Source organism: Copadichromis virginalis, linkage group LG15 (assembly GCF_057382275.1).
Source record: "Copadichromis virginalis isolate Kocher_CV1m ecotype Utaka linkage group LG15, C_Virginalis_male_GT1.1, whole genome shotgun sequence".
In the NCBI taxonomy this organism is placed as follows: Eukaryota; Metazoa; Chordata; class Actinopteri; order Cichliformes; family Cichlidae; genus Copadichromis; species Copadichromis virginalis.
Genome location: NC_140632.1, coordinates 21,742,137 through 21,814,225, shown reverse-complemented (window position 1 = coordinate 21,814,225; position 72,089 = coordinate 21,742,137). Strand labels below are relative to the sequence as shown.

The following is a 72,089-nucleotide window of genomic DNA, read 5'->3' as shown; positions in this document are numbered from 1 at the left end:
CCCCTGTCGTCCCTTTAAACGGACTGTACAACAATGGAAAAATTTGTGATGAACACTCGAAACGGGGAAGTTAAATGTGTGAAGACTGTTAGATGAGGTAAGTGTGGCATTAATGAAGCTATTGTTTACATGTTGACTTATTATTAGAAAACAGTGTTCATGCTGGGTTTTTTCGGGACACATGAAAAGAGGTCAAGATACAAATTCTTCACACACCAGAATTTCAGTCCTAATGTTCGCAAGGAAACAAGATAATATTGCAGCAATGACCACTCCCATTCTCCCATTCTGACCTCCCATTCTAGATACTCTTGGAACCACATCAGCCCGCAGTCTGACAGCAAAGAGATCTAATGGGGTGATACGGCACTATGAGGTCATTTTTCATTCAGTAGTAGACCCAAAAGCAGACTAAATGGACAGAAAGATGATGACTTTAACAAAACTTTATTGAACACAGTGAAATGAGACAGGTGACATGGAGAACTTAGCAAGAGTCAACTGAAACAGAGAGAAGGTGGTTAAATCCAGAGCTAAGGAGAGGCTACATACCCACGCAGTCACATGGACCTCACAGCACAAGCATACTCCCAAACTACTATAAGAGTGTTTTTTTATTATTATAAAGATTGTTTTGTCAGTTATGTTTTCAAATGTCAAGATGTCAAACAAAGGGAGAACACACGATGGCTCATGTTCAAACAAAGAAAGTTTGTTCATCAAAAATTTATTAATCAAACAGACATAACATTGTTATCCCCTCCTCCCCCCACAAAAAATACACGTTCAAAGCACCACAGTGGTAGCCCAATATCACACAGAACTGTCACATGATATTAAACAGAAGCTGTAAACTCAGCTCTGCAGTCGCTATCAAGCAGCTCATATCAAGTTGTATATTCAAGCTGCTTTTCATGCTTTTGTCCACAACATGGCGCCAAAGAGCACTGTGTTGAAAAGCTTTGAGTAATGAACCCTTGTGTGTAATTCTCATGAAGGCAGATGGTAACAAATGTTTATTTGCCCTTGTTGTCCATCCCAGCAAAAACTAGGAAAAAAGAACAATAACAGTTTGTTATAGCTCAGTCTCCTAATGCGCCCGGAAAAGAAAACAGTTTAGTTATACTACACTTTACTACACAAGGTGTTCAGTACTGGGGTCAGCCTAGTCGAAGATCTAACAAAATACATGTTTCTGATATTTAGTAGTAATATCTCCACAATTAAACCATCATTGTGGGGAGATCACTACTGTCATGGTTTTGAATGAGTTTCTATTAATCCTAAGGTAGTGAAGTGCTATTTTATTGGAGTGTCATGTGTTGGTTTGTGCATTTAATATGTCACCTGACAACAATGCTGTCATTTCCTGTTTCTTTTAAAATAATGATTTAAAAACCTTTTAAATAGATTAAATGAGTACACATCTACTAAACCTCATATCAGTGGACAGAAATCTGTAGATGACACTTACTGAACTAAACTAGAAGCAGCTTCTCTCCAATAAGTTTCAGTCCAACTGTGGCTGTTTCAGGTGTACTCAAAATATCCCCCCCCCCCCCCCCCCCCCCCACACACACACACACACACACACACCCTTTAGTACTTTTAGCAGTCACTGAATTTGCATTTACCTGAAGAGAAAGTAATTATGTTCATGTTTCCAGACTAAAATGAACACAAAAGACTGACTGACTCATTAAAAAGCCTTTATTTCCACTGATAAAATGTCCAAAATACAAAGTTCACGAAACGAATAAACAGAGTTCAAAACCAACTGAGTAATCCCAGGCAGGATAAGAGACACTGAGACAAAGACTGAAGGAAAGACTTATAAAGACTTATATGCTTATAAATGAGGGTACCATGATTACAGGAAGTGGATGCAGTTGGATGATGAGATGTAGGTGAAAATAATCAAAGACAATTTGATTAGTAAAACTAAACACAAAGACAATAAAACAGTGAAGTGAGAACCATAACTAAAGGTGGGAACAGACACATGAATCAACTTCACATAAGAAAATTGGCACAAAAAGCTATGACAGGAAACTCTAAGGGAACAAATTCAACAGTAAAACTGAGACTAAACTATAACAACTACTAAAGTCCAAAATACTCAACATTTTGTTCATAATAATGAATACGGGCATCAAACAAGACACATAATAAATTACTGTAAACTATCATTCAAGATCATATCTACAGTGCACATACAGGTATATTGTCACAAAAAGGCCCGGAGGCCGAGTACCAAAACCAAACCCATGTGCAGAGAACTCAAAGTGGAGGCTGAGGAAAGGTTTTAAAAATTTTATTAACTAGCACAAGGATGATATTTACAATGGCTTAAGGCTTGACAAATGGGGTGTGGGGTCTTGGCTAGGAGAGAGGAATAAAGCAAGGTGGCAGGTCCAAGAAAGCAACGGGAGCTGGGCTGGTGATTAGGTACGATATGGAAGAGAGGAGAGCAGTGTTAAAATCTTAGCCAATGAGGAGTTCTGGAGAGGGTGGGAACTATGAAAATCTTCATCTTAATGTGCAGGTGGCTGATGTAAGTGTTGAAGGAGAGGGGGTGCGGTCCGGGTGGGTTTGGTGGTGTGTGTCGGCTGTCCTGAGCGGGGAAGGTTCCGTGGTAGTGTAAGGGCAGGAGGGCAGGCAGGTGAACCGGATTTCCAGGATGAGTTGTTCAGCGTTGTGGAATACCCGGGAGCAACTAGAACACAAGATCACAAGTAAGCAAAGCACTTGAGACTTACTGGCATGAAGTGTGAGGCCTGGTTACCAACATAGGGTAGTTGACAAACTGGCGAGGAAGCAGTGTCAGCGAGCAGCTTAAATCTCCAACCTAGTTGCCTGAATCAGCTCCAGGTGAGGGAGGCTGTAGGCCCTGCCCATGGGTGGATACCATGCTGGGACAGCATCATAATTTCTATTTCTATTTATGATCCACTTTAATCTGTGAATACAACCAACGTCCTGATCTGTGACCTTCTTTATAACCAGAGAACAGTCTGCAGAAAGACTCAGTCTGTTAGATTCAGGTTTAACTTCTTTAATCTGCCCACGTTCAAAGAGTGCTACTGAGCTGACTGTATCACTGAAGATTCAAGAACAGTTGGATGTTCCTCAGTTGAGAAAAAAAGAGAAATGTGAAGCATCAAATGTTATGAATATGAGTGTTATGTTTATAATGTGAAGTTTATTTTGAATACAACACATTTAAATTTCAACTTTAGTTTCCAAGAATCACCTAAAGTCAAAAAGTTAAAAGCACATCCTCACTGCCTGTCTCTGTCTCTGTCTCTGTTCTTGCTCTCACGTTCACAAATGACACAGTCTCAGAGACGAAAGACTCTGGAAAGACTCATCCTGGACCAGCTCCGACCCATAGTCAGGCCACATCAGGATCCCCTTCAGTTTGCTTATCAGCCCCGCCTTGGATCTGAGGACGCCATCAACTACTTGCTCAATTGTGTCTACACCCATCTGGACCAGCCGGTGAGCACTGTGAGGGTCACGTTTTTTGACTTTTCCAGTGGATTCAACACCATCAGGCCAACCCTCCTGGGTGATAAGCTAACAGCGATGCAGATAGATGCCTCTGGATTGTTGATTACCTGACAGGAAGACCACAATATGTGCGTCTCCCACATTGTGTGTCTGACAAGGTCATCAGCAACACAGGGGCACCACAAGGGACTGTACTCTACCCCTTCCTCTTCACCCTCTACACCACAGACTTCAGCCACTGCACAGAGACCTGCCATCTTCAGAAGTTTTCTGATGACTCTGTGGTTGTTGGATGAATCAGCAGGGATGATGAGACAGAGTACCGGGCTGTGGTCGACTCCTTTGTCACGTGGTGCGAGCAGAATCATCTGCAGCTCAACGTGGGAAAGACCAAGGAACTGATCGTGGATTTTAGGAAGACTAGGTAACCCTTGACCCCTGTTTCAATCCAGGGGGTCGATGTGGACATTGTGGAGGACTATAAATACCTTGGAGTACACATAAACAATAAACTGGACTAGGTTTAAAACACCATTGCACTTTACAGGAAGGGCCAGAGTCGTCTCTATTTTCTGAGGCAGCTGAGGTGCTACAACATCTGTGCTCAGTGCCATCCTCTATGCTGTTGCACGCTGGGGCATCAGGTGACGGGTCACAGATGCCAACAGACTCAATAAACTGACCAGCAAGGCCAGTAATGTTGTGGAGATGAAGCTGGAATCCCCCAACAATAGAATAGAGGAAGTTAAACGTGTGAAGACTGTTAGTTGAGATAAGTCGTTGCATAAATCCAAGTCTCCTGTTTTTTTGGTTTATTATTAGAAAACAGGTTCATGATGATGTTTTCCTGCACACATAAAAAGAGGTCAAGATTCAATCTCAGAATTAGATTTAACTGTTCACAATGAAACAGTAATACTGCAGCAGTGACTGCTGATAAGAGCACTGAATGAGATGTGTTAGTAGCTTGAGACCTGTTGGTTCCTCGTTGACCTCTAAAGTCTTTTATTTTTTGTTGATGTTGTTTTCTGAGAAGTGAAGCAGAAGTGCTTTGGTGAGAATGTGGGTACAGCAGCAGCAGAGCTCTGGAGGTTTCATGATGACCAGATGAACCTCTGACAGATGGTTAAGACACTGATGAGCGTGAGAATATACTATGTTGAGGTTTCACACATTTCGACATATATTAGATCATTTTATCTTGTTTTTAATGCTGTCTGAGTATAATTTCCAATCATATAACAGCTGAAATGTAAGGAGAGCCATTCATGCATTATTTAGAAAAGGGTCAGTACAAACAAAACTGTTCAAACCATTAATTAAATATTTAAAATTGAAGATGAAAGAACAGGAAGGATAACTGGAGAGAACATTAAATGCTTGCTGATACTGAGCTCTGAGGTCTCAGACAGGCCGCAAAAAATAAAATAAAAAAAACATACTATGTAATAAAACATAAGTTACTGTCACTGATGTCCTCTCCCAGCTCAATAACTAAGATAGAGCAGATATTTTCCATCATAAAAGATAAAATAGGGAATGTGCAGCACATGTCACCAGTGCTAGCATTTAGGAAAAAGATAAGATAAGATAACCTTTATTAGTCCCACGCGTGGGAAATTTGTTTTGTTACAGCAGTGGACAGTGCAAAGTTACATAGAAAAATTAGAAGAAAAAGAACCCACTGGAATAAGATATCAATAAGATACTGTGCAGAACTGTACATAGTAGAATAAAATAAAATAAAATAAAATACTACATACAATAGAATAAAATAGAATACAAATGCTAAATACAATTGAGTATAATACAACGATGCCAGGAAAGAGTACTGCACAAAAACAACCAACAAAACCCATTAAATGTATGGGTGGTCCCATTGAACCTTTTCTTTCCTGTCTCTTTTTTTGTATGTATTTTTTGTGAAGGGGAAGTGGTTTGGTGAGGATATGCAGAGCTGTGCAGGTTTAACCCTCTAATGCTGACCACATGCATATCATGCACTTCTTCTTTCTGTGAACTTCTCATGAAGACAGCTGGTGACAAATGTCTGTTTGCTGTTATTTTTTCTTGAATTTACTGTCCTTAAGAATTTAAGAAAAGAACCATAAAGTTTGGTGTACAATCAGCGATTAATCATAAATTAAAAATCAGAAAAGAAAACAGTTTACTTATACTTCACACTTACTGCTTACTACTAAATGTCAGCCTAATGAAAAGTCTAACATTTACACAGTTCTGTTTTTAGTGCAAATTGCTCCAGAATTAAACAGTTGTAGGGAGATCGCTACTGTGATCTAGTTTTTAATGTTAATCTTAGTGCAGTGTTTCATTAATGTATTTATATGAACATGCAGAATATTTTCATTTATCTAACACTGTCATATGTGAGTCTGAATATTTGCTGTCACCTGCTAACCATGCTGTTCCATCACATACTTTGTCTGTGCATAGACCAAAGTGTACTTTAACCCATACATTTATTTCACTATATTGACTCCAATAATCACAGGATATCATTGAAAGCACTGCTGCAGTGTTGGTGTATTTATAGCAAAAAGTTTAGCATGCATTAAAAAGCTCAGATTCTTCTTACTGTACCATGAAGGTGGAAAGCAGGTCAGCACGGCATAGTAAGACACATCACCAGAGCCCTGAAATACTAACTACTATTTAAGGATTCTGGTTAACACAAAGTAGGCATGTGCAATCAGACATGTTATTTTCACTAGTACACTATTTGTAACTTTGTGTTTTGTGTTGGTTTAGTTTTTTGTTTACTTGTTTTTATATTCTACTTAAAAACGGTTTTGTAAATGACCTAAATCGATTTAAGAAACCTTAAGGTGAATTTTAATGTAATAATATTCATCGTAATAATGTTCACCTTGTTCAAAGTAATCCACTGAATCTATGAGCACATGCAGTGGTATGAAAAAGTAATCCTGCAGTCTTTGTATTCTCAAGTAAACATAATCACATAACTTGATGTTTGACTAATCTATCTATCTATCTATCTATCTATCTATCTATCTATCTATCTATCTATCTATCTATCTATCTATCTATCTATCTATCTATCTATCTATCTATCTATCTATCTATCTATCTATCTATCTATCTATCTATCTAGTTAAAAAACTTAGCGTGAGTAAAATCCTATTTCTTTGGGTAATTGATGGTGGAGTAGAGGTTGTTGGGATCAGGGGAAATTCCAGCAGGTGAAGAGGAAGCTTTCACAGTGCTGTAGGTCACAGTGTCACCATCATCATCATCATGATCACCACGGGACTTTAAGAAAATAATACAAAAACGTCTTAAAGACATAACCTGACAGGAGCTTTGAAAATGGTGAAGTTATTACTAACACCATCTGTATGAATATCAAATTCTTACCCTGGATTTATTCTTGGACTTCTTGGTGAAACTGATGGAGACGTAGGAAACACCATTATCAGCATCAGCCTGCACAGTGAATACAACACAATGACTGCTCAGTAATATGTGGATTTATAATGAGTCTGTTTCACATCTGTTTAAGTTCAGCATCAGGTCCTCATCACATCACAGTTTCTGCTCTTCTCTGTTGAAACTAACTTTGTACTGGGAGTAGTGTGTGATCTCACCATGTCCTGACTGGATCCTGGACCAGACTGAGTATCTGCAGGGTTTAAGCTCAGTCCCTGAAAAAATACAGTTTTATTTTTAAAATCGGCTCAGTGTAAACAACAAATTTAATCTAAAGAATATTTAATCAATGAATTCAATGTATTTCCCAGTCCTTGTTTCTCCCTTTGAACCTTTGATACTTTATGTCACTGAACTAGCTGGGCCCACGCCCTCATTTTAGGTTTGACAGTGTTTTAGTGGTTTGGGGAAGGCCTCAAAGGGGACTGGCGGTGGCTGCCAGGGCTGGCAGATCCCAATGTACGAAACAGAAGTAAAGAAGTTAAAGAATTGAAAAGGAGAGGGAGGGTGGGGCACGTAAATGAGAACGAGCAGCCTGTAGAACTGGGGGAACCCATATACATGAGAACCAGAAGGAGCGTGTTGGGAGGCGTGGTCCCACTCCTGAAATACCAATATTTAATCTCCAATTATAGGCTCAGTCTGGTATGAAACTATAGAGTTAATAGATGATGATATAAATTACATGGCTGAATTTGAACTCACCGTGTTGTTGCCACATTGTGTTTTGTTTTCTGAAAAGAGAAAAAAAGATGAGTTTACTTATGAGTCAACTTATCATAAACTTTAATCTGTGAATGTTTTCACCTTTAATTTTCTTCCATCTGATGATCACCACAACAATGATTAACAGTGTTACTAAACCCACAGAAATGATGATAAACCCTGAGGGAACTGGAGAGATTATTAAAAGATGATAAACATGATACTGAATTTCTCCACACATAGTCAAGTCTCAGTCTGACATCCAGACTTCGAAAAAAGAGGGATTCAGTTTCTACCTCCAGATGGAATATTTGATGCTGTTGTCGGTGTCCCTTCTGATTTCTTTAATTCCTCTCTTGTCCATGTGTTTATTTTCACGGTTGGTTTAATTGTTGATGTTGTGGATTTTGTTGTCGATGATGTTTTTGTGGTGAACTTCACTGTTGTTGATTTTGTCGTTTTCACATCTTCACCTAAAGAAAAACAATAACATCATTAAAGACACTGACAGTAAGAAAAGACTTGAAAGTAAGTGAACACCAACAGAGAGGAAACAGTGGTGAGATGTTTAACAGTCTAACAAGTCTCATTTTTGATGATGTCTCATGTCTGAGGATATGTTCTCTTTATCTTCATACAGACACTCAACTGTGAGTCTACAGTGTTCATATGTCAACACAGAGCTGTTCAAGATGCTTTATCATTGTTCTCATGTACACACACTGGTGAAGATGGAGATATTGTAAGAGAAAAGCAACAATAGAAAAATGAACTTCATCACTGTGATCATAATTATTGTGGTGTTTCAGTTTGTTGTTCTAACAGGACAGTTTGAGCTGAAAACATTAAGATGTAAATACTCACTGTTAATAACAGACAGATCAATCATAAAGTCTGGACCTTCTTGTGATCCTGTTGCTGTTTTGAACTGTCTGCAGGTGTAACGACCAACATCCTGATCTGTGACCTTCTTTATAACCAGAGAACAGTCTGCAGAAAGACTCAGTCTGTCTGATTTAGGTTTGGCTTCTTTAATCTGCCCAAGTTCAAAGAGTTCTACTGCTGACGTTTTACTTGAATGACTGAAGAGCCAGGTAGTACTGTTACAGTTATGCTGACCTTGTATCACATTTTTACAAGGCAGAGTAACATCATGTCCACGTCCAGCAGTGACAGTTTGAACAGTTTGATGTTGCTCAGTTGTTCCTGTTGAGAAAAAGAGAGAGAGAGAAATGTGAAACATCAAATATGTTATGAATATGAGTGTTATGATATAAAGTTTATTTTAAAATAAAATAAAAGTTTCAGTTTCTTAAAGTTTTACTTTAAGTCAGCTAAAGTCAAAAAGTTAAAAGTTAATCATGACTGTCTCAGTTAAAGGAAGAATAAATAACACTTATGATAATAATGCAGTTTATTAATTGAATGTGTTTCTATGCACACTTACCTTTAAACTGAAGCATCAGCATCAGTAATGAAGACATCTGAATCCATGTGAATGCAGCCATCGTGCTTCTCTGTCTCTCTCAGTCTCTGTTCTTGCTCTCAGAGACGAACACAGCGTCAACTTCCTGCTCACTTCCTCATAGTGACATCACTCCTTTTCTCTCCTCTTGCTGAATTATTTCAGTTCATAGATTTTAAGCATCCTCACCTCTCTCTCAATATGAAAGAAGTAAAAACCTTTTAAATATTTAAATATTCGTATTTTAATGCATTTTGCAAACTCACTTATAGTGCCTTTAATGGACTGTGCAACAATGGAAAATGATCAATAATAGAATAGAAGAAGTCAAATGTGTGAAAATAATTAGTTGAGATGTGTCTGTTTTTGCAGCTTTTGTTGACGGTTTATTGTTTAAAATTGTGTTTATGGTGGTTCTTGTCCACATGTGAAAGAGATCAAAACTCTTCACACTATTGCCAACCCGTCTGCTATTGCAGATAATTTTGTATTATTTTTTCATTTTAATAAAATTTGAAATCATATGGTAGGAACACCCTGCAATAGACTGGCAACCTGTCCAGGGTGTCCCCTGCGTCACGCCCCATTTTCCTCTTTTCTTTTTTGTTTTAGTTCATTCTTATTAACATACAGGGAACACAGAAAGAAGTAGTTACAGAAAATATTGTAATTGTAATATGGAGCATAACATCAGTTACTGTCTGTAATTATCTTTTGAACTGAGCTCAAACCTCAAGAAGTGCAAAAGAGGAGAGATAAAAATTCAAATACATAGATGACAAAATTAAAACAACCAGTGATTTTGATCTGTCTGTTGCATTTAATTGTAATAGTAAAAATCTGAAACTGCATCTTTAAGAAAAATGAAGAAAAAAAAGTGTGAGTCTTAATCCGTGCTCACCTATTCTCAATGCAGTTGTAGTTTCATAATAATTTCAGTTTGCAGCATTCAATTTTTGGAACCAAGCTCAATTTTCTTCCAAGATTTTTGGGACCAGATAAAAAGATGTGACCACTGATGTGATCAGACTTCTGCATTTGACAACAAGTGCGCTCGAAGCTCAATATCAAAGAAGTAAATTATCAAAGAAGTAAGTGACTGAGACAGGACTCATTGCTAACACATACTTAGATCACGCCTGATTCTTCTGGCTTTACTACGGCACAAGACACTTTAACACCCCACACACACAATGTACATTCTCATATTTTGAACTGTAAATTTCCACATTGTTTTTTTTTTTTTATATATAATGTATATAATTCACTTGCTTACTGCACACAATGTCCTCTTTGTATATATTCACTCACTGTATATAATGTTCTCTCATAGTTTATTATTAGAAAACAGGTTCATAACTATGTTTTCCTGAACACATGATAAGAGGTTAAGATTCAACCTCTACTCACCTGAATTTGATCCAAGTTTTTACGATAAAACATGATGATACTGCAGCAGTAAACACTATTAGCAGCTACAAAAGAAAACTAAATGAGATGTGTTAGTGGTTTGAGACCTGTTGGTTCTCATTGCACCTCTTTTTGTTTTCTGAGAAGTGAAGGGGAAGTGCTTTGGTGAGAATGTGGGTACAACAGCAACAGAGCTCTGAAGGTTTCATGATGACCAGATGAACTTCTGACAGATAAATGGTTAACACATCCAGGTGTGTGAGACTGAACTGTGTTGAGGTTTCACACCATTCTCAACCTATAGTAGATCATTTTATCTTGTTTTTTTATGCTGTCTGAGTATAATTTGAAATCCTATAACAGCTGAAATGTAAGCAGAGCCATTCATGCGTTATTTAGAAAAAGGTGAGAACTCATCAACCCATTAATCCATTAATTAAATCTTTAAAATTGAAGATGAAAGAACCGGAAGTTAAACTGGACAAAAAAATAAATGCTAGCTGCTACTTTAGTCTTAGGTGTCAGGAGACAGAGCAAAACGTGCAATAAAAAAAACATAATATGTAGTATAACATTAGTTACTGTCACTGATGTCTTCCCCCTGCTCAGTAACTGATAGAGCACATATTATCCATCATAAAAGAAAAAATAGGGAATGGGCAGCACAGGTCACCGGTGCTAGCAATTGGGAAAAAAACAAAAAACATATTAACAATTATTGGTGGTCTCACTCCACCTTTTCTTTCCTTTCTCTCTCCCCCCCCCCCCCCCCCTTTTTTTTTTTTTTTTTAAAGTAATTTTTTGTGAAAGGGAAGTAGTTTGGTGAGGATATGCAGAGCTGTGGAGGTTTAACCCTCTAAAGCTGACCACATACATATCACACACAAAGTTCTTCTTCCTGTGAACGTCTCATGAAGACAGCTGGTGACAAATGTCTGTTGTTTTTGTGCAATTCACTGTCCTTAAGAATTTAAGAAACTGGGAGAAAAGATCCATAAAATTTGGTTAAACTATCCCTACTGTGATAGTTTTAAAAGTTAATTAAAAACTATCTTAATCTATAAAACTATAGATTTAATTATATTAAACTATATTAATCTCAAAGTAGTGCAGTGTTTCGTTATATTTGTTTATATGAATATGCAGGATTTTCTCATTTGTCTAACACTGACATCTGGGGCGACCGTGGTTCAGGGGGTTTGGAAGCTCATCTTGTAACCGGAACTTTGCTGGTTTGATCACCAGCTCTGTCTGTCATGGTTGTTGTGTCCTTGGGCAAGACACTTCACCTACCGCCTACTGGTGATGACCAGAGGGGCCGATGGCGCGATATGGCAGCCTCGCTTCTGTCAGTCAGCTGCCTCCACCAGTGTGTGAATGTGAGAGTGAATGAAAAGTGGAATTGTACAGCGCTTTGAGGGTCTCGAAAAGCGCTATATAAATGCAATCCATTATTATTATATGTGAGTCTGAACAATTGCTGTTTCCCCTGTAACCATGCTGTTATTTCTATCACATACTCTGTGCATAGACCAATAAGTACTCTTACCCATACACTTATGTCATGGTATTGACTCCATTAATCGCAGGATATCACTGAAAGCACTGATTCAGTGTTGGCATATACCAAAAAGTTTAGCATGCATTCAAAGGCTCAGATTCTGCTTACTGTACCATGAAGGTGGAAAACAGGTCAGCACAGCATAGTAAGAAATCCTCATCAGAGCCCTGAAACAGTAACTACTATTTAAGGATTCTGGATAACACTGAAGTTAATCCCAAAAAAACGAGGCATGTGCAAATATATATATATACATAAAAAAACACCCAGCATGCCCCTGCGGGCGGTTTATCCTCTACCAGGACCCGAGCTTGAATATATATATTCAAGCTATATATATATATATATATATATATAGATATATATATATATATATATATATATATATATATATATATATATATATATATATATATATGGTGAGTGTCAGCACCACAGTCCAGGATGAGACAACGAACATCCAAGAATACATTAGGAAGATGGCCCCAACTGACCGAGTGCTCAGTGAATACCTCAGGCAGCAGAAACCCAAGAAAGAGGAGGGAGACGAGGAACCATCATGGAAGGACAGGCCCCTGCACGGTATGTACCACCGGCAGATAGAGGAGGTGGCTGATATCCAGAAATCCTACCAGTGGCTGGACAAAGCTGGACTGAAAGACAGCACAGAGGCACTAATCATGGCAGCACAAGAACAAGCTCTGAGCACAAGATCCATAGAGGCTGGGGTCTATCACACCAGGCAAGACCCCAGGTGCAGGCTGTGTAAAGATGCCCCAGAGACAATCCAGCACATAACAGCAGGGTGCAAGATGCTAGCAGGCAAGGCATACATGGAACGCCATAACCAAGTGGCCGGCATAGTGTACAGGAACATCTGTGCCGAGTATAACCTGGAAGTCCCGAGGTCAAAATGGGAGATGCCCCCAAGGGTGGTGGAGAATGACCGAGCTAAGATCCTGTGGGACTTCCAGATACAGACGGACAAAATGGTGGTGGCTAACCAACCGGACATAGTGGTGGTAGACAAACAGAAGAAGATGGCCGTAGTGATCGATGTAGCGGTTCCCAATGACAGCAATATCAGGAAGAAGGAACACGAGAAGCTGGAGAAATACCAAGGGCTCAGAGAAGAGCTCGAGAGGATGTGGAGGGTGAAGGTAACGGTGGTCCCCGTGGTAATCGGAGCACTAGGTGCGGTGACTCCCAAGCTAGGCGAGTGGCTCCAGCAGATCCCGGGAACAACATCGGAGATCTCTGTCCAGAAGAGCGCAGTCCTGGGAACAGCTAAGATACTGCGCAGGACCCTCAAGCTCCCAGGCCTCTGGTAGAGGACCCGAGCTTGAAGGATAAACCGCCCGCAGGGGCGTGCTGGGTGTTTTTTATATATATATAAAAATTCCCCACTCGCCCTTGTAGGCGGTCAATCCTTCAAGCTCGGGTCCTCTACCAGAGGCCTGGGAGCTTGAGTGTCCTGCGCAGTATCTTAGCTGTTCCCAGGACTGCGCTCTTCTGGACAGAGATCTCCGATATTGTTCCCGGGATCTGCTGGAGCCACTCGCCTAGCTTGGGAGTCACCGCACCTAGTGCTCTGATTACCACTGGGACCACCGACACCTTCACCCTCCACATCCTCTCGAGCTCTTCTCTGAGCCCTTGGTATTTCTCCAGCTTCTCGTGTTCCTTCTTCCTGATTTTGCTGTCATTTGGAACCGCTACATTGATCACTACGGCCGTCTTCTTCTGTTTGTCTACCACCAATATGTCCGGTTGGTTAGCCACCACCATTTTGTCCGTCTGTATCTGGAAGTCCCACAGGATCTTAGCTCGGTCATTCTCCACCACCCTACGGGGCATCTCCCATTTTGACGTTGGGACTTCCAGGTTATACTCGGCACAGATGTTCCTGTACACTATGCTGGCCACTTGGTTATGGCGTTCCATGTATGCCTTGCCTGCTAGCATCTTGCACCCTGCTGTTATGTGCTGGATTGTCTCAGGGGCATCTTTACACAGCTTGCACCAGGGGTCTTGCCTGGTGTGATAGACCCCAGCCTCAATGGATCTTGTGCTCAGAGCTTGTTCTTGTGCTGCCATGATTAGTGCCTCTGTGCTGTCTTTCAGTCCAGCTTTGTCCAGCCACTGGTAGGATTTCTGGATATCAGCCACCTCCTCTATCTGCCGGTGGTACATACCGTGCAGGGCCCTGTCCTTCCATGATGGTTCCTCGCCTTCCGCCACTTTCTTGGGTTTCTGCTGCCTGAGGTATTCACTGAGCACTCGGTCAGTTGGGGCCATCTTCGTGATGTATTCGTGGATGTTCGTTGTCTCATCCTGGACTGTGGTGCTGACACTCACCAGTCCCCGGCCCCCTTCCTTCCGCTTAGTGTACAGCCTCAGGGTGTTGGACTTGGGGTGAAACCCTCCATGCATGGTAAGGAGCTTTCTTTTCTTTATGTCAGTGGCTTCTATCTCCTCCTTTGGCCAGCCTATTACCCCAGCAGGCTACCTGATCACGGGCAGGGCGTACGTGTTGATGGCTCTTGTTCTTACTGTTCAGCTGACTCCTCAGGACTTGCCTGACCCTCTGCAGGTACTTGGTGGTTGCAGCCTTTCTAGCGGCCTCTTCATGGTTCCCATTCGCCTGCAGGATCCCCAGGTACTTGTAACTGTCCTCTACTGCAGAGGGTCATCAACACAGCCCAGAAGATCACTGGCTGCTCTCTGCCCAGCCTGGAGGTCACTGCAAACTCTCGGTACCTCAGCAGAGCTGGCAATATCATCAAGGACCACTCTCACCCCAGCAACCAACTGTTTGAACTATTACCGTCAGGCCGACGGTACAGGTCACATAAAACCAGGACAAACAGATTCAGGGATAGCTTCTTTCCCAGAGCTATCACCGTAGTAAATAAGCACAAAAACAATTGAACCTATTCCATACCGTCACTGTCATTATATTATGCTGCTATTCATACTGTCATTATATTAATGCTGCTATCCTGTATATATTGTACATACTATTGTTTGAGTACTTACGATTGTTTTTTTTGTACGTTTTATATTTTACATTTATATTTATTATTGAAACTTGCACCAAGGGAGTGGCACTCCAATTTCGTTGTACTCTGTACAATGACAATAAAGGCTATTCTATTCTATGTCTGCAATGTTGCCTTCTGGTAGTTTGATCCCCTCCGTTCTGACTACCTTCCCTCTCTTTGTTATCATCCGACTACACTTCTCCAGCCCGAATGACATTCCAATGTCATTGCTGTATAGCCTGGTATTGTGGATCAGTGAATCGATGTCTCGTTCACTCTTGGCATACAGCTTGATGTCATCCATGTACAGGAGGTGGCTGATAACTGCTCTATTCCGTAGTCGGTATCTGTAGCCAGTCTTGTTAATGATCTCACTGAGGGGGTTCAGGCCTATGCAGAACAGCAGTGGGGACAGAGCATCTCCTTGGTAGATCCCGCACTTGATGGTGACTTGTGCTATGGGCTTGAGGTTGGCCTCCAGTGTTGTCCGTCACATCCCCATTGAGTTCCTGATGAAGGCTCTCAGGGTCCTGTTGATCTTGTACAATTCTAGGCATTCCAGTATCCAGCTGTGGGGCATTGAGTCATAGGCCTTCTTGTAATCAATCCAGGCAGTGCACAGGTTGGTCAGTCTGGTCCTGCAGTCTCGCTGACTGCTTGGTCTGCCAGTAGCTGGTGTTTTGCGCCTCTGGTATTCTTGCCCATCCCTTTCTTTGCCCCGCTCATGTATTGACCCATGTGCCTGTTCATCTTAGTGCTTGCATAAAGCTGGATAGCGTATGCAGCTGTATGCATACATATATATATATATATATATATATATAAAAAAAACACCCAGCACGCCCCTGCGGGCGGTTTATCCTTCAAGCTCGGGTCCTCTACCAGAGGCCTGGGAGCTTGAGGGTCCTGCGCAGTATCTTAGCTGTTCCCAGGACTGCGCTCTTCTGGACAGAGATTTCCGATGTTGTTCCCGGGATCTGCTGGAGCCACTCGCCTAGCTTGGGAGTCACCGCACCTAGTGCTCCGATTACCACGGGGACCACCGTTACCTTCACCCTCCACATCCTCTCGAGCTCTTCTCTGAGCCCTTGGTATTTCTCCAGCTTCTCGTGTTCCTTCTTCCTGATATTGCTGTCATTCGGAACCGCTACATCGATCACTACGGCCGCCTTCTTCTGTTTGTCTACCACCACTATGTCCGGTTGGTTAGCCACCACCATTTTGTCCATCTGTATCTGGAAGTCCCACAGGATCTTAGCTCGGTCATTCTCCACCACCCTTGGGGGCATCTCCCATTTTGACCTCGGGACTTCCAGGTTGTACTCAGCACAGATGTTCCTGTACACTATGCCGGCCACTTGGTTATGGCGTTCCATGTATGCCTTGCCTGCTAGCATCTTGCACCCTGCTGTTATGTGCTGGATTGTCTCTGGGGCATCTTTACACAGCCTGCACCTGGGGTCTTGCCTGGTGTGATAGACCCCAGCCTCTATGGATCTTGTGCTCAGAGCTTGTTCTTGTGCTGCCATGATTAGTGCCTCTGTGCTGTCTTTCAGTCCAGCTTTGTCCAGCCACTGGTAGGATTTCTGGATATCAGCCACCTCCTCTATCTGCCGGTGGTACATACCGTGCAGGGGCCTGTCCTTCCATGATGGTTCCTTGTCTCCCTCCTCTTTCTTGGGTTTCTGCTGCCTGAGGTATTCACTGAGCACTCGGTCAGTTGGGGCCATCTTCCCAATGTATTCTTGGATGTTCCTTGTCTCATCCTGGACTGTGGTGCTGACACTCACCAGTCCCCGGCCCCCTTCCTTCCGCTTATCGTACAGCCTCAGGGTGCTGGACTTGGGGTGAAACCCTCCATGCATGGTAAGGAGCTTTCTTGTCTTTATGTCAGTGGTTTCTATCTCCTCCTTTGGCCAGCTTATTACCCCAGCAGGGTATCTGATCACGGGCAGGGCGTATGTGTTGATGGCCCGGATCTTGTTCTTACCATTCAGCTGACTCCTCAGGACTTGCCTGACCCTCTGCAGGTACTTGGTGGTTGCAGCCTTTCTAGCGGCCTCTTCATGGTTCCCATTTGCCTGCGGGATCCCCAGGTACTTGTAACTGTCCTCTATGTCTGCAATGTTGCCTTCTGGTAGTTCAATCCCCTCAGTTCTGACTACCTTCCCTCTCTTTGTTACCATCCGACTACACTTCTCCAGTCCGAACGACATTCCAATGTCATTGCTGTATAGCCTGGTAGTGTGGATCAGTGAATCGATGTCTCGTTCACTCTTGGCATACAGCTTGATGTCATCCATGTACAGGAGGTGGCTGACAACTGCTCCGTTCCGTAGTCGGTATCCGTAGCCAGTCTTGTTAATGATCTCACTGAGGGGGTTCAGGCCTATGCAGAACAGCAGTGGGGACAGAGCATCTCCTTGGTAGATCCCGCACTTGATGGTAACTTGTGCTATGGGCTTGGAGTTGGCCACTAGTGTTGTACGCCACATCCCCATTGAGTTCCTGATGAAGGCTCTTAGGGTCCCATTGATCTTGTACAATTCTAGGCATTCCAGTATCCAGCTGTGGGGCATTGAGTCATAGGCCTTCTTGTAATCAATCCAGGCAGTGCACAGGTTGGTCAGTCTGGTCTTGCAGTCTCGGCTGATTGTTCTGTCTACCAGTAGCTGGTGTTTTGCACCTCTGGTATTCTTGCCAATTCCTTTCTGTGTCCCGCTCATGTATTGACCCATGTGCCTGTTCATCTTAGCCGATATGATACCTGACAGGAGCTTCCATGTAGTACTGAGGCAGGTTATTGGTATATATATATATATATATATATATATATATATATATATATATATATTAGGGGTGCAACGATACACAAAATTCACGGTTCGGTTCGGTTCGATACTTTGGTGTCACGGTTCGATATTTTTTCGATACAAAAAAATGTTCATGCATTTTTAATTTGTCATTTATTAAAATTATAAATATATATTTTAACTCAAAAGTACAGTTTTTAAATTTAACCCTAACCCTTGTGCGTGTTTTTTATTTTGACAGCGAATGCGCACCTGTGGACCACTTATGTGCAGCCCTGGTTATTTAGCTCATCATATTGCAGCCACAGAAATTCTTTTGTCCATATAAACCATAAAGCTGCACTTTCTTTTGCCTTATAGTCTGATTTGTCATAACTTCTCCGTTTTGTGGTAAGCTTTTCTTTGGCTGTCACTTCTTCACCCTGACCTGTCTTATTTGGCTCAGCAGAACTGAAATGCTTTTACACACTCACTCACATAAGCTCAGCGATTCTCTGTGCGATCAACCTCTCACATGTTTAAGCTTGCTGCGGGAGATTTCACTTGTCATGTTTGCATAGTAAGCTAACGATTAATAAGATGATGTCAGAGGAATTGGTGCACAAATTATCATCACTCACAGATCAGTGCTGTCGCTCTCTATACACAGTTCGCACGATTGCAAAGTGAAAGCAAAAAAACAAGCGCAAATTCAAACGCGATTTCAATATGTCACATATTGACAGTGGCTCACCGATGCCAATGACATATTTACCCAGCTACATTTCTGAAAGAATGCAAAAGCATTGACATATATTTTTCCTTCCTACGATAGCCCGACGGGCAGGGAAGAGATAGATTTTGGTAGCCCGACTGAAAAAATCGCTAGCCCCAGGACGTCGGGCTAGCGATATTGCAAGCCCTGTATCTGATTGAGGAATCACTCATCTTTGGAAAAGAGAGTTTATTACAGAGAAATGTCTCTTTCCAAAATAAAAGCTATACTATCCGTTTCTTCTGGGCTATATTCTCAGCAGCATAAGGAGAATCATGTGCTAACAGCTGTCTAAATGACTCGGCTAAAGTTAGTAGCATGCTTGTTGTTTTTGTCTTTGCACTAGGATGATGTCGGCGTAAATGTGCAGTCATATTCGTTGTGTTCCCACTAGTGCTTTCAGGTTAATCTCGTTGAAATGACCTTAACGCCACAACACGGCAAATCTCCGTTAACGAGCTACCGCCGATCGCTCCGTGCATGGGGCTAGACGGCCAACACGTTAACGAGCTAACTGCGCTAACACACTAGTTCACACCAATGTAATTGAGCATTGCATGGCACATCCAACATACTGTTTTACTTTAGTCCATGACTCGCTTACCTTCAGGGTCATACGTCACATGAAAACCAAAATAATTCCAAACGCCAGATCTGAATGAGGTTCAATTTGCTTGTTGCAAGTAGAGCTTTACTTCTGTCTCGCTAGCTTGCCCTGTGCTCTTCCTTCTGACTATGCTGTCTGTGTGGAGCGCTCAGTGGATCTGCGCTCGACAGTGCAGCCTAGGCGGAGTAGTCGAACACAGATTCACTGAGCGCTCAACACAGACAGCATCGTCAGAAGGAAAGTTGATAAAATAAATTACAAATGTTGTATTGTTCGATACATATGCGTACCGAACCGAAAGCACTGTATCGAACGGTTCAATATCGATACGAATATCGTTGCACCCCTAATATATATATATAAATCTTACACTGGATTTGTTCTTGGTCTTCTTGGTGAAGCTCATGGAGGCATAGGGAACACCATCATCAGCATCCGCCTGCACAGTGAATACAACACAATGACTGCTCAGTAATATGTGGATTTACAATGAGTCTGCTTCACAAGCATGACTTTTTAATTTTTGGGGAAAAAAATATTTCTCCCTATTTTGGGGGAGCTTTAGGGTCCCTAATAATATATCAGTCATAAAAGTTGACCCGTCTAGGCCTGGCCAGACCATAACATAAGGGGTGATCCATCCCCTTCCGATCCCAAGTAGCACATCACGCAATTAATACTTTTTGACAGTGATTTATTTACAATGAGTAAATTTAGAAACAAAGGAAGGGAGCGAATTACAACTTTGGGGTGAACCCAAGGCCAAAACAACAAACAAAAGGGAGCCTGTCACGGTTCGCTTGAGGACTCACACGCAGGACTCAGAGGCACAGTCAGTATTTATTACAGTTCCACCAGGTGTATATACAAACAGCGCAGGGGATTGTGCTATATACAAAGCGGTGACAGGGAAAGGGCTCCGGGGAAATCCAGGTAGGGAAAAGACACTTGCTCCTCTTCTGGCTCTCTCTCCAAACACTCACACAAAAGGGAATCCACTCGGGGAATGCAGGGTCGGGTCCAGGGGATCTATGTACAGAGGGAAACACACGTTAGACGTTTTGCACAGGGAAGCAAAAGAGAACTTGCTCAGAGCCGGGCTGCACTGACGCGAGTCACACACAACGATCCAGCGATGAGTAGAAGCCACCCCCTGGCTTAAATGCTGGCTGCGCTGACGAGGCCCAGGTGTTTCCTTTTCAGAGGGGGCGTGGGCCGAGGGAGTGAACCCACCATGAGTTCCGCCCTGGCGAGAGAGAGAGAGAGAGAGAGAGAGAGAGAGAGAGAGAGAGAGAACACTACTAGTCAGCGGCCTGCTGATCCCCTGGCCGTGACAGAGCCTATCTCAGGGATAAATCAAACTTACCTAATCAAAAGAATTAAACCAAACGACAATGACGGAAGATGAATCTACAAATGTGCTTAAGCTAAACAACACTGATGTTATTTATGTAAAAACATGTGAGGTGATGCAATAATTAATTCTGACTCAGTTCAAACTCATGCAACTTACTGAATGCTCTATCGCATACATATGTTTATATTACACCCAACATTACACCATACATGTTCCTTTAAAAAAGAACAAAGAAGTTACTCTGTCATCCCAACATTCATGCAGCATCCAGAAAAACAACTTGTAACCTTACATGAGCAGGTATCAAAATCCTACCTGGTCTTTGTTCTTGTTTGTGTGTGTGTGTGTGTGTGTGTGTGTGTGTGAAGCTGATGTTAGAACGAGGGTTGAAAAGCCCATCTGTTAAGATATTCATTGTGTGTACTCATGTTGTACAGTGTTTAACTGCATTATGGTTACTGTGGTTTAACAGAGACAGTATTTTAGTTGCCACCACAAGGAGGCACTGTTTCATTGTAAGAGCACGGATGCTGCGTCATCACGCCCCTAAGAAAAAAAAAGTATACCACAACGAAAATGGCACCCATTAGAAAAGTTTTGCCGCATGTTGATGAGGAATAAAGTTCCCAAAATATTAAGGACATTTTTGCCTCCGTCGTCATTTTCCTTCGAGTTGATCGCTGTCGATGCTGCAATACTCAACACCATCTTATCTCCTCTCATCTTATCTTTATCCATCCAGTGCTAACTATTGTTCCTTAGAGCACCCATTTTGCCTACCAAAATTTGTACTTATTTAAACACTTCTTTAAATAACAATATCATTCAGATATGCTTAATAGCCTGACACAACAGAAAAATCCAAAGAGTCATAAATCTGCCTGATAGCAGTTGGAAAATGGCTCTTCTACATCCTCCTCGTGTGACCGAAGATGGATTTATAACATTTTCCATGATCACAGTTCTTCCAGGCCTGGAGCAGGGTGTTGTTAGGGTGGTGAGTATCTCTATCTAAATCTAAAAAACTCTCCACCCAGAGCTCAACGTTAATCTTATGACTTTAGACATCAGTAAACCACAACTGAACTGAAAAAATTATTAAAACTTAACACTGAGTTTCTGCACACACACAGTCAAGTGTCAGTCTGACATTCTAGACTTGAAAATAAGAAAAATTCAGACTGTTCTAGTAGATTATTTAGTGCTGTCAGTGTCCCTTTTGATGTTTTTTTCCTATTTTGTTGTCAATTTGTTTGTTAATTTTAATGTTGGTCTAATAGTTGATTTTGTGGATTCTGTTGATGATGTTCTTGTTGTCAAACAACATTAAAGTTACTAACAGTAAGAAAAGACCTGAAAGTAAGTTGACCTGAGGAGAGTTCATCGAGTCTCTCATCAAGTTGTTTGGCATTAACATCCCAGAAAAATACTCCATCAGCCTTCTTTCACCACACATCATAAGCACCATGCTGCGCTCTCTCGTCTTACGTCTTTCCAACCTTTTTCTCTCTCCTGCACCAGAAGGTGGCAGTGTTGCACTGAATTTATTTGTTGAGAGATGACAGGGAGAGGCCATGACAGGATCTCTGTGTGTTACGTGTAATTGTGGTTAATAACGCTTAAGTATAAAACTTCCATTGAAAGATATAAAATGAAACTAAAACGAACCATTAACACTGAATTGGTTCTTGGTTTTTGTTACATTTTTAAACTCTTTTTTTTTTACATTACAGTTTTCTTACAATTTCTCTTTTTCTCTCTGGTTTTCAGCTTCAATAATGTTTTGGAGTGTGTGGGAGGGACTGAGGCTGGGAGTGGGAGGAGGAGCTTTGCAGCTGAGTCCTGGTTGTAATTTGCTTATAATTTGCCCAGATGTTACTACTTGCCCATCTTAACTGAACAACTTTCTAATGGATGTTTCAAGTGGATCTCCTAACAGCATGTACAGATTCTTATTTGCTCTTTCTTGTTATCACTCAACCTGGACTGGTTCAAAGAAGTTCACTTTTAACTAGCTTATTAGCATTCGTGCATTCTGCAGGATGCAGATTACATGAAAATTACAACCAGGACTCAGCCATGAAGCTCCTCTTCCCAGCACACGTCTAAACATTTACAAAGGGTTTAAAACTGGAAAGCAGAGCTCATGTTAAATCTGCTTCTATCTTTCTGAATTCATGAAAAAGATAAAAAGAGTTCAGTACAAACAGAGCTGCTTAAGAGTAAAGGTTTAATACTGAAGATGAAAGAACAGCAGGTCAAACTGGAGAGAATAATTGAGACTAGCTTGTAGTCTATTATTATTCAGATGTGTGAAGTGTCAGAAAGAGAGAGCTTGCTAACAAATAAAATCAGTTACAAATGCTTTAAAAATAAAATAAAAATCATTCGTATTGTCATACAGCCAAAACAAAGTGTGACACTCAGTGGGCTGGCCTTGTTTTCTTGTTGCCTGTCTCTTTCAGATATCTGGTAGGTGGAGCTGACCCAATTATAGATGCAGCAAACCTGAGAAGGCCAGTCCCAGTGCATTATAAAGACACTTTGAATGAACCTCCGGCCTCCTTCGTCTGTGGCTCATTATGCTCCCCTGGTTATGTTTGGTTATGGCTGTTGTACCATTCAATCTGTGTTTGGATTTCTTTACTTATCTCATTAAAATATCTTACAGCCTTTGTGGCCTCCCACCTACTTGTCACATCCTTTGAGCCGGGTTGTGACAAAAGTTATCGATAACATAAAAGTTATAACATTGAATATAACGTTGGTGTCACAAATAAAGATAAAGTGTAACAATCAAATACATTAAAAAATAAATGTAAACACCAAAAAAGAAGCTGTTATTCTGATTATATTGGCCTCGCCTTTTCATGGCTGAAGCAGTTTCCTTTGTCATAACTCGACTTCTCAGTCAACCTTCTGAATGCAACGTTCTCAGTCTGATAGTCTTTTCTTTATGTAACAAACTAACTGGATAAACTGTTTGAGACACACAAAGGTTTTGGATTCTAAATATGAGATAAAATCAAAATGTAAATATTTTAAACATCAGTGGATTCATTTCTGTGATCAGTTGATGTTGAAGTTGTTGATCAGTGGAGTCTGACAGAAACAGAAGAGTCTCCAGTGTTTTCATAGTTCACTGTACCTTCATCTTCATCATTAGACACCTGTGGAAAACAGCGCATCATAGCGTAGATTATCTCTCATATTCATACATTATGATACTTTTTTTCTGATATTTTCCATTTTCTGTTAATATTTTTGTTACATTTTTGAGATTTCTAAAGATAATGCAGTAGGTTCAAGAATGGTACATGTTTATGTTTGGAAAATCAATCATTCCCCCTTTTTTATTATTGTGACCTGTTATATACCTCATTATGTCAGTAGATGGTGCTGTTTAAGCCCTTCAGCTCAGAAATAAATGTGAATATAGGTTTAATTATCTGAATTCATTTAAATTTTTGGGGGTTTGGTAAGAATGCTTTAAATAACTTTATTTACTGTTGTTAGTGAAATGTATTATTTTATTTTATTTTAGAGTAATTATGATTAATTTGATTTGTACTGTGTACATGAGTGAATGAGGGAATTGTAGCTCAGAAATAAAAGAGCTCAGGCTCAAGCAAGACACTAGCTTCGGTGTCCTCTCTGTTAATCCACAGTTTCTATATGAATGGCTTTGCAGTGCCCCTTAGTCTGTGTATCGTTTCCTGTTGGTCCAGATTTCCCCTGGGTCAGGCACAGTAACAGTAACAGAAATTAGAGTATATTGAGTGTTCAGACTCACAGTGTTTTCTTCAGTCTGTGTTTTGTTTCCTGAAATGACAAAAAAAAATGCATACACCAAACAGTAAAACTCAAAGCTTTTATGTATAAAGTTTCATCTGTGAATGTTCTCACCTTTAGTTTTTGTCCACATGTTGACTGTAACAGCAGATATTAAGAGTGCTGCTAAACCCACAGACACGATGATGCATCTCAGCAAATACAGACAATCTGAAAATAATACAAAAATGTTGGCGTCAAATTTTTGTTCAACTCAAAAGATTTCAAATGTGATAAAAACAGTCAGTTTTCTAACATGTAGTGATGATGTTTGAGTGGTTTTTTTAGACTGTGGAGTTTCTAAAGTATTTATTCTTATAAGTTAAACGTGATACTGAATTTTCCCACAAAGATTCAACTGTCAGTCTGACATTCAGAGACAAATTCAGTCACTACCTGCTGCTGGATCATTTGATGTCTCTTCTAACGGTGTTGATGTTGTGGATTTTCTTGTCGATGATGTTTTTGTGGTGAACTTAACTGTTGTTGATTTTGTTGTTGCCGACTCTTCACCTAAAGAAATACAATAACATAATTAAAGACACCAACAGTAAGAAAAGACTTGAAAGTAAGTGAACAACAACAGAGAGGAAACAGTGGTGAGATGTTTAACAGTCTAACAAGTCTCATTTTTGATGATGTCTCATGTCTGAGGATATGTTCTCTTTATCTTCATACAGACACTCAACTGTGAGTCTACAGTGTTCATACGTCAACACAGAGCTGTTCAAGATGCTTTATCATTGTTCTCATGTACACACACTGGTGAAGATGGAGATATTGTAAGAGAAAAGCAACAATAGAAAAATGAACTTCATCACTGTGATCATAATTATTGTGGTGTTTCAGTTTGTTGTTCTAACAGGACAGTTTGAGCTGAAAACATTAAGATGTAAATACTCACTGTTAATAACAGACAGATGAATGTTAAAGTCTGGACCTTCTTGTGGTCCTCCTTTTGTTTTGAACTGTCTGCAGTTGTAACGACCAACATCCTGATCTGTGACCTTCTTTATAACCAGAGAACAGTTTGCAGAAAGACTCAGTCTGTCTGATTCAGGTTTGACTTCTTTAATCTGCCCAAACTCAAAGAGTGATACTGTGGTGCTTGAATCACTGAAGATCCAGGTAGTACTGTTACAGTTATGCTGACCTTGTATCAGATTTTTACAAGGCAGAGTAACATCATGTCCACGTCCAGCTGTGACAGTTTGAACAGTTTGATTTTGCTCAGTTGTTCCTGTTGAGAAAAAGAGAGAGAAATGTGAAACATCAAATATGTTATGAATATGAGTGTTATGTTTATAATGTGAAGTTTATTTTAAATACAACACAAGTTTAAGATTCAACTTTAGTTTCCAAGAGTCAGATAAAGTCAAAAGGTTTATCATGACTGTCTCAGTTAAAGGAAGAATAAATAACACCTGTGATAATAATGCAGTTTATTAATTGAATGTGTTTCTATGCACACTTACCTTTAAACTGAAGCATCAGTATCAGTAATGAAGACATTTGAATCCATGTGAATGCAGCCATCGTGCTTCTCTGTCTCTCTCAGTCTCTGTTCTTGCTCTCAGAGATGAACACAGCATCAACTTCCTGCTCACTTGCTCATAGTGGCATCACTCTTTTTTTCTTCTCTTGCTGAATTAATCCAGTTCATAATGTTTAAGCATCTGTATCTCCCCTCTCTTAATGTTGATATCAAATGATTAACAGTTGAATATTCAATTACTTTTATATCTAATCTGTAATTATATACTTTTTTAATATTTTAGTAACTTTTACATTTAAGCTTTAATTATATTTAGTTTATTTATGTATTATAGTTACCAAGTTCAATTTGTAGCCTTCTAGCAGCAGCTAGATAAGAACACAGATGAGATGTGTTAGTGGTCAGAGACCTGCTGCTTCCTCATTGCACCTCTGAAGTCATTTATTTCTGAGAAGTGAAGGGGAAGTGCTTTGGTGAGAATGTGGGTACAACAGCAGCAGAGCTCTGGAGGTTTCATGATGACCAGATGAACCTCTGACAGATAAATGGTTAACACATCGATGAGCATTAGACTGAAGCGTCTTTAGGTTTCCCATCATTTTCAACAAATAGCAAATTATTTTATCTTGTTTTTTGATGTAATTTGAATAACAGGCACTAATTCTGCTGCAAAACAATCAATAATATTATTACATATATTTTCTGTTTATCTTTGGTTCAGTCTTATTATCATACAGCCAATACAAAGAGACATAATTAAAGATAACATTTAAAAAATTGTAATATGCAGTATAACATCAGTTACTGTCACTTTTACACACATTTAGTAGTAATCTCTCCACAATTAAACCATCACTGTGGGAAGATCAAAACTGTCATGGTTAATGTGTTTGTATTAATCCTACGGTAGTGAAGTGTTAATTTATTTACTTCAGCAAGTAAAATATTTCCATTGGTGTGTCATATGTGGGTCTGTACATTTAATATGTCAGCTGACAACAATGCTGTCATTTCCTGTTTCTTTTAAAAGAGTTTAAAAACCTTTTTAAATAGATTTAATGAGCAAATATGTACTAGACCTCATATCGCTGGACATAAATCTGTAGATGACACTTACTGCACTAAAGTTTCTCTCTGCGAAGTTTCTGCCCGACTGTGGTTGTTTCAGGTTTACTCAAAACATTTTGTTTATGGTTTCAAATTTACACCCTCTTTAATACTTTTAGAAGTTACTGGATAGTTGCATTTACCTCAAGAAAAAAGTAATTATGTTCAAATTTCCAGACCAAAATGAACACAAAAGACTGACTGACTGATTAAAAAGAATTTATTTCTACTGATGAAATGTCCAAAATACAAAGTCCACTGATCGAATAAACAGATTTCAAAACCAACTGGGAAATCACAGGCAGGAAAAGAAACATTAAGGCAAAGACTGAAAGAAAGACAACACTACTTATAAACGAGGGTATCATAATTACAGGAAGTGAACACAGGTGGTTGATGAAATGTAAGTGAAAATAATCAAAGACAATTTAATTAGTAAAACTAAACACAAAGACAATAAAACAGGAAGTGAGAACCATAACTAAATGTGGAAAAAGACACACGAATGAACTTCACATAAGAAAATTGGCACAAGAATTTATGACAGGAAACTCTAAGGGAACAAATTCAACAGTAAAACTGAGACTAAACTATAACAAGAACTAAAGTCCAAAATACTCAACATTATGTTTACAATAATGAATAAAGGCAGCAAACAAGACACATAATAAGCTACTGTAAACTATGTTATTCAGTAACACAGATCATATTTACAGTGCACATACAGGTATATCTATAATAGAAAGATTAGTAATCAAAGCGCTCTGTGAAGGGATCAAATTAAAGATGAATATTTAGCTCTAATAATGTGCTTAAGCTAAACAACAGTAATTTTCTTTTTAAAAACATGACAAGTGATGTGTATACCTTTATTCCAAATATATTTTTCAAAGGGAAGAAAAAGGAAGTTACTCAATCAAACAAACATTCATCAGCATCAAGGAAAAACAGCACACAACCTTTCATTAGCAACATACTGTTTCTTTGGTTTGTCCATGGTGGAATAGAGGTCGCTGGGATGAGCGGAAACTCCAGTGGGAAAGGAGGAAGCTTTCACAGTGATGTAAGTCACACTTCATCATCATCATCACCACCACATGACTATAAGTAAACAGTATGTGTTATTAAATACATATACCTGGCAGGAGCTTTAAAAACCACAAACTTACTGCTAACATCATGTCTGTAAATATTAAAATCTTACCTGGTCTTTGTTCTTGGTTTTCTTTGTGAAGCTAATGGAGACGTAGGAAACACCATCATCATCATCTTCAGCCTTCACAGTGAAGACAACATAATGACTGCTCAGTAATATGTGGATTTATAACAGGTGAGTTTCACATTTATTTAAGTAAATTCATTTTCAGCTCATCCTCATCACATCACGGTTCTTCCTCTTCTCTGTTGACCTAAACATAACACTTTGAACTGGTAGTAGGGTGTCATCTTACCATCTCCTGACTGGTTCCTGGACCAGACTCAGTGTCTGCAGGGTTTAAACTCAGTCATTGCAAAACGTTTGTGACCAAAATAGTCATCAGACTCATCTCACAGGAAAAAAACATCAGCTGCAAATGAAAAATAAAGATGTAATAATTATGATAATAATGCAGTTTATTAATTGAATGTTTTTTCTATGTACACTTACCTTTAAACTGAAGCATCAGTATCAGTAATGAAGACATTTGTATCCATGTAAATGCAGCCATCGTGCTTTCAGTGTAATCTCACAAATGAGACAGTCTCAGAGATGAATACAGCATCAACTTTCTGCTCACTTCCTCATAGCAACACATAACTTCTTTTCTCTCCTCATGGTGAATGAATTTAGTTCATTGCTTTTAAGCATCATTAACTCCTTCTCACTCTTAACATAGATATTAAATGAGTGATAAAAACACACCAACATGCTTTAAGTTGATATTTAATATATTTTGCAGATTGCCTTGTTGTTCTTTTAAAGGACTGTGCAACAGTGGAAACTGATCAATAATAGAATAGAGGAAGTTAAATGTGTGAAGACAATTAGTTGCAACTATTCTTGACGGTTTATTTTTGAAAACAGTGTCCGTGGTGATGCTTGTCCACATGTGAAAGAGATCAAAACTCTTTACACCATTGCAGATCATTTTGTTTTATTTGTTCATTTTTAATAAAATTTGAAATCATATAGTAGGAACACCCTGTGATAGACTGGTGAGCTGTCCATGGTGTACCCTGCCTCTCGCCCTACTTAGATTTTTCTGTTTATTTTTAGTTCATTCTTATTATAATACAGGCAACAGAAAGAGAAGCAGTTGCAGAAAATACTGAAGTTGTAATATGGAGCATAACATCAGTCTGTAATTATCTTTTGAACTGAGCTCAAAGCTCAAGTACAAAGGAGGAGAGATAAAAATTAAATATATAAATGACAAAATTAACCCTCCGGTTGTGTTCACCCAACCCCCTTACTTTAATGTTCCCAGCCAAAATTGACCGGACAGTTTTAATAGCTCTTAAATTAACATAAGAAACATTGTTCACCACCAAATTCAGTTCAGTGGGTAGGTCAGTGGGTTGTTCAGTAAGTCGTAAAAGTGGGTCTTTCATTTTGTCATTCAGTGGCCCATTCAGGAGGTCAGAGGCCAAAGGGACGGGTGGGGGTGGATTCCCATTCATTTGCTACACCACAGATGTAACAAAGTTGATTAAAACACTCAAAATTCAAGAGGTGCTCATCACTTTTATATGTTCAAGTGCAAAGTGTGGAGGATGTCATAAGGACTTGAGGCAATCGGATGTAAAACACAATTTATGAGTTTTTAAATCTGTAAATGGTCAGATTTGACCCGAACACGACAGGAAGGTTAAAACAACGAGTCATTTTGAGTGTGTGTTGCATTTAACTGTAAAATTAAAAATCAGAAACTACAGCTTTTATAATCATTTCATTTCGCAGCATTCAATTTTTAGAACCAAGCCCGATTTTTTTTTCCTGATTTTTGGGACCGGATAAACGGATGTGACCAGTCAGACGACTGCATTTGAAAACAAGTGCGGTCAAAGCTCAAAATGCAAATATACTGATTATGCAGAGTAATGGAAATAGTAAAATTTCTGTTTTACCTCAGACACACAGTTACAGGCTGCTCTGACTCAGGCCGCACAAAAAAGATTTCTATGCCTTCTCAGATGAAGCCCCAGCTCTGCTAACAAGCACTCAAACTGCCTCACTGACATCCTGGAATGTGTGAACATGATGCAGCTTCGAGTCGTGGATCAAACCACGAAATTCTCCCTGCTGCTGCCTGCGTGTGAGAACTGGATGAACTCAGACTCTCCATTTCTTCCTTTTGTTGAAACATGCAAACTAGCTCATCATCACTTCATTTTTTTCACATTGCTTTTTTTAAGATGACTTTTTCACAACAACCTATCGTGCTCGGTGTGTAATGTAATACTGTCATAGATAATCATGAGAATATGTTTAAGGTATATAAAATTTTAAAAATTCAGGGATGGGAACATTTATATCTACTAATGTGCTTAAGAAAACAACAGGTAAGTTATTTATTTAAAAATATCTCACATGACTTAATTCAGCAGCTAAATAAACTACCTTCTCTGTACTGACTTGAGTTAAACTTTCAAAAAAGTGCTTGCTGCATGGTGGTTATTTGTTGATGGTGGAATAGACGTCGCTGGAATCAGTGGAAACTCCAGCAGGTGGAGAGAACGCTTTCACAGTGCTGTAGGTTATAGTGTCACCATCATCATCGACACAGGGCTGTAAGAAAACATCACAAAATTTTCTTAAAGACAAGACCTTTGAAAAGTCTGAACTTACTACTGACATAATTTCTATAAATATCGAAATCTTACCCGGTCTTTATTCTTGGTTTTCTTTGTGAAGCTGATGGTGGCGTAGGAAACTTCATCATCGGCTTCAGCCTGCACAGTGAAGACAGCTGAAGTTATTGGCATTGGTTTTTCCCTTTATCCTTTTCACTTTATGAACTGAAGTCAACACTAAAGGTGTAAAATGATTCTGGTATGGAGCAAAAAAGGCATTTGACTATTTGAAGATTTGAACTCACAGTGTTGTCGCTCTGTTGTGTTTTGTTTCCTGAAGAAGAGAAAATAATTCATTAACTTCCCCATTAAAAAATCTCAGTTTTTTTTCTGTTTTTACTAATCACAAGCTACAGAAATGTAAAACAAAACTGCATTCAACCATATAATTATTTAATATTTAACTTTCCTTATTTCCATTTATGATCAACTTTAATCTGCGAGTCCTCTCACCTTTACTTTTCTTCCATATGATGATGACCACAACTAACAGTGCTGCTAAACCCACAGGAACGATGATAAACCATGACTGAACTGAAAACATTATTAATATGTGTTAAAGGTGATACTGAATTTTCCCACAAAGATTCAACTGTCAGTCTGACATTCAGAGACAAATTCAGTCACTACCTGCTGGTGGATCATTTGATGTCTCGTCTAACGGTGTTGATGTTGTGGATTTTGTTGTCGGTGATGTTTTTGTGGTGAACTTCACTGTTGTTGATTTTGTCGTTTTCACATTTTCACCTAAAGAAATACAATAACATAATTAAAGACACTGACAGTAAGAAAAGACTTGAAAGTAAGTGAACAACAACAGAGAGGAAACAGTGGTGAGATGTTTAACAGTCTAACAAGTCTCATTTTTGATGCTGTCTCATGTCTGAGGATATGTTCTCTTTATCTTCATACAGACACTCAACTGTGAGTCTACAGTGTTCATATGTCAACACAGAGCTGTTCAAGATGCTTTATCATTGTTCTCATGTACACACACTGGTGAAGATGGAGATATTGTAAGAGAAAAGCAACAATAGAAAAATGAACTTCATCACTGTGATCATAATTATTGTGGTGTTTCAGTTTGTTGTTCTAACAGGACAGTTTGAGCTGAAAACATTAAGATGTAAATACTCACTGTTAATAACAGACAGATCAATGATAAAGTCTGGACCTTCTTGTGATCCTCCTTTTGTTTTGAACTGTCTGCAGGTGTAACGACCAACATCCTGATCTGTGACCTTCTTTATAACCAGAGAACAGTTTGCAGAAAGACTCAGTCTGTCTGATTCAGGTTTGGCTTCTTTAATCTGCCCAAGCTCAAAGAGTGATACTGTGGTGTTTTAGTTGAGTTACTGAAGATCCAGGTAGTACTGATACAGTTATGCTGACCTTGTATCACATTTTTACAAGGCAGAGTAACATCATGTCCACGTCCAGCAGTGACAGTTTGATTTTGCTCAGTTGTTCCTGTTGAGAAAAAGAGAGAGAAATGTGAAACATCAACTATGTTATGAATATGAGTGTTATGTTTATAATGTGAAGTTTATTTTAAATACAACACAAGTTTAAAATTCAACTTTCATTTCCAAGAGTCAGCTAAAGTCAAAAAGTTAATCATGACTGTCTCAGTTAAAGGAAGAATAAATAACACTTGTGATAATAATGCAGTTTATTAATCGAATGTGTTTCTATGTACACTTACCTTTAAACTGAAGCATCAGAATCAGTAATGAAGACATTTGAATCCATGTGAATGCAGCCATCGTGCTTCTCTGTCTCTCTCAGTCTCTGTTCTTGCTCTCAGAGATGAACACAGCGTCAACTTCCTGCTCACTTCCTCATAGTGGCATCAGTCTGTTTGTCTCCCCTGTGTCCAGAGGAATTAATTTATTTAATTCTGCTCGATAACCTCCCTCTCTCTCTTATTGTAGATATTAAATGACTTTTAAACATTCTTACTTTTAGATTTCATGTGATTTAAATGAAAACTTGTCAACCTTTTGAAGGACTGAAGGACAGAAGTTGAAGATATCTTGATCAAAAATAGGAGAGAGCAAGTTAAAGGTGTGAAGGCTGTTAGTAGAGATAAGTGTTTGCAGTACTTTAGCTCTTCTGTGCATATGGTTTATTATTAGAAAACAGTGTCCATGATGATGTTTGTAGACACCTGGAAAGAGGTCAAAATTCAAAAAACTCTTTCTGCAACAGAAACTCTGTTGCTGTCAACAATAAAACATGGTGTTACTGCTACAGTGATCATTAGCATTAGCAGCTAGAACAAAGGTGAAATGCCCTGATACAATGTGACTCGTTGTTTCTTCTTAGAAGTGAGAATGTGGTTACAACAGCAGCAGAGCTCTGGACGTTTAATGATGACCAGATGAGCTTCTGACAGATAAATGGTTAACACATCAATGAGTCTGAGACTGAACCGCCTTTCGGTTTCCTACCACTTAAATACAAAGCAGGTCCTCATATCTTCTTCTTTGTTGTATAATTTGCAATCATATAGGAACAATCAAGGGAGATGTATTCATAATCATTCATTATCTTATTCTTAAATGTTAGTTCAGTACAAACAGATCTGTTTAAACCAGCAGAGTAAAGGTTTAATACTGAAGATGAAAGAACAGGAAGTCAAACTGGAGACAATAATAACCACGAGTTTGTGGTCTGAGGTTCATGGATCATGTGTGAGAGGTATCAGAGACAGAACTCTAAAAATCTAATGATACTGATCACAATTTGTTTTCTGTTTACTTATCATTTATTCTTACTTTCATACAGCCAATACTGTAGTCCCGCTGGAACATATGCTGCCTTACACCATCAAGAAAAGCAAGGAGAAGCATAGTGTTATAGGGTCCTAGAATGGCATGGCGGTGGATTAGCCCTTGTTGGCTGATGCCTGCGCACATAGTGACATTTTCTCCATGCTGACCAGGGACATTTACAACAGCCCGATGGGCAGCTATGTTCCTCCATCTCCACCTCCTCCCTGGTGTCCTAGACCACCTCTTCCTCCTCGACCTCTTCCTTTACATGTCTTTGGATCCATTGTTTCAAACCTGAATCAGCTGACTTTGGCCCTTTTATCTATCTATTAAAGTTTCTGATTGGTGTGTGATAAATTTTAACTTCTAGTGTTTCCACTTGGTTAATTGTGCTAGTTGAGCCAAAGCTGTGCTGATGTGAGTTTGATGTGACATTATTGACTGCTAGTAATTTCTAAGTGACCACATCATGTAAGCACTGACAAATGTAGGGATTTGTGTCTAGAGTTTTGCAGTAACAGTTCACCACATCTGACTCATGTGTTAAAGCAGGTGCATAGTGTTTATACTTCAGGGAAATGGGTGTGCTTTTTGGAAAGTGGCATTATGGTTTTGAAATTTGGGTTCACAAAATTGGTTATAGTGTTTTAGCAATCGAGAAAAACTGTAAATGCACTGGCTAATGATGATGACTAGAGACCTGTGAGTACACAGCTGAACTTAATCTAACTAATAATACGTAGGAAGTGGAACAGAACATAATGCACACAAACTGATGGATAACATGATAAAACAGCAAATGCGAACATGTGGAAAAGAATCAGAGAACAAAAAACAAACTGAAAACACTGGATCAACGACCGAGGAACACCGACAACAGTAACCAATGTTATTAACCAAATTACAGCTTTAATGTTTTCTATAACTAGAGTATTTTAACCCCGCTGCCTGGCTAGCACCAATATAGCCTGTAATGTGGATGAGATTCTCTGGCCTGACCCAGAACACACACAAGATGCTGAGGTGGAATAATGTTCTTGGTGTGTGTTGTACTGTATACTACATGGATAAAAATGTGCCACTGTATATACATTGGTTGCGTCTTATGTGTTCATCATGTGAAAAGGTTTTTGAGGGGAAGAACCACACAGCTGTAACGACCAACATCCTGATCTGTGACCTTCTTTATAACCAGAGAACAGCCTGCAGAAAGACTCAGTCTGTCTGATTTAGGTTTGGCTTCTTTAGTCTGTCCAAGTTGAAGGGTTGATACTGAGCTGTTTGATTCACTAAAGATCAGGTTACAGTTATGCTGACCTTCTATCACGTTATAAAGAAATATATGAATATGAGTGTTATGTTTATTATGTGAAGTGTATTATAAATACAACACAAGTTTAATTTTCACCTTGAGTTTCCAAGAGTCAGCTAAAGTCAAAAAGTTAATCATGACTGTCTCAGTCTCTGTTCTTGCTCTCACGTCCACAAATGAGTCTCCGAGATGAACACAGCATCAACTTCCTGCTCACTTCCTCATAGGTTCATAGTGTTTAAGCAGCCATATCTCCCTCTCTCTCTTAATGTAGATATTAAATGACTAAAAACTTTTTAAAACATTTACATTTAATATCTTCTGTAATTAATTTATTTTGCAGACTTTCCTGTCTATTTTAAAGGACTGCAGAACAGTGTAAAATGTTTGATCAACAACAGAAAAGAGAAGTTAAATGTGTGAAGACTGTTAGATGAGGTAAGTGTTGACTTTAATGCAGCTCTTCTGTACATTTGGTTCATTATTAGAAAACAGTGTCCATGGTGATGTTTGTCTGCACACACGAAAAGAGGTCAAGATTTAAACTTATTACACATCAGAATTTGAGTTGTGATGTTCGCAATGATGACACTGCAGCAGTGACCACTGTTAGCAGCTAGATGAGATGTGTTAGTGGTCTGAGACCTGATTGTTCCTCTTTACACCTCTGAAGTCGTTTTTTTCTGATAAGTGAAGAGGAAGTGTTTAGCATTCACTGAAAAAGTTCAAACTGTACTTACCAAGAAGCTGGAAAGCCAGTCAGCTCGGCACAATAAGAAAGTTAGCCTGTTAGCATCAGAGCCCTTGAACTGCATCTACAACTTGAGCATTTTGGTTCACACTAATCTTTAAAACTAAGCGTGCACAGTCAGACATGTTATCGTTACTCGTATTCTTTTCTTTTTATGTTTTTAAAGTGTCTGAAGGCTGAAATTGAGTGTTTTTGCTGTCAAAGATGTTTTTTGAATATCACTAACAGGAAGTTTGATATCATCATAGATACAGTGATATACTCCGCTCCTTTTTTGTATTGTTAAAAATGTAATGGACCAGATTTAAACAAAAAAAAGTTTAATGACAATATACCGTGCAGTGTGTCACTTAATATAAAGGTAAATGTCACTAGATTACAATAACAATGAAGTCTTCTTCATTTCCAGGCCATTCCTGCAGCATAACAATACAACTGACTGATAAATATACAGTCAGTTATATGTTTTAAAGATTTCTTCAGTAACTACGGAGTTACATGATGTATTAACTGAGGCGAAGTAGTTCACTCAAAGTTTTTTTTGAAGACATCAAAGAAAAGATGAATTTTTAGATATATTAATGTGCTTAAGCTAGCAACACTTATGGTAAATGGCCTGTATTTGTATAGCGCTTTACTTAGTCCCTAAGGACCCCAAAGCACTTTACACATCCAGTCATCCACCCATTCACACACACATTCACACACTGGTGATGGCAAGCTACATTGTAGCCACAGCCACCCTGGGGCGCACTGACAGAGGCGAGGCTGCCGGACACTGGCGCCACCGGGCCCTCTGACCACCACCAGTAGGCAACGGGTGAAGTGTCTTGCCCAAGGACACAACGACCGAGACTGTCCGAGCCGGGGCTCGAACCGGCAACCTTCCGATTAGGCGACCTCCCAACTCTTGAGCCACGATCGCCCCTTATGATATACTTATTAGCTGTTCAAGCATTCTGCAGGATGCAGATTACATGAAAATTACAACCAGGACTCAGCCTTGAAATTCCGCCTCCCAGCACACACCAAAACAGTGACAATGGGTTGAAAATGAACAGCAGAGCTCACGTAACATCTGCTTCTATCTTTTTAAATTCAGCAAAAAGAGAGCAAAGTGATCAGTACTAACAGATCTGCTCAAACTAGTTTAAGGTTTAATACTGAAGATGAAAGAACAGGAAGTCAAACTGGAGAGAATAATCTAGACTAGTTTGTAGTCTATTATGGTTCAGGTGTGTGGGGAGTCAACTGGGAGTCTACAGTGTTCATATGTCAACACAGAGCTGTTCAGATGGTTCAGATGAGTGAAGATGGAGATATTGTAAGAGAAAAGCAACAATAGAAAAATGAACTTCATCACTGTGATCATAATTATTGTGGTGTTTCAGTTTGTTGTTCTAACAGGACAGTTTGAGCTGAAAACATTAAGATGTAAATACTCACTGTTAATAACAGACAGATCAATCACAAAGTCTGGACCTTCTACTGGTCCTGTTGCTGTTTTGAACTGTCTGCAGGTGTAACGACCAACATCCTGATCTGTGACCTTCTTTATAACCAGAGAACAGTTTGCAGAAAGACTCAGTCTGTCTGATTCAGGTTTGACTTCTTTAATCTGCCCAAACTCAAAGAGTGATACTGAACTGCGTGAATCACTGAAGATCCAGGTAGTACTGATACAGTTATGCTGACCTTGTATCACATTTTTACAAGGCAGAGTAACATCATGTCCACGTCCAGCTGTGACAGTTTGAACAGTTTGATGTTGCTCAGTTGTTCCTGTTGAGAAAAAGAGAGAGAGAAATGTGAAACATCAAATATGTTATGAATATGAGTGTTATGTTTATAATGTGAAGTTTATTTTACATACAACACAAGTTTAAAATGCAACTTTAGTTTCCAAGAGTCAGATAAAGTCAAAGAGTTATTCATGACTGTCTCAGTTAAAGGGAGAATAAAGAAGTAACACTTGTCTCCCCTGTGTCCAGCTGAATTAATTTATTTAATGCGGCTTGATAACCTCCCTCTCTCTCTCTTATATTATTTTTACTTCTAGATTTCATGTGAATTGCAGACTCACTTGTTCTCTTCTCACTTGTAGTTTTTAAGGACTGTACAGAAGTTGAAGATATCTTGATCAAAAACAGGAGAGAGGAAGTTAAAGGTGTGAAGACTGTTAGTAGAGATAAGTGTTTGCAGTACTTTAGCTCTTCTGTGCATATGGTTTATTATTAGAAAACAGTGTTCATGATGATGTTTGTAGACACACATGTAAAGAGGTCAAAATTCAAAAAACTCTTTCTACACAAGAAAACCTTGATGTCAACAATAAAACATGGCGATACTACTGCAGTGACCATTAGCATTAGCAGCTAGAACCCAGGTGAAATGCATTAGTGCCCTGATACAATGTGGCTCTTCGTTTCTTCTTAGAAGTGAAGGGGAAGTGAGAATGCAGCAGAGCTCTAGACGTTTAATGAGGACCAGATGAGCCTCTGACAGATAAATACGTAACACATCAATGAGTCTGAGATTGAACTGCCTTTGGTTTCACCTGGTCACTGAAGACCACACAGCTGTTCAAGAAGGCTCAGCAGCGGAGGAAATTCGGTATGTTGGCCAAAATCCTCAGCAGGTTCTTGGTTGACAGCAGGCTCTTGAAGAGCACAGTGACCAGCTGCATCACTGCATGGTACGGCAGCACTACTGCTATGGACCGCAAACGCCTGCAGAGAGTGATAACAACTGTGGAGAAGATCATCATGACTCCATTGCCCTCTCTGCAGAGCATCTACCATCGCAGAGTACAGAGGAGAGTTGCCTCCATCCTCTAAGACCCCACACACCCCCAACACGGACTGTTCACACTTCTGCCCTCGGAGCGGAGGTTCAGAAGTGTGAAATCCAGAACATCCAGACTCAACAACTCCTTCTTCAACAGTGATGTTCTGAAGGCAACATCACTGTTGCCTTCAGAACAATGATGATAATTTTTTTTGCACATCAGGTCATCCTACATATTAAGCCAGCATATAAAGCTGTAGCTCTTTTGCACACATCTCTGTTTCAAATCTCCATATTTTGTCTCCCTTTCTGTCTTTGTTTATTTATTTGTACTATTTGTATTTATGTTCTATTTCTATTGTACACATTAATCAGCATCTGTGGGTGGACAGCAAAGAAAGAATTTCATTGCACAGAGAAATGCCTTTTTCTCTTGTGACACATGACAATAAACACTTTGAATATTGAATTAATGGTTAAGTGTCTGTTACTGTTTGAGGGGTCGGTCTGTTTGGCACAAATGACAGTAAGCAAAGTAAAAGTAATATATTCCCTAGCATACCCCTCTGCCTATTTTAATCACACTGGGAGAACTAAAATTAACTTCATAAGGAAGATGACTACTGGATAAAACGTTTTGATTCACAAGATCGAACCATGAGTTAAATATATGATGGATGTTGTATAACATGTCCGTTTCATTGAAAGACCATCAAGATAAACATCCAGTGTAATGGGACCTTCTGAGCACCAGGGCGGTGTCCCGACTTCCTCGCCATACGCCTCTGGGCTTCAATGACCTCCACCTCCTAAGGCAGCGTGGAACTCCGCCACTGTACAATCAAATCAGTGTAATTTCCCTCTCTGCTGATAGGGGGCGGTGTGACCCTCCGTGCTTGCACAGTGACATGGCGGTCTGACGTAAGGAAAGCGGAAAGCTCCCTGACTCGGTGTAAACAACTGTGAAAATGTTTGTAGTTTGCCCTCCTTGAAAAAATTAACGGCATGATTTTTATGACGGCTGTGTCCCGGTAAGCTCCGGTGACTTTACATGTCGTGGTTTCTGGTGGTTGAGGTTGGGATTCGATCCCGGGTGGCTGGACTCTAGCTTCCCGTGTTCTGAACGAGGTGTTTCAGCCTCCGCCACCGAGGAGGAAACCGTAACACTACACATGGTGAGTTTTTAAACGTGCTACTATCCGGTTAGAGGCCGATTTTTAAGTATATTATAATATATTATGATACACTTGACTGCTACTATATCCAGTTAGCATTAGCAATGTGTTAGCTCAATAGCATGGCTAACTAAGACAATGTGACTCGTTTTAAAAACTAGTGACATATGTGTATCTCTTAAATAACTTGATGTTTTATATTTTTACATTGAAAACATATGCCGAATTGACGTGTGGCCTTAACCATTAAATGCCTTAAGTATCGGTGTGTATATTTTACGTCTTCACTGTGAGTAGGGAAGAGAGAGTCAAACTGTCACATTATTGAATGAGGTTTGGTGTGTAGGTTGTAGACAGCGGCTTATCGACTTGATATCGGTAGAAAACACCGGCTCCCTGACTCAATTTTTGCACTGTAATTATTTTAGTGTCGTTAGAAGTCTATAAGGTTGTTTAAAACACTGAAAAGCCATATCTGTTTTGACTTTCATTCGTCCATTGTACAACTCCAAACTGCAGGAAGAAACAGCTATTTTGATTAAATATTGCAGTAGTGGACAGTTATTTTATACATTAAGTAATACATTATTTCTTTTTCTGTCTGTGCAGCTGCAAAGCTACACTGAGAAGGAACTGGCTCTACACATGAGGAGGCACCTAAAAGAAGAACCACAGAATCAGAAACCCAGAGCATATGGAGCCCACTGAATCTGCACAAGGTTTGTCAAACTTGAGATTTAAGAGGTACTTCAAATTAGGAACATGTTCTAAATGGTCTAATCCAGGGGTGTCATCTATTTTAAGATTACAGAGGATGAGAAAATAATATTTCAGGATTTTTTCAAACTTTATTTTTAAGAGCTATTCACACCTTGTTCTTCTATTATTAGTTTTCATTCCTGTCTAGCACAGCAGCACTGCTGGAACTTGATTTCATATTATGCATGTTCAGCTAACAGATGGAATCCAGCACTACCAAACCGGAAATGTTGACCAGGCAATGACTTTCCAGTCACATTAACCCAATTTTACATCATTCAGTGGAATGATAATGTCACATTTCTTGCAGGGCAAGAGAAGCCATTGGAGGAGGGTGCAGATTTAATATTCAGCTCAAAAGGACGACAACGAAAGAAAAATCCCAAATATCTGGATTATGAAACTGATGACAAAACGAATGAACACCTTTCACCCAAAACACCTAGAAAGAGCTCAGGAAGGAGAAGAGCAGCTTCTCAGAAGACTCCGACAAAGAGTAGAAAATCCAAGGCTGCCGCACAGGACACTCCAGATGGAGAAAATGAAAAAAAAGATAAAACACCTACAGAGTGTGATGGACAAACTACAGCAGAAGTGGCTGATGAACCACTGAGAGGCAAGAAAACTCAGTCAAAAAGGACTCCTGCTAAGAAAACCCCTGCAAAAAAATGTAGCAATGCCAATGTAGACCTTATAGATGGAGAGGGTGTTGTTAAAGATACGGTGCAGCAGGAGAATGGGACGCCAAAGCCAAAGAGGAAGTATGTAAAGAAGCAGTATGTACAACAAGTGAAGCCAGTTATTAAAGAAAAGGATGCAGAGGAACCTGAGGAGGAAACTGGACAAGGTGGCCGGCGGCGGAGAGGAGCTGCCAAAGCGTAAGATACGCCTACAGTACTGAGCTGTCGCATAGGTTAAATGACGCTAAACACCGTCACCTTTTTTTTTTGTTAAATCATTTTTACATCAGACATCATCAGTTGAAACACAGGAAGTCTGAACTGTGACTCCAGACTTTGGTGATAGTTACTTTCACTATTAGTTTTGTGATAATTACACCCTAACAATCAGACTTTCATTTTATGGTTACATGTACACTTATCCCCACATTAATTACATGCATCTATGTAGCTATATAAAAGCATACATTGCTAATTGTAAAATAATAAATTTTCTGTCTTTAAAACATTTTTAAAGCCATTTTTTTCATATAAATGGTAATATAGGCATTCAAAAATAATGTAACCTCAATCTTCCAGGGCGTTGAAGTACCTCCACAATTTGGCAAAAGACTTATTTGGGCAAACTGATGAGCCAGGAAGCGAAGATACTGGATCAGAACAGAAAACTCCCAAAGCAAGCAAAGGTACAGTGAAAGTCTCGCCGTCTCTCTTCCCCAGGGCACCAATCACAGCTAAGCATTACCTCAGACAGTTTCTGCATTTCGTTGCCTTGTACTTGTGACATGTGCAATGACAATAAAGTTGAATTCTATTCTATTCATCTTTTTACCTATTTCTTACAGAGTTAAGTGAGGTTGCTACCACTCTAATTCTACGTTCACACTGCAGGCGAAAGCGCATCAAATCTGATTTTTTTGACCCTATGTGACCCATATCCGATCATGGTATGACAGTGTGAACGACACAAATCCGATATTTTCAAATCCGACCTGGGTCACTTTTGTATGTGGTATTGAATCCGATACATATCTGATGTTTTAGAAAGCAACTGCTCTCTGAACGGTCATGTCGCATTAAATCCGTCTCTTACGTCACTGACACAAGACAGACGCCAATTATCTGCGCCGGAGAAGACATCGTGAACGCTTCCTGGCCGTCCAGTGTAGATGTCAGTGAAACTGTTGGGAAGACAACGTAAACATTTTATTTATACTGAATAATCTGCAGATTCTCACAGAAATCTGCAGCTATCCTTTGAAGCACCGCTCCTCTCTGAAACAGCAATAAGGATAACTATTAGGCCATATGTAAATAACAAAATAACTTAAAGCAAAATTGGGGAACGTAAAGTCCGAAACAAGTCTTTATATTAAGGGCCATCAGTCAAGCAGTACTGTTTGGTCTGGGTCTAAACAGAGCATGTTGTGTGTGACATCTTCTTTTGCGCCGCTTTGTGGGTTCACACTAGAGCGCGTTTGCTGTCACATTTTATTTGTAGTGTGAACAAGCAGACAAAAAAATCAGATTTGATCAAAAAATCGGAATTGAGCATTAAGACCTGCAGTGTGAACGTAGCCTAAGACCTAAGACCTGTAGACGTGTCTCCCGTCTGAAAATGGGCCGCACTTCAAACGGCAGGAGTTGACTAACTGGCATAGATGTAGTTATATTAATGAACTTGTCTGAACTTGTTTAGAGTGTTGTGTCAACATTGCATTTCATGTCAGTTGTTAGTTGTGTTTTGCAATCTCACAAGTTACATGCAGTGTAAAATTTCATATAGCAGTGCAGAAAAATTCCTTCTTCTGCCAATATCAGTAAAGATCTCTGTGCACCGTAACTTAAATCCCTCGTTCTATTCCTGCAGTGGGTAAAGGCAAAAAGAGGAAACATCCTGACAGTGATGCAGCAGAAGACGAAGACTTTGTGCCAGATAATGATGAAGAGGAGGATGCAGAGGAGCTGGAGGATGATGACGAAGAAGCTGCATATGACTCAGACCTCGACTCCAATTGTGACAAACGTGGAAAAAATCCTCCAGTTTATTACGTCAACAATAACAACGTCAGTGGTTTTCTCATTTTAACTTGATGGCACAGTTACTGGTTATGACCTCATGCAGTGCACTAGGGTACATTACTTCAGTACGGTATCTCCATATCAGTCTAATACAGAAAGATGAATCTGCTTGATGATGGTAATTAAAAGTTAAACTGTTGTGATTTGTCAATACCAACCTGGGCTTATAAATATGAGTCATTATAATGAGCACTTTATATCAAACATAAATCATCAGATTCTGATTCATCAGATTCTGTGTTTTTCTGAGACTAAACCAAAGTGCAAACTATTATTGATTAAAATGACCAGAACATTTTAATTTCTAAGTTTAATGCAGCTGCATAGAAAAGAAGGAAGAACATGTGCATAATGAGTTCATCCTGTCTCCTTCTGTCCTGCAGACATGCTCGTTCGTCAAAGCCCAAAATGGACTTAACACCCCTATCATGAAAACTGCTTTGGAGAGTGCAAAGACCACCAAGAAATTGTAAGTCGCAGTCAGTTAACAGTAATGATTTGTTTTCGTGAAGTACCAGTGAACATTGTCCTTTTGCTGTTAGTTCATACATCAGTTTTTGTGACGACATACACAATGAGTCTTGAAGTGCAAACGACACTGGAATATTTGAACATTCAAACCCTTTATTTTGAAAGCTTCTTAAAGTCAAATTTTGGGTTATCTCAAAATTTCAGCTTACAAAACTTCACCTTTTTTGGTTGATTTTGTTGAGGTTTTTTCAGCATTTTGAATAAGTAAGTCTCAGACTGACTAACTGCTTGCTTGTTTGTTTGTTTATTTAACAATGTGTTTGTTGATGTTTGTGCTTGCAGTCGGGAAGAGCACTACAGCAGCTGGGTGTTTCCAGAGTGGGTGCCCTCCACCAGGGATTGGGTTCCTGTCCCACAAAGGTAGTTTCTGTTGCTTTGTTCGTTTAATACAGTCGAATCCAGTTTTAATTGAATAACTCATTAAGTTTTATTTGGATATACCTTTTTATTTTCTGTGTTACAACGACCGTACCCAACACTCTTTACCAAGTAACTTTGAATGTTTTTTTATTTTATTCACTGAAATTCTAACACAAAAGTCATACCAGAAAGTCTTAGCTGCAATTGTGTTTATCTGACTGTTTCATTAGATGCTTAGTTATTTAGTTTGTGTTGGGACATCTGTCCACTTTTTTTGACTGAAGGTGGGCAGGAGCCTCTGCCAGCTGACAGTGGCAAAGACAGGCTGCACCTTGGACAGGTCACCACTCAATCACAGGGCCAGACAGACACAGACAGCCATGCACACCTAGGATCAATTTAAGATGACCTGTTAACCAGAGTGTCACCTGCCTTTAGTCACATTACTGAATCAATCAGTTGTCACATGGTCATGCAATGAGATATGCTGTATATGCTTTCAAGTAACCCAATGAGGTTCAGACTATTTTATACTCTTGGCAGGAACAACACAGAGAGACTCAAAGTCACATTTAAAATTTCCCATATCTTTGAATTGTGGGCTGAGACTGGTGTGAACAAAAAAGGCCCCAAACTGTGGATTTGAACCCAGGACCTTCCAGCTGTGAGGCAACAGTGCTAACTACCACACCACCATCCTGCCCTCATAGTTGCATTATATCCATTCATTAGTTCAAATAAGGCTTTTAAACTACATAGGAACAATAGTAAGGAGTCATCCAAATCTGATACTTTATCCTAATTAACCCTTAATCGACTGGGATTCAAACAGGCCTAATGGACTTATTTTGTCATTTTGGCTGTAAAATGACAAAATAATTCTCATCTTTCAGGAACAATTTTTATTTTCTCACTAGCCTATAATGAGTGAAAAGTAAGGTCATGTGAGTAAAAGTGGTAACATTTAGGCGGAGCTGATTTTTTTTATACACTGATTTCCCCCCAAAAGCTTGTCATCGTTTCTTTCTGAAACAATTTGAATTTTGTCTCAAACAATATCGCTAAGAGAATTCTGGTCATTTAAAAAGCACTTGATAAATAAAGGGTTAAACAATAAAAAAACAAAGGAACTGCCAGGAGGGGTTGCTGAGATGATGTCTGAAAAGTGTGGCTCCAAGAAGAAGCCAGTCTAGTGAATAAAGAAGAGCCATCGCAGGACTATGTACCTGCGCTGGTCTGGTGGCTTCATAAAGGGAGCTGGACAAGGGACGTGTTATTCTGGCTGATATGCACAAAAGTTATTAAAAGTCTGTGTGTTCTGCTTTCATTTAGTGATTTGGAGAAATATCTGCCTCAGACGCCTCGCTCAGCTGCTTTCAAAGTGTCCAGGGAAGGACTCAACAAGGAGGAAGCACCTCTGCAAAGACTCAAAAGGTGACAGTGATCGCGGTGTAGTTACCCCCGGTTGATGATTTCCCTCAGATATGTCAAGAACAGTTCGATTGAGACATAACTGCTGCTAATACATTTCCAAAGAAAACCTCTTTTTTGTATTTGTTTGTTAGTAAAACTCATACCTATAAAAATATGTAATTGTGATCATTTGCAGTTTGTTCTACATGGTGCAGATTTTTTGGTGGCTTTTGTAGGCGAGGGGGAATAAAGCATTTGGTGTCTTTTTTGTTTTCATTTTTTTCTGTTAACTGGCAGGTTCGAATCTATTCCCCCTCACCCAGAACGCTGGGACATGATGCTGTATGCAGGTGGACCAGTGTGGGCTCTGGAGTGGTGTCCAACACCTGATGGTGCTCCTGCTACCCAGTACATCGCTCTGTCCTGTCATCAACGCATGGATGATTTTCACTACGTCAACAAAACATCCACAGGAACTGGACTCATTCAGCTGTGGGATGTGGGCAAACTGAAGTATGGCAACAGGTACAAATGAAATGTGCAGAGTGGGAAATCACTGATAAAAATATTATATTATAAAAGCTTATTGTCTGTCAGTCTCTTGACTGATTGACTAGTTTGAACTACTTCCAGAAAAAGTCCAATAGTCCTCTGTAAACAAACTGTCTACATCATAGATGGCAGTGAGATGTTCCCAGAACTTATAAGAAATTTGTCTTTGAAACTTCAGCCTTTTTATATTATGTTCTCTTTTCTTTCACCTCTGTCCAAACAGACCAGACTCCAAGCCAGTTGTGGTCTATAGTTTGGCCCAGGATAAGGGCTTCATCTGGCATCTGAAGTGGTGTCCTGCTGGCGGCTGGGAGCTTCCCACCTGTGCCAGAAAGGTAAGGTGTTTTTCCTATGAAGTGTCTTAGCTTTTAGCTGATATTGAAATGATGAAATCTTATAACATCCTAACGTGGTATCAATCCCTCACACTGAAGGCTCCATTCTTACCCAGACTGGGTCTTCTGGCAGTGGCCACCTCCACCGGGGTGGTTACCATTTATAGCATACCCCACCCTGATGCTCTGCACTCCAACATCACTCAGCCAAACTCTGGTAAGACTGATCATAACTCGCTGTGATTTCCCCTACACATTTTTTTTTGCAGCATTTATAACTGCTCCATCTAAAGTATTTTACTTGTAAAAATGAAGCGTGTCCTGTGTTCAGCAGAGGGCACTGTTGGCTTTCTAAAGTCTGAAGTCAGCATGTTGGGTGTCTATTTTCTCCTGTATCCTATGAGGACATAGGGATGCACTGAAGCAGTGCGTTACTGGTGGTTTATAGATCAGCGCATCACTATAAAAACACTGGATGTCTTTATACCTGTTTATTTATGAATTAGCTTAGCTCATTTTCTTTCTTCGCACGCCAAATCAGAGGGTTTGGCATGTAAACGCTGTCTTTGGATGCACCATGCAGCCCTTGGATTGTTTGTGATCACAGTAAAGCTCTAAGGCCTGTACTGTGAAACAGAATTCAGGGCTCAGGATTAAACCTGAAGTTGAAGCTTCCTCTGTGAGTTTTCAGTTTGATAAAGGTGACTCCCCGTGGTATCTTGTCCTGTAGACCTGACCTGCTCCTGATAACAGGTGAACATATAAACCCACCACCTGCTGGCTAGTTTATTTGGATAATATTGGCACAATTGTTTCATGATATCACAGGATTTTCGAGTGAGTCTGGACCCTTTTCCTGAGAAACTTGTGCCTTTTGGCTGAAAGCAGTTTCAAAGCATCTAATTTTTCTGTTTGTCTTTATAAACTCAAATAGTCATATAAAAACAGTCATTAAAGAACCAAATTCTTGTAGCTCATTCTAGATCTAATATAAGATTTCCAAGTAACCCTTTCAGGTTTAAGTTTTGTGTTTACACTTTTTCCTGTACTTGCTCCTTAGACCGTTAAATGCCACCAGTGTTGTCGCTTAAAATGTTAGACCTTAAAATTATAAAAAAAAGGCTTTGGAGTAACACATTAATCCCATCAACCTGATCCTTAATTACTGAAAGTTTTTTTTCCTCCACCCTCCTGGCTTTGGATGAGTTTAATCAAATGTACAGTCATAGTATGTTGTTTGTGTTGGGTAATATTCCCGTCATGTTTGTGTTTATGACCTAGTACCAATCTCAGCTCTTTCAATAATATGCTCACAGGAAAATGTCACGTGACCTACATGATTGCAGCTGCTAGGCTTAGTGATGCCAGATAATAAAAATCTATCCTGGTTATTTTGAACTTGCTTTGTATTACAGATCTGTTTTAGTAGCATTGTGGTAAAAGAAAGTAAACATTTTCTCACCAAGCAAAGTCAAAGAATTTGTGAAAATATATTATTTATCTTAGTAATTAATTATCTTTATCGTCACTTCTTGAGTTCTTTTGCAGTGTATCACTAAGATCCAGAATATTGACTAAATCAGTCTCATATTTCTGACAGTGTAATAACACGTGTTCTGTGGGTTCATCATCTCCACAACAGTCAAATTTCCCTGTATGTTGTTTCCCTACTATAAGCAATGTGCCAGTAAACATGCAGGGCAGGGCAAAGACACAGGGCCCACAGCAGTCTTGCTCTTTGGAGCCCCGATATGAGTTTTCACTCACCCCACTATGGTTGGGTTGCCAACAGAAAATCCTCATAGAGACTCAAAAAGGCAAAACTGCTGTGGGTCCCACATGGGCTAGTCTACATGAGCCCCATACAGGTTTTCTATTTGCAAGACAAAGGTGTCCTGCCCTGTGTGTAAAAAGAAAAGAAAAAAAATGGCATTGTCATCTTTGTCAAGCTCAGATTTGTCAGTAAAAATAATGCAAACCTCACAACAAGGAACCACAAGCCACTGAATATTTGACAGCTTGCCAAAAAAGGATCAAAGTAGGTGCCAATTAATTTTCTATTGAACAAATAGCTAATGAGAACTTGCAGCTGTAGTCCGTTACACACATTTAAACACAGCCTGATGAACTCAAGCACGAGTATGTAATCAATCAAATAGCACCTTATCCATCATATCAGACGTGACCCTCATTAAACGTGGTAGAGCTTGTGTTTGACAAAGCAACAGTATCCACAAGAAACCAGCCTCATGCAGCTTTCACAATGGCCACAGAACACACACAGAACACTGTCCAACAGTGTAAGTACATGATGACATTATGGATGGAGGAGCCTGTGGTCCAGTCTATTCAGATCACTGCGCTGTCAGTCGCCTCTGGGGCTCTGCTGATAGAAGACAATACAAACGAGATTAATGACGAACTTATCTGCCACATCCATCATAGAGAGAAACCCAGTTATGTCTGCATGTGAGTGTGTTTATCAGTCAGTATCCTCAAAGCGGTTCAGGCTAATCTGATTGAACAAAACACCATTGTGAGATCATGAGTATAGCATACACCTTACATATAAATACGCACATTTTTGTGTTATATCTCAGTGGACGCAACCTTTTTAGATCCCATTAAAGCTTATCTTGTAGGGCATGTCTTCCCAGTTCCACAGTATAACAGAAGCTTTGGGCTCATAGGGACAGCTACTTTGATACTTTCACTTCGTTATCTGAAAATGTTGCCATGTTTGATATGAATATCCACCACATTAACACCATATATGAAATAAAGCACATTAGGTCCCCTTTAAATCACCTGATCTCTCCAATGAAAGACATGCACATTAAATTCTTCTACATTAACATTAATTAAAAGGACTAAATAAAATAATTTTGCATCATATTTTTGGACTTGGAAGCCATGACTGGGTAAAAGTATGAAGCCTACATCATGGCCACAGCTTGAGAATTCTTCAAAAGGGTTCCTGGAGTTGGGCCTTTTTATGATTCAGTTTTCCATCTCACCAGTAATGGCTTGCATAGGTGACCGTACAACTGCCTGTACTCTAATCATTATAACATTATGTGCACTGTATTACACATGGTTTGGTTTTGAAATTAAGAAGTATTTCAAATGCCTCAGTTTGGACATAAAAAGATAAATGAGACCCGACATTTCTGGTCTTAATCTTTTCTCATTCCCTCGTGGACTCGAGTTTCCATTCTGTTTTGTAGCCATGGATCATTGGGCTCAGTTTCCAGAGGGCTACTCCATCAGCCCCCTGCTTGCAACCAGAGGTTATAGTTATTGGATTGAAAGGTTACTGAATACCCACATTTGAAGATGGCTGCACACACAAACTACTACTGCAAAAGCTTGTTTAGCTTACACTGAGAAATTTTCATAAATACAGCAATCGTAACATTTGTTTTCCTTCAATATTTTTTTAATGTAATGAATGTCTTAATGTTGCCACAAACCCTATTAAGGAAGACTAGGAGATGATCAGAATCTTTATAATCCTGTATAGCTTTGCTGAAGTTTGATGACCTGAGGAGAAATATGCTACACGTAATCTGTACTTGTTTGCAATTGGCTACCTAGTGCCAAAATCAACCTTTTTATTCTAGCATACTTAGATTGGAAAAATCTGAGTTCATGGAGCTGATAACTATAGACATGTGACCTATTTGGTTTAGTAAAGCCAATGTAATATTGAACTTTGTGTGGCATCTGTGGAGGCCTCTAGCACAGCCTGGCTGCATATCTTATTTGAGCGATATAACAGAACCTCAGTGTGTTTTCTTATCTGGAAGAAGCAGTAGCATAAATGCAGAAGAGGGAATTGGAACTAATTTCTGTGGAAAGTTGGCCCTTACAGCTGCATGGCCATACCTGCAGTTGTATACCTGTCAATTAATATCAAATATATCTTTAATAAATGTACACATGTGTTATAGTGTAGGTCTCCAGAAAGGTTCCTTCTGAAGGTAAACCTGGTTTGAAAGGTTGTCAGCAGAATCAGGTAACTGTCATTTATTTGATTTTTCTCACATAAAGCACACAAGAGGAGATCTCATCTCAGATTTGATTTTATGTTTAGTTTTGGGAAAAGTGCTCCATAAGTGGAGCCATTGGGTGGCATGCTGTGAATACTCTGGACTGTTACATGCACTATGCTCATAGTGTCATAGATTTGTGGAACTGGACATAAGTGAGGTTCAGAGATGTGCATGTAGAATATGACAGCTTAAAGACTGTTTGTTCCTGTCACTTGGTGCCAACATTTTCAAAAGAACAAACTGAATGTTTATATGAAAGTGATGTTACCTCGGTCTTGAGAATAAAAAGAATAGACATTCAAGTGGGACAGTACCTTCATTTTTCTTTTCTTAACAGCACTCACAAGGTTATAATAGCGCTATTTTGTAAGCTGCAAAATCTGCCCCAACTTAAATGCTAAACAGACTAAGATGAGTCAATATTAAAATCACACACCATATGTCTCACAAGTAAACTCCTGTTCAAGCCGTAAAAGCACATACTGTTTTTCTCTGATACTGCACTTCCTTCATAAAGATAAAAAGCATAATTTGGTCATATTATCTCTGTTCAGTTTTTTCTCAGTGACCATCACCTTTGCTAACAGCAACTGCAGCACCACAGTCCTGAAGCATTGACAATTATTCATTTAATCGTGTGATTGTAAGCAGCAGTCTAACATTTCTTGCAGGTTTTTCACTAATAATTTTGCTGTCACATGTGGTCGTTTTTTTCCCTGACATTAAATTTATTTTAAGTAGAAAAATGGCTAACATCAGCGCGACTGTTTTTCAAAGGCAAAGTGTCACTTTTATGCTGCTGTGCCTGCAGTGAGGCGGGGACGACATGGAGAGGTACATTTAACCAAGTGAAAAAATACCAGAGAATTTCTTAATAGCTTCTTTGAGGCTGACATGTCGAGCACCGACTGAATGCAGATTAGTTATCCTAGCTTACGGGACCAAAAGTGGATATAATATAATATAATCTTTCTATATCGGCTGCAAGGGTTGAAGGTGAAATTGCTTTGGACAGGGTTAAAACTGTGTGTGTGTGTGTGTGTGTGTGTGTGTGTGTGTGTGTGTGTGTGTGTGTGTGTGTGTGTGTGTGTGTGTGTGTGTGTGTGTGTGTGTGTGTGTGTGTGTTCATCCTGACCCCTTAGTGCTGTTTGCAACAGATAATTATAAATGGCTTTTGTGTATCCAGTCACCAGAATGAATGAGCGCGTGAATGAGAGGAGGAGGCTGTTAAAGCTCCAGAATTGGAGGGCGGGGGGTGGCTGGAGGTTTTGAAGGAGGGGGTAGTGTACGCACATAATTTACAGCACCATTCTCCATCAGACAAGGATCTATAATTGAAATGACAAAGAAGATGCATCACCGAGCCAGTTGTTAGTGTTGGAAGCTATGAATTTTAGGCCTACTAGATGACACTTCTTGTATCCTTACTCTGTCAGTCATCAAGGACTTACTTGAGACTGGACAGGGAAGAAGATGGAGGAGGTCAGACAGAGGCCAAGTTAAAGTGTGCAAAATTGCAAAATACTGTAATTTTTTTAAATTAAAGATGAATGCTTCTAAAACTAGGTTAGAAATTTTTAAAGAGTCCAGTCTTAATATTGTTCTTTAATTAATATAAAGCAAGTTGGAACATTTCATATAAATAAGATTCACTGAGTTGGCAATGTCAGAAAACATGGACACCACCACACATTTCTTTTTCCCCTTTCAGTTGACTCTCGTCAGCATCGACACTGTTTATCTCCTTACAACAGACTAACCACCATTTATCCTCAGCGGCATATTTTACTGTCTTTAAGCTCTGTCTGTGGCTGCTCCTGTTTCTGCTCAGCTAACACAGCTGACCGGTTAGACACAGTCACTCAGTCAGCCTTTATCTCTTTGTTTATCAGGTGAAATTTTTTAAGATAATCATTATTAATTGCACCATAGTCAAAACCAGAGTTAGTCAAACTCTTAAGTGCTTTGTGCAGTGGATCTTGAGGAGGAAATTATGTGATAATTATAAAGCTAAGTATGTGAAAATGTTGATTAAGAAAAGGGAAAAAACTGATACAGTCTAATCATTCACCATATGGGAATATCTGTCATCACAGCTCATTATAATACTTTCTCTTTTTGCAACATTAGTAACTCTGAAGTTTGTGTTAAAACAAATGACGGCAGCTATTTAACTGTGTAGAACTGACTGGGATTCAAAAGATCTGAGCCTTAGAGATAAAGTAAGGGGCTGCTGGTCAGTCTGAGCAGCTGACTAGGATACCTGCTTTGGTGTTTTGGGCATGTTTAACAAAAAGGACACCCCGGAGGTACCCCCAGGTCACGGTAGCCTTGGAATTATAGAAGGAAAATCTATAGTTAGTTAGTTAGAGGGAGGTCAGGACATTTCTGGTGGTACAGCTACTCCTGCGATCCAGACTTTAAATTGCAGAAAATGAAGGAATGAATTATTCACAACATTAAAACTGTTCACAAGAAAAGTGAGTAAACACTGCTGCATGCCGAGCTGGTAGAAGGCTGCACAATGTGAGGTTGTTTTAATGTGACTGATGTGATTTTCACAATTATAGAGAGCCAATTATGTCCCAGAAGGTTAAAACTTATCACCCTCACGCTGTCAGACCAGCCTTCTCAAACTTCTGCTACACCCTAGTCAGACATATGACATCATATTGAATAATCACTCACTGATGATCTGGAGGGCCAAAAGAACAAGAGTTGATTTACAACAAGGTTTATATAAAATATTATTGTGTATTTTTCTGAGGCAGAGGTGAGGTGATGGAGGGAGTGGAACAGCGAAGAAGACACTATTAATCTAAACTCTCAGTAATCTAAACTGGAGGAGGAGAGAAAATTAATGATCTGGAAAAGTCTGACACCGTGTTTCTGTTTTTCGCTTTTAAACACAGCGACTGCCTAAACACAGATAGGAGAGTTTCTGCCAAACTAAATATCCAGTCATTTCGTAAAGTTTATCCGTTATCTGTTTGGGTCTTATAAATGTGCAAATCCTCTTGACTCTAAGATATATTTTTTCCACCTTTAAGGTTATTTAAGGGTGGTGTGATGGTTAGCAGTATAGTCTCACAGTAACAAGGTCCTGGGTTCGAGTTGAGTCTGTGGCTGAAGTTTGTATGTTCTACCATAGTTAAAAAAAACACCTATGTGGTGTTAATAGGTGATGGCCGTAGCATCTTTCTGTATTAGTCCTGTGACTGAGCCTACCTTGCCTCTCGCCCTATGATAGCAGTGAAAGGCTTCATCAGCCCTCTTACATCCTTGAATTGAATACAAGACCTTCTGTCTGTACTTCTAGTTATGTCAGGATTCCTGTTAATCTGTATGAAAAGCTAGCTAACAAGCTAAAGGTACATTACCAACACTAAATATGCTGGCACGTAGTATAGCAAAAACATGGTGAGGGTAAAAATGTGCTGCTTTTGTACTCCTGCTACACCTCTCAGTGAACTCTTTATAACAGAGTCAATTCCTTTTGCTCATACTGTATATAGCCTGTAGCCTTTTATGCATGTAAAATATCATTTGGCATTGCTCTATGATAATGGTGAGATTTGCATTCAAAGGGCCATATTTACTATGTGGGAAAAAATTGCAACATGCAGTGATGGGAAAGTTCTGCAGGTGATGTACCGTCAATGTGCTAATTTATAAACTGAAACGCATCATTTCAATAATGGCCAACACAATCTGCCAAGAGTGGGCTTCCACTAGTAATGCACTCAGTCTGTTAACATCTCTCTCAGTCAGTCCAAATAAATTAAAGCTCCTAGCAGCAACTGTAACAGCAGCATTGTGCACAAAATAAAAAAAAGGAAAGAAAAAGCTTACAATTAACTTAAATATTTTTAACCCTCTGAAAGGGAAAGTCCTGCAAATGCACAGTGCAATAATGAGAGCCAAACGGCAGTAACCACGCCTACACCTTTCAGTTAATACTACGACTCTTTGGTAAATCCTGACAGAGACGTTTTTAATACCTAAAGAGGGTTTTATTCTGGCATAGCTTGTTAGAAAATCTGTCCCAAAATGTCAGAATATTAACACGTTAGAAATGGGCTTCTTGACATGTAACATCACAGCTCTGCAGCTGAGCTTTAATTACATCTGACACTAAGTGAACGCGTCTCAGATTGAAGACAGCCGAGTCAGGGCCGTCGATGTTTAGCTGAGCCTGTTATTCTCACTGCTTACAGAAAAATCTTCAAGGGACATCCAGCACTACATTCATGCTCACTGTGTGAATTTCTGTAGTTTTCATGTTATTGTCATCAGTAAACCATTACTGTAGCTGTCAGGGTTCATTTCAGATAGCAGAGTGGAACTTTGAGTTGGGTTACATGACAGAAATATGATGGGTCCATGTACAGTAAAGGTACATGCTACCTGTGCATCAAAGTGAATCATTTGTTTAAAAAAATGAAACTTTTTAAAAACAGTTAGCAAAAAATCTCTGGGTATTAAAGAAATTGATTTTTATGTGTTTTCACAGGTAAAGGCATTGAAACACCTCAAGTATACAAGGTAGGAACCTGTTAAAATACATTTACACTGTCTTTTTTCATTGATGCTCATAATGTCACAGCCCTGTCGATGTTGTGTATCTACCATTAGGTTGAGACAGGACATAAATGAAAATGACCTTTGTTTTCTGCAGGTTAAAGGAGTGGTGACATTGAAGCTGGGCGCCTTCAAAGCCCCTCACCATGAAATGAGCGGGCTCGTCCTGTCTATGGATTGGCTTCCTGACAAACCACACAATATAATGGCTATTGGATTCTATGATGGTATGAATTGATTTCTTGCAGATGTTCTTGATTAACTAGTTGTCTGTTTGAGAGAATAAACAAAGGAGCAGTCCTGAGCTGATCTGATTCAACTATAAGTCAAGATTATGGATTAAAGAACTGTTTTATGCCAGTAGTTTCACTTTTCCGCTTGTTCTTGTTCTCTCCTCAACTCTCTCTCCAGGTGTAGTAGGTCTTTGGGATCTGACAGCGAAGTCTGCGCTGTTGCGTGTGCGAGAGTCAGACAGGTCGCTGAGTCTGCTGCCCTACAGATGCATCCTTGCTCACAACAATGGAGTCCGGTCCCTGGCCTTCTGTCCTGCCTCCAGGTGAGCGTAATATCAAAACTCTCTCTGGATCAAAATAAAACACTGTGACTTCAAAATCAAGATTTTAATCTGTCATGCCTCTATGCCGTATGCATTTTATTGAATTTTGATAGCTGAACAGTTCATGCTTATGAGGACGAGAGGGTGGAGTACTAAGTTGTCAGGTGACATGCTTGCTTAAAAACTATATCCAAGAATAAACTGTTGAGGTTACAAGCTAGACCCTGGACAGGCTACCAGTCTGTCACAGAGTTAGTTCATAGAGACAGACAGCTGTTCACACCTACAGTAAATTTACAATCATCATGTATGTACCGACTCACTCCTGGTGGCTGATTGGTGGGGCCTGGCGCCCAGCTGGGCCCCTTCCAGGGGGTGTGGTGCCCTCAGGCCTCTCTGGCACAGCTGGCTGCCGGCAGACCCGCGGGCACGTCACTGCAACCCCCTCTGGCCTCTGCTCCATGGCTGCTGGGTGACCTCTCATTTGGGGCTCTCCTCAGCTCTTCCCAGGAGGGTGGCACGGTTGCCCCTGTGGTGGTCCTCCTTGGGTCCTCGTATTCTGGGGCCTCTGAATGTCTGGGGCCTGTAACTCCGCCATACCTGCTTCATGCCCTGGGGGGCGGAGCTATGACTCTCCACACTCCCTAGCAGATCGTTACATGGAGAAACCTTTTGAATACAAGTGTGCTGATCCACACAGGTGTGCACACATGCAGACTCCACACAGAAAGGGTCCAGCTGGCCACTGGATTTGAACCTAGGACCTTCATGCTATGAGGTGACCAGCTTCCACACCAAATATACATATTGCATAATGCAAAGGCTCCAGCAGCACAAACATGGCAGACAAATCCAGTAGATGTCAAGATGCCAGCTACAGCTGTCAGTCAAAGTAAACACACGTCTAACTTTAAGTCTTGCCTGTATCCAGTTAGACAAGTTATTCAGAAAAGCTGTACTTTTACTGTAAAAGGAGAAATTATATCTGAAGGAAATAAATACATTATTTTAGACTGGGCTGTAAATTTGAATGCTGTTAACGGGAGTCTGTGGGAACTGACTCACTTTTTGAGGCAGCGTCACAAGGGACTGCAGTGTTTTAGCACCTTCACATTGGCCTTATTTTCAGCTTTAAAGGTCACTGCTTGTGTAACAGTACAATAGAATTTCAAAGCTCAGTAAAACTTAAAGAAAATACTGCAGTCACCCAGTGATCCCATCTTTGTGTCTTTATTTCATCAGTTTTTCCTTCATCTACTTTACTCTGGTAGTTGTTATTCGCAGCCAATTAAAAAGGCGATTTGTTGGCGCCTCTGGTACTCGGAGCTAAAGGCGAGACGATAAATTTTGAACGCACAGAGTTGCAGTAGAGCCCTCCCTCTATTGTATTCAGGCACTAATTCAGAATGTAGGGTACAAGGCCGGGCAAGCAGCCACGTCCTTATCACCACTCAGACAAGGCAACCTGAATTAGCTCTATGCAAGTCAACATGCGCTGACCTTCAGGCTGCAGCCTTGCTGAGGTCTCACTGCCTGGTGTGATTTTCCATTCATATCTAAAGTTCACTCTCCCCGCTTGGAATAGTTAACTGACTCAAAAACTTCAAGTGTTTATGGAGGACATTTTGTGCTGTTTTTTCATGTCACCAATATTTATTCTTCATATCTTATAACAAATAAACACCCAGAAATAGGCAAGCTGCAGGTATGCAACTGGCTCTCTGAAAGGTATGTAAAGTTACATAAACCTGACGCTTGAATGTTTACAGGTTCTAGATGATAATGGGCTTATGTGAGAATCGTTCATGTGGATTTTAAGAATTAGTTTTGTTTGGTTTCTTAGTTTCTGACTTTTATTTATCTTTATCCCGTGATATCTGAGGGACTGCACTGTGTAAGCTGGATCTTCTTATAGTATGTATACCAACATAATCACTTAACCAAATTAACTAAAGCACAGGTGGAAATAATTCAGATGAACTGCTCGCAACTTTCTTGATGTGAGTAAACTTTTTAAATGCTCGATACAGAAGTGAAAACGGGATGGCCAATTTAAAAAATAATAAAATGTCATAGCTAAGGATTTGACTTTAGCCCCATTACGGACTGTGTCTCCTGAAATCATTTTTCTGTGCTCTGTTAGTCAGCTGATGTATGTGCAGATAGGAGTGAGCTGGAGAGGTTATTGAAATCACCTGTGTCTAATACGAGTATTCACAGATATACACTGCAAGTCAGTATCGGGGATGAAGCAGAATTGGTTTTTCATTAAAAACTGTCCAGAATGTCATTTTTCCCACTAACAGGTCAGTGTGAGGTCATCAGCGTCATCGCCTTCTAAACCCATCCAGCCCTGCCGACTCACCTAAAGCATGATTAATATGGCTTATATTGTGGCGTGATGTAAAAGCTTTCACAGAAGATTTTCTGCCTTGTCATGAATTTTGCTTTTTTGAAGAACTGCCAAATAACATTTTGTAAATGTGTATTTAACCTCAGATCAGAATTTGAGATAATGGTAACAATAGTTTCAAACACATGGTCCTGCTAAAGCCCATTTTGTGGGGCTGTGACCTCTTAAAACAAACTAATGACCCATTTTAGTCAACACTGCTTTAAAACAGCTGGCAAATACAAGTAGTCAGATGTAATGATTGAGGTAATTAGTATTTCCATTAAAACTACAACTGCAGCCTTCATTTGAGCAGATGTGAACCTAATTTGATAGCAGCCAGTTTTCCTCCACTTTTTAAACTATTTTCTTCATTTCTGAACCACAGACTTTAGTTTTCTCTAAAGATAAAACTAAAGTTGGATTAAAGGTGGATAAATGATCAAGATTAATCCCACAGAGAGAGAAAAAGCTCCTGGCTGGCAGCAGAGAGACTCTGAGGACGCGTATCTTGTCTGGATCACTGCTTTTTAATTACACAGTCATGCTGAAAAAGATCAAATCTCCCCTCTCTTTGTCTTTGCTCTGGTTTTTAACACCTTTGTATTTTCTTTTTCTCTCACTGCAAAGTCTTTTTTCTCCTTTGTCATCACATTCATAAAGCATTTTTTGTCTTACAAAAGAAATCCGACTATATCGATTGTTCTGCCTTCATTTGTTTTATGGCAGACGCCGCTGTCAGATTTGATCAATGTAAAGAGAATAATGACTTTCACTTCAAGCACTGCATCACATTTAAATCCCTGTGTTCAGCCTATTTATATTTTCCACCAACAGAACATCCTGGTCTGTTTTCCCATCGTCAACATGTCTTTAACTTTTCATTTGTTTTTTGTCTTCTAGATACCTGTTGGTGACGACAGGTGACGACCGCTTCGTGAAGACATGGGATCTGAGGAGGCTCTACGATCCCATCACGGTTCAGAAACGCTGTCTGGCCAATGAAATCAACTGGCCACTGAATGCACCGGGGGTTTTGATGGCCCAGGACAATGGCACCGTGGTGTAAGAAAGCTTGTCTCTGTTTCTTTGTTACAACTTTACATCTGACTCACTTACATTATATCTCTGGTATTTGCCTCTAAGGTTTGAAAGATATGTTGGACAGTTGTAAACCAAAATGAACAAATACTAGAGAGTTAGTGAGTCCAACATTAAAGCATGGAGGCAGTCTAGCCACAAGTCTATCAATACAGTGCTATATGTATTTAATCATGCTCAGAAAAGAGACAGTATGTTGAAGCAGTGGACTCCAGGGTGAACCAAAGCCAAATCCCTGACCTCTGTCTTTGTTAGGGACACATTAGCATTTACACTAGAGAACATCCACGATCAGACCCCAGAGCTTTTTGGGAAAGGATTTGAGAAATCAAATCAAAATTTGTCTCAGTCACTGTTCACTTGGATTCTAGATTCCTAAGGTGCACTTTAAAATAAAAAGACTACAAAAGTACTGGGAAAGGAATTCTTTGACAGCTAATGGAAACGAAAATTGTCACAATAAGAACCAAAACAATCACTGATAATGAAATTAATAGCAATTCTTTCTCTTGAATGAAAATATCAGAGTTCATTTTTTCCCTTGAGCTTCTTCACAATCGCTTCTTCAAATTCAGAAGGAATCTGAAGAGTAGGATCCACAGCTGCTGGCACATCCCTCAGGTACTCAGCCTCTCCTGAGATTTTCACCTGGTCAGCAAATGGTAAATGGCCTGTATTTGTATAGCGCTTTACTTAGTCCCTAAGGACCCCAAAGCGCTTTACACTACATTCAGTCATCCACCCATTCACACACACATTCACACACTGGTGATGGCAAGCTACATTGTAGCCACAGCTGCCCTGTGGCGCACTGACAGAGGTGAGAGTGTGGGAGCTGGTTTGGTGCTGGGTTCATGTACGCTCTTTTAGCTCATGGGACTAACTGTGTCAGCCCTAACCTAAAAGTCACCACATGAAACTCCTATTTACAGAAGTCTTTCCACTGTATCAGTGTCCTAACTGAGTTTCATTTGGCATACTCACTTGTGATTTTTGTGTCCCAAAAAGTTAAAGTGTGGAAAACGGCCAGCACCTTCCAAAGATTATGAACTTCAGGTTACAGCTTTGTAAATTCTATAGTAGAAACAGTCTGGAAGATGAACAGAGTGGCTGCATTTAGCATTGAAAACAAAAATTCAGCATCAAATGTAATATCGTAGTTCATCCTTACTTTTCAGAGTGATTCAAACTCCAAAGGTAGTGGAGCTTACACTAGCCATAGTGTAACCTTCCTAACAAGCTCCACATCCCCACTTCTCCTCTGCGATCTGTCAACATATGCAGTCTTGAAGTAAGAATAAAAAAAGTCATTATGACTCGTTCTTTCTCTCTTTTTTTAATTTAGGAAAGGTTCACAAGGAGTCCATTACATCGACCATCACATGCGCTCGCTCTTTGCACTTCCCCGGTCCGGCACTGTGTGGGTGAGTGTAGCTGTTGTAATCTTCCATTCTTCAGTCATCAGCAGCCCATAATTCAGTCACAGAGCACAAAATAAAATAGCTTTGAACTTCAGGAAACCTTTAAATCAGGGGCACGACGGTCATTTTCGAGACGATGAAGAAAGTTTGAGGATGTTAATATTATTCAATATATATGGATAAAAGGTAGTTAAGGCCAACACAGACTTCTGGAGTATAAAGGTATTCCATAGTTTTGTTACTGCCAGAAATTCCTCTCAAAGGTCAAATCCAAGTCTTGCATTTCACTCGTCTTTCTTACACTGCAGCCAGTTTTTTCCTCCTGAGGATGTGAATCTTTAGAAGTTTTTCTGGTAGGTTTCAGAGTTTTTTTTTCCAAGTGTCAGGACATTTTGCCTTCGTTTGGAACCGTCTCCAGCAGTGGATTAGTCCACGTTTTTTTCTTAAGTGAGTATTTATGGGAGAAGAGTTGCCCTCTAGTATTAAATTGATTTAAAATAAACTACAGTCCGTGTTTTATTGTGATTAATGAACACGTCCCCCATCACAACAGTGTGGTGTTAAATAGTGTAGGCCAGGCGTAGAGCGAGGTGGCATTGAGCAATAGGAAAGGTATAGGATGTGTCAGTTATGGATTCAAAACAGTATTTTATCGTTTTGTTGATGATGAGGAAAATAAAGACTGCTACTTTCTTTTACCCTTTCTAATCATTGAAAACCTCCTTTTGCTGCAGTGTTTTGGGTTTAATTGTGTGGGAGTGGAAAAAAACTACTGGAACTGATACATTTGAGGCTAGTTGTGCTTCTGTAATTAGTCTCATTACTCAAACTATCCCTGAGTGTCTGAAATTTGCTCTAAGTTACTGAGAGAAACTTTTTTTCCTTAGCAGTGCTGTGTGATTTAATATTTCATTTTCTATGCGTCCCTGCAGTCTCTGTCATACACCGAGTGGATTAACAGTCTGGTGACCGCAGACAGCTTCGGAGAGGTGATTTTCTCTCTGTTACCTCAGATCAGCTACGTTGCTCCTTACATCAAACGCACAATAGAGAGACGATTTGTAAGTTTACTTTTCCTTTACCTTTATCGCTCTTTATTTTTCCCTATGTTTACTTCAAAAATATCATTTTACATTATATCAGATGTCATATAAACTTGGTAGTGTTCATAGAAAATAAGACAAAGAACATGAATTGAACATGTGGCCAGTTGCAGTGAAAGAATTGTTCAGATTTAGAGACAAGCTAACGGTCCATTTTATTAACCTGTTCCCTTCAGCCCATCTACTTCACATCTATGGTGCCTTATGATGCAACGGAGAGAGAAAAACAAGAAATGGGAGGAGAGGAAGAGGAAGGAAACGCAGTTGAAGAGCAGCAGGGAGAAGAGACAGAAGAACCAGATGCTACACAGGAAGCAGGAAATGAGAACGACAGTGAAGGAGGAAGAGTTGGACGAAAATGTCCTCCGCTGAAATTCCAGACCTACAAAGAGGCTACAAAGAAATACTGCCTCCATTATACAGATTTTGATTTTGTGGGTTAATTTTTATCTTCATTTGGTTTCATTGTTTTTTATTAAACAGACATTTATTAAAAAAGTAAGGAATGTTCAAGTAATATATGTAGGCCAAAGACAAACTGTAGTAGAATAGAGAACGAAATAAGAGGAAGACCACACTGACACTGTAATAATCATTCACTCTGACTTTCAGCGGACCACTGCAGGAAGCGAGAGGCGAGCTGTGTGGAAACGCATGAAAGACACAGAAGTGAAGGCAAAGATCATCCTGGATGACATGCCTTTGTCTGCTCTATATAAGGTATCTGAAACACACACACACAGGGTGGGTATCATCAGACTCCAGCTGTAGTGCAACACAAAGAGAAAAAGCAGGAAAAGATAAACAGTGCAATGAGAGGAAATGGAGGTGAGATCTGTAAGAATAGCCTCTTCCTCCTCCCTCTTCTGCCTCCTCCTCTGATGGGCAGCTATAAAGGGGCTGAATGTAATGATGTGTTAAATGAGAAAAATGTCACCCTCAGTGGAAGGAGGGAGGGGGAGATGGAAAGCAGCCATTTGAGGATTTGATGTGTTTAATTTTAAGAGAGGCAGAGTGGAGGGTGTCGCTGTGCCCTCTGGGATGAAATGATGGACGGAGACTTCTTGGGACAGGCTCCAAAACAAAACGGGAAAGGTTTTTGACTGGCTCTTTGTCTGAGAGGGATAAATGGATTAGAAAGAGGAGGATGGCAACTTGGGAAGGAGAAGTGAAAAAATATAGGGAGGCGTGCACCAGGAGGATTTATAGTGGTGAGTGGGGTGGATAAGCGTCTGTAAAGAAATCAGGGGGAAGTGATGATATTGACTCAGAGCTACAGCTGCGTCATTCACTGTGGACAGAGAAAACAAGAAATTAGCCTATAAATAAAAACCACTGTCGCCTTAGTAGAACACAAAGAAAGCTGTTTGTATTAAATGTGGAGTCCCTCAGGGATCCACACTTGGTCCTCTGCTTTTCTGCCTGTAAATAATGCCAGTATCTGCTCTTCTGTAAATTGACCTCTGATGTTCAGTTGTTGGTTGAAGAGCACAGACGAGAAATATTCTCAGCTGTCTTTTCTCATTTCTTCAGGTTCGTTTCAACCCAAACATGAGCTGCCACGACTGGGTTGCATCCGGGGGTCAGACTGGACTGGTTAGATTTAACTGTGTAAGGGCTCTGATGAACTCTCATCTGAAGAAGATGATTGGTGAGAGTCAGGCCCAGTTCAACGCTCTGTACTCGCCGGGCCAAGCGGTGACAGAGCAGCTATAGCAGGAGTTTAACTTTGCTACGGTGGGTTGTACTCCCTCAAGAGACAGTCAAAAAAGTGACCTCTGAAACACGCAGCTGTGAATAATGAAAATATGTATGAATATTACGTTTTTATTCTTATACATTTGTATATGTTGAAAATCAGTCAACGAAAACTAATGACATCATGCCATGAAGGTACTACAGGTTTAATTGGTCCAGGTTTTGAAGCATCTAGACATGGCTAGATATATCCAAATTGTCTGAATGTCACTCCGTATATAATGAAGTTCAACTTTAAATTGACATAATTACAGTATGCAAGCTAACAAAAGTAAAACTCGCTCATGACCAGTTTAGGGGCTTTTCTTTTGATCTTTGGTCATCGTTGACCCTGAGAAACTGAAGCAAGACTTTCTCTCTGTAAACCAAACCCAACCAGAATCTGTTGAATTCAAAGCCATTTAATTTTTCCTGGCAATTAAATGTTTCCATGTTTTCCATTTTCTTCTTATCAAATTATAATAAAAGTCCTAATAATGACAGTTCTGTTCTCTACATCAGAAAAACTGCAGCAGTTGACAGTTAAGTGCCTTTCATAACCCTCACTCACACAGGCCTAGAGACCATTTCAGTGATGAAATGTGTGTCCGCCACCTGGTTGGAGAGTGGTTGTTTGCACATGAATTTGGTTGCAAAGAGGAACACGGTGCTGCAACAAAAACCTTCTGGTGATTGATTTGGTCGTTTTGATTACATTACAACAGTTGCCCATAGTTTACATGGAAGACGCCAGATTGTCTGCAAACACTTGCAAAATGTTCTCCAAGCAACATTGAAACTGAAAAGCGCGACACGTGGAGAATGCTCACCTTCAAAGTAAAAGTTGGACCTTTTACAACCTGTTAGTTACAGCAGGAAAGCGCAACCTTTTCTTTGAAGGCACATGTTCTCAGTGCGACGGAGAGCTGAAAGACGTTTAAAACGTTATTTTTTTTAAAGTGAGGATGGCGTTGTTTTCCAAAGAATTGGTGCGTCATGCCAATATTTCTTAGGCTTACTAGCAAGAGTGTTCTGGAACGTCATAAGTAATTTCATTAGTTAAACCCACTGGTGTTTGTAATATTTCCAGACTTTCTCACGCGTTGTTTAATTTGTGACTTTGTTTTTAGAGAGGGTTTTTTTTTGTGCATTCCCTCATTTTGTTATCAGCCTCTCACGTTATCGGTAGCAGGCTGGGAGCTAATTTTGGCTGCGTTTGCTTGTTCAAACAACTCAGGCTCTAATTAGGGAAAATACTTGAATTTTTTGTATCTACAGGATATAACACTTAGAAATGTTAAATCTTTTTCTTACCTGGTGTACATTTTCCCGTTGTTGTTTTTCTCCAACTTTATTTATTTTTAACTGTCTACAAGAAAATAATAGTGAGGTGTAATTAATTACTGGCATCACTTTTTTTTAAAGACACATTTCCCTCTGAGTTAAATTAGGGGTTTTAAAGTGTGCTTCATTTTTTGATTAATTATAAATTTTAGTGACAGTTTCACAATATTATTTCATTATAGTGTTGTCAGCCGTGGCCATATTTCATTACTGACAACATTATCTTTAACTTATTCATAAAAGCATCGAAATGTTCTTCTCCCTGCTCGCTTTTGCTTTTTTTGAAATGTTACATATAATAAATTTTATAATAAAGCAAGACCGTGGCTCCAGTCTTTATTTCCTGTTAAACTTTTAAACTAAAATAATCCAGCTTCTTTCCATCATCAGCAGTCTTTTATTTCACTTTACAAAAACTGTTGCCACACATAAAAATGAAATATCAAACATCACACATGTGACAAGTGGATCGTATGTGACATCACAACACAGACAAATAGGACTTTTTGGGAACCACTTTTTGTACATGGAAGATAGATGTATTTACACATGTACACACAAAATCACATTATTTGACATATTTACAACAGTTACACAAATTCTAATTGTCACAAATGGCAACGGCACAATAACAGAGCATTCTCAGACATTAGATGTTCAGAGTGAACAAACAGGAAATGTTTTTCCTTTATTTTATTTTTTCTTGGAATGAAATAAACTTTATAAAGCTTCAATTGTAACAGTAGAGCCCGTATAGGAGAACTGCATGTATATCAAAACCAGTGCAGTAAAATGCATTGGTCTTTATTATATTTACTTGGTTTTAACCTAAAATCTGTAGGTGTTGGGTCCTTTATATATTCTCATTTTATAATTTCTAAAAGGAAAAAAATATATAGGATCTCTAAAAATTGGTGAAAATATAGAATTTTAAAGAAGATTTTATTCTTTGATTGAACCTCCACATGGTGCGTCTACATATTCTGACTGGCAGTTGAACAAGAAGCTACTTACAGTACATGATATTGAATAACAGCTAACAACCATGCAAGCTCTTGGATCAGAATGGACGTGAATTCGGCAATTTCAATGCATAATTGTCCTTTAATTTAAAGCAACAGTCAACAGTAACACTTGATAGCAGCTGGGAAGCATTACAGGCATGTTGGCGGACTCATTGGCTTTTTATGGGTGTAAAATAGCTTTTTTTTATTATTATATTTTCTCAACCTGAAAGAAAATACAAACTAAATCTGAAATCTCCATAAAACATGCTGTGGGTGTTTGCGGATCTAAGACAGTGAATTTTTATAATGTTGAAGATACCCAGCTCCACCATCAACTCAAAATGTTTTAGAATGAAACAACCAGAGAGCAAGTCCCAAGGTGATGCCCTCTAAAATTTCCGGTTTGGTCATAAAATAGCTTAACCTCTCATGCCAAAGGAGGGAGGCACTTAATAGATAATCACCATAATCATGTTGCTCTAAGACTTAATTTACATATTCATTGTCCCCAGAGGATTAGATCTAATAGAAAAGAAGAAAAATTAACGTGAATTTACACGTAAATCACACCAAAAGCAATGGATACATTAAAATAGTGGACATTTTCCATTAAAATGCTGTGCATTTTTTATGTAAATATATGTAATTGTAAGTCTAAGTGCTCGGTTCTAAGTGCCATCTTCAGTGTAACTAATGACCTCTCTGTGAAGCGTGCTGTGGATATTCATGGTCCCCAGAGGATGTCTCAGTTAAACTTTGATTGTGATGATTGCATTACCCCTTCTCCCAGTGCCATCACCAGCTCAGATTTTCTGCACTGTGCAAAATGAACTAGTACAAACCAATTTAATGGAGAGCTTGCTATGAAAATGTCCCCATTCCTGCTCCCCAGAGGAGGTATCTTTACATTTTTCTTTATAAATTATCCAGTTTGTCTTTTTGTGACCCTTTAGGCCAAATTATAACTTTTGAAAAGATTGGTGTGAAACTTCCTGTGGCTATTCATGGTCCCCAGTGGACAATGTGATTACAGCCCATTCTTAAAACTATCATCAGCCCAAACTTTCTGCTTGCTAGCTTGTTCTTGTCCTCTAAGCACCCCAACAGCTACATCATGATTTTGAACACAAACAAAACAAACTGTTGGCCAGATTGATGTAAATTTAGTGGGGGTGGGGTGGAGGGGGGATCCTCTGCATTCATTCTGTGATTGTTTTTAGTTAAAGTACAGTATATGAACACTACACTATATGAGTAAATGTACTGGACCACACCTCTTAATCTTTAAATAGAGGTGTTTTCAGTCCTATTGCCATAAGCTTATCACATTAAGCATCTAGCCATGCGACCTGCCTTTGTAAACATTTGTGAAAGAATGGGTCACTTTAAAGAGCCCAATGAATCTGAACACAGTACAGTGATAGGATCCACAGCAACAAGGTATTTCATGAAATTTCTCCCTCCTAGAAATTATATGATCAGCTGCAAGTGGCGCAGCTCCTGTAGGTGTGGTGTGTAGGTGTCCCATTACTTGTGTTCATATAGTTTTTCTTGTCTTCATATTTATGTGTTTCTCTGTAGTAGACTGACTGACAGTCACTTTAAACAAACTGGACCCTGGACTAATCTCTTGGGCTTCTTGGTCTATGTTCAGTAATCTGTCTACAATTCTGGTGAAAGTTAACAAAATGTTTAGGTCTCTAGGCCCAGTCTCTTATTTGGAATGCCTTTTGAATTTCTCCTAGCTCTTTGGGATTGGTTGGATCCCAGTACAAAAAATAAGCATTGCCTTCTTCTGTGGTCAAAAACAAAGCAAAACAAAAATATAACAGATTTGTGTCAGATATGCATAAAGTCATAGCCCAGCCCCAGTCTATAAAAAGGTAAGAGGAAGCTGATGCTTCATGACTTGCAAAACATGAATGGATGGAGAGCAGATGGATTGATGAAAGCCCAGGAAATGGAGAAACATACAGTAGATGGATGTCTGCAGGAAGAATGAGAGAGAGATAGATGACAGCAGCTGAAACTAATCGTCCGGCTCCAGAACTAAATCATTTTTGCCCTCAGACCCAAATGTCCACTCAGATCTGACAGTGGAGGTAGGTGAATGCTTTTTCAGTCTGACACTTTCCGTTCATTTTCCTTCTGCTCAATCCATATCGATACTCTGCCCACCATTATATAAACAGCTCTGAGCTACACATGCAACACAGATTTGATCGTGTCTGTTTTTAAAGGTCGCTTTGGAAAGCTAATCGTGATTCTGAAACTCTTTGTTGTCAAAGTGCTTATCAATCATGAGAAGGAACACGTTTCCCTTTGTTTGGTAGAAACATGAATACGTCTTTATGTATTTTCTAAAGTGAAAACAAAAGTGTGAACTTATATGTGAGTTTATTACTGAAGAGCTGCACACATTTTGCATGTGACACATTTAGTGCCACATGCCTCCAACATTTCCTTTTAAGGATGAACATTGTTCTTTAACAATTTAATTGTTATGTCCTTTCCTGTTTGTGTCTCATGACGTCCCTGTGGTCTTTAGTAACAGCACAATGTGGTCTTTGGTGACCAAGAGTACAGACAAAATTAAAAGATTTTTAAAGAGTCATTCTTATTCTTACTCATAAGACAGCATGTTACAGGTACTTGAAACATGCACAAAGAAATGTCAGAAATCAATCATCAGTGAGCTTTTTAACACTTTAGCACTAAAAATATGTTATGCTTGCAAGCCTTGCATAGAGATGACTACACTATAGTGGGTCTGGTAGAGCTGATACAACAAATGTGTCTGTAGTAGAGTTTCATCAGGTGCTCCATATTAACATCTGCAGCAGATGATATAGCTTATGCCTCTTATTTATTACCTTATGTTCTTGTTACAGAGTAAAGCTGATGTTCATAAATTAATTGGAAACATTTAATTAATAGCCCAGAAGATAAACTGAAAATTACTTTGGACAAACATCTGCACAGATGCCTTTAATCACGTCAGCAAAATCAATCTCCTGTGGTGCTTTAAAAGTGTTTTTAATTATTTTTTTTTAGCAATTTGAAGAAGACTTTGAGGAGACTGTTCCTGTTTTGTGGAACTTAACTTACACTAATTTCACAGTTGATTGAATTAAAGTGTTTGAGTGATTCAGCATCTTTTTGAAAGAAGAAGGGATTTTACTACAATTACTGCCTTTCAATTGTAGAAGACAACTATAAAAAAATACTTGCAAAATTAAAAACGTGCAATTCATCACCCTTCACAATGGCTTAATTTTTTAAAGTCATTTTATCATTTAAAATGAGTAAGAAAGTTGCATTAATCAAGAAGTGGCTGAAAAAAAAATATTTTCAGAAAATTCCTCAGATTTATTTATTTCTTTGTTGTTCAAATGTCTGACATGGGCATCCTTCCTTCTGACCAGCAGAGGGCGACTCCTTGAGTTTCAATGAGGCTTCTGGTTGTACAGAACTCAGTGGAACAAAGAAGCGTCACCTCTCTTAAGTCAGGACCTCAATAAACACTTTCTTTGAACGTCTATTGTCTCATTATCGAGTAACACTTCTTATGTAATGCAACATAATATTAACTTTGTAAACTGTGCTAATTATTAGATTCACAAAGGAAGGATTTACCTTACTGTAGGAATAGCTATAAGCCTAATCACTGTATGTGCTCATTTATTTGGCAGTGTTTTCTGTTTACTTACATTAAGCCTGAAATGAAACATGCTGAGGCGCAAGTAAAACAGAACTGTTATTTTTTTAAAAAGAAACAAATAAAAACTTAATACACAGTGACATCAATAAATAATGTCACTGTGTCTTTAAGGTGTTTTAATACAGAATTTATGGTAAAGTATAACTCATAACTTCTGAATTTTAGCTGGTATGACTGTTCTTAATTTAAAATAGGGTGTCTGATGGAGAACAATTACTATTATTGATCATTTCTATGCATCACTTATATCTATTTTCAACCTTGAGCTTGTGCACAGGCATTTCCACCAAAAAAGTGGTACTTGTGACCAAAAGTGGGCACCATCTCTACACCACAAAATGTCTTATCCCAAAGATGGACATCTGTCATTATGAAGGAACTACCACATAAAGTTATTTCCATGATAAGTACTCGAGTTTCTGCCAGTAACTTTACAGATAACCAGTGGGCTGATTCTTAAAAGGCACCAAGGTAGAACAGAGCAGAACTGGCACCATATTACTGAAAATAAGATATTAGTGGTCCTTAAATAAATAGTATTGTGATGTGATCTTTGTTTTGTTGAGGAAATTAATTAGAAGAGGTCAGATTTTTGGTAAAATGTGTTTTTTTTTTCAGGGCCCTACTTTCCTTTATTCTTGAAAACTTCCTTACAAGCTAGCACCAGCAACCCCAAGGACAGCTTCACCCTGATGATTCTTGTGAAATTGTCTCAGTTTGTGATGGAAATAAAGCAGGCCACCCCTTTTTGAAGGACTTTGAATGAACTGGCATATTCCATGTTAGCATGGAGCTTTGGTATCAGGACTCTACTATCAGCACAAGGATGATTTCACTGTCAAATCTTTTAAAACTTAATGGCAAAAACAACCCAAAAATTCTTTCCTTGAAGGGAAGCTGCTCTGTGAATACATCCCTCACGACTCCAGACCACCAGGAGAGAATGACAATCTGTCTTAGTCATCCATGTCCTGCTGGGTCCAGTCCACTCTGGTTGTTTATCAGTCACTGGGGTCCTGGCAGTGGGAGCAGTAGCTCATGTCTTCAGAGTAGAGCTCTACCTGGATGGTGATGCTGTAGAAACCAAACTTGGTGTGGAGTAGGTCAGTGGCCTCCTGCAGCACAGACTGCTGGTCAGTGCCCTCCTCTGGTGGTGAAACAAGAAGGTAAAAATGAACAGAGTGAGTGTGGTTTACTCTACTGTGGTCTGTGAGGGGTGTAACTCAGAAATCCACATTTCGTATCACAGTTTTCTCTTCCCATATCGGAATATGCCGGCTAATGCTCATCAGCCATGTGGAGCTTTTAATGTCGGGTTAAAGTAGCCTTAATTCCCTGTGCCTCTCACTGTACTATGCACTGTAGATCAGTGTGTTACTTTACCTACAGCCAGGTGAACAGAAACCAGCGCCTGGCCCAGAGTCAGAGCCCAGAGGTGCAGGCAGTGCATGGACTTCACAGCTTTCACAGACAGCAGCACCTCCTTCACCGAGTTAAACTCGATTCCTTTAGGGGACCCTGAAAAACAACGGGCCATCAAAATTAAGACACACCAAGTTAACAGTACGTCTGTGAATGTGTGGCTCACATGCAAACAGTCTGCTTCAGATACACAGAGACTTTGTAGAGCTGATTTTGGCCTGGTATACAGAACAATATTATTCCTTGATAAGCACACAGTGATATATTTTATTTTACTGATCTACAGGTTGAAAAGAAGTCAAATTTGACTAAAATCATGACTAGTTATACAGTAGTTAATTAAAACTAGTCACTACAACTATAGAGACAATGTGTAGGAGGCATTCCTGCACATGAGACTAAGGTAGTTGCATGACTGCCTTCAAAATTTGTTTTGTGTACTACAATATCTATTCTGAAGATCTTAAATCTGGGAAATATTTCTACGTTAAGATTATAAAAACACTAAAACTAACAGTGAAAGTAATAAAAATAGGCTAAAATTGGACATTTCAAACTATATAAACAGACAAACCTAAAAGGGAAACAAAAAAGTAAATTCAACCCAAAAAGAAATATAAATGCAAACTAATCATAAATACAAGTATTAAAACTCTGATGTATGTATACAGTATTACATCAGATACATGGCTCTCATGCACGTTATCATTTTGCTCATTGACACCAAACTGTTTCAAAGATGCCCAAAAGCTACTTTGGGTCATCGTGTGAAAGTTCAGTGACGTGCAAAGACTTGGGTGATCTAATATCTCAGGGCATCCCCAGGATGTGACCATCTGTCCTCTTTGTTCTGTGCTAGGAAAACCACAGACGCGTTTCTCTGCTGTTTTACACAAACATGCCATGTGGAGCTTGGAGACATACATATCTGAAGCCATGAATACTTCAGTTAGGCTCCAAATATGTTGTTTTTTGCACTTCTACGTGACATAACTGTCCTTTGCAACATGTGATGTTAACCTTTTTCATACCAGGTCAAAGCCTGACAGCTGGATCCTAGCTGCAGGCATCATGGTCAGAAATATCACATAAGCTTAATTTAAAGCAATATTCAACCTTTCTCAAAAGAGTTTTTTCTAATAAACAGCATAAACTGATGCAGGGTAGCTGC

General features: G+C 39.5%; 3 protein-coding genes, 1 long non-coding RNA gene and 1 pseudogene across 6 annotated transcripts in view; 1 reads left to right on the top strand and 4 right to left on the bottom strand.

The window, feature by feature from the left end:
- Positions 1-6,621: 6,621 nt before the first annotated feature.
- Positions 6,622-7,866, bottom strand: LOC146692373 (uncharacterized). The gene is made up of 4 exons (XR_014915177.1): positions 7,687-7,866; positions 7,140-7,196; positions 6,910-6,978; positions 6,622-6,804 (listed from the first exon to the last, which is right to left on the bottom strand). It is a non-coding gene; the product is annotated as an uncharacterized LOC146692373 (long non-coding RNA).
- Positions 7,867-7,971: 105 nt separating this feature from the next.
- On the bottom strand, positions 7,972-9,227 carry LOC146692372 (uncharacterized). The gene is made up of 3 exons (XM_085433357.1): positions 9,134-9,227; positions 8,551-8,892; positions 7,972-8,159 (listed from the first exon to the last, which is right to left on the bottom strand). Exons 1-3 carry the CDS (start codon positions 9,192-9,194, stop codon positions 7,972-7,974), a joined length of 591 nt encoding a protein of 196 aa, XP_085289483.1. The 5' UTR covers positions 9,195-9,227.
- Positions 9,228-22,910: 13,683 nt separating this feature from the next.
- Positions 22,911-32,740, bottom strand: LOC146692371 (uncharacterized; annotated as a pseudogene). Its single transcript, XR_014915335.1, has 14 exons — positions 32,670-32,740; positions 32,103-32,434; positions 31,595-31,711; positions 31,418-31,498; positions 31,210-31,238; positions 30,995-31,063; positions 30,789-30,899; positions 28,335-28,406; positions 26,004-26,010; positions 25,433-25,768; positions 24,925-25,041; positions 24,604-24,699; positions 24,491-24,519; positions 22,911-23,867 (listed from the first exon to the last, which is right to left on the bottom strand). The product of XR_014915335.1 is annotated as an uncharacterized LOC146692371 (transcript).
- A 6,748-nt stretch (positions 32,741-39,488) lies between these two features.
- gtf3c2 (general transcription factor IIIC, polypeptide 2, beta) lies at positions 39,489-65,089 on the top strand. Of its 2 annotated transcripts, none has more exons than XM_085432429.1 (20): positions 39,489-39,766; positions 40,376-40,485; positions 40,836-41,403; positions 41,785-41,891; positions 43,076-43,272; positions 43,671-43,756; positions 44,101-44,178; positions 45,511-45,612; positions 45,889-46,116; positions 46,367-46,478; positions 46,578-46,695; positions 55,047-55,078; positions 55,212-55,341; positions 55,526-55,670; positions 58,966-59,127; positions 60,509-60,587; positions 61,517-61,573; positions 61,864-62,121; positions 62,300-62,407; positions 63,221-65,089. In XM_085432429.1, the coding sequence occupies exons 2-20, from the start codon at positions 40,461-40,463 to the stop codon at positions 63,401-63,403; spliced, it is 2,775 nt and encodes a 924-aa protein (XP_085288555.1). In that variant the 5' UTR covers positions 39,489-39,766; positions 40,376-40,460; the 3' UTR covers positions 63,404-65,089. The 2 variants fall into 2 exon arrangements, with proteins under 2 accessions (XP_085288555.1, XP_085288554.1); XM_085432428.1 differs by having other exon boundaries at positions 61,517-61,645.
- A 4,477-nt stretch (positions 65,090-69,566) lies between these two features.
- Positions 69,567-72,089, bottom strand: part of slc30a2 (solute carrier family 30 member 2) — an 18,036-nt gene continuing 15,513 nt past the window's right edge. Inside the window, exons 7-8 of the mRNA XM_085432440.1 lie at positions 70,880-71,014; positions 69,567-70,643 (exon numbers count right to left, since the gene is read on the bottom strand). Of these exons, the coding sequence (XP_085288566.1) occupies positions 70,498-70,643; positions 70,880-71,014 (281 nt within the window). The 3' untranslated portion in view covers positions 69,567-70,497. The remainder of the gene's footprint in view (positions 70,644-70,879; positions 71,015-72,089) is intronic.

Coding starts and splice junctions, on each gene's coding strand:
- LOC146692372 (XM_085433357.1), bottom strand. CDS start 9,194: ATGGCTGCATTCACATGGATTCAGATGTCTTCATTACTGATGCTGATG. Junction 8,893..9,133: donor GCTGATGCTTCAGTTTAAAG/GTAAGTGTGCAT, acceptor TTTTCTCAACAG/GAACAACTGAGCAACATCAA. Junction 8,160..8,550: donor TGATCTGTCTGTTATTAACA/GTGAGTATTTAC, acceptor GTTTTTCTTTAG/GTGAAGATGTGAAAACGACA.
- gtf3c2 (XM_085432428.1), top strand. CDS start 40,461: ATGGAGCCCACTGAATCTGCACAAG. Junction 40,486..40,835: donor GCCCACTGAATCTGCACAAG/GTTTGTCAAACT, acceptor CATTTCTTGCAG/GGCAAGAGAAGCCATTGGAG. Junction 59,128..60,508: donor CAGGACAATGGCACCGTGGT/GTAAGAAAGCTT, acceptor TTTTTAATTTAG/GAAAGGTTCACAAGGAGTCC.